The sequence below is a fragment of the Callospermophilus lateralis genome, chromosome 18 (genome assembly GCF_048772815.1).
Source record: "Callospermophilus lateralis isolate mCalLat2 chromosome 18, mCalLat2.hap1, whole genome shotgun sequence".
Taxonomy (NCBI): domain Eukaryota; kingdom Metazoa; phylum Chordata; class Mammalia; order Rodentia; family Sciuridae; genus Callospermophilus; species Callospermophilus lateralis.
The window spans coordinates 8,310,387-8,382,017 of NC_135322.1; the positions used below are offsets into that span (position 1 = coordinate 8,310,387).

At 45.0% G+C, this 71,631-nt stretch overlaps 3 protein-coding genes and 1 pseudogene across 3 annotated transcripts in view; all 4 read left to right on the plus strand.

The window, feature by feature from the left end:
• Positions 1-7,421, plus strand: part of LOC143383808 (sulfotransferase 2A1-like) — a 9,491-nt gene extending 2,070 nt beyond the window's left edge. Inside the window, exons 3-6 of the mRNA XM_076838748.1 lie at positions 102-228; positions 3,472-3,566; positions 5,243-5,420; positions 7,309-7,421. Of these exons, the coding sequence (XP_076694863.1) occupies positions 102-228; positions 3,472-3,566; positions 5,243-5,420; positions 7,309-7,421 (513 nt within the window). The remainder of the gene's footprint in view (positions 1-101; positions 229-3,471; positions 3,567-5,242; positions 5,421-7,308) is intronic.
• Positions 7,422-14,433: 7,012 nt separating this feature from the next.
• On the plus strand, positions 14,434-41,475 carry LOC143383878 (sulfotransferase 2A1-like; annotated as a pseudogene).
• Positions 41,476-50,791: 9,316 nt separating this feature from the next.
• LOC143384324 (sulfotransferase 2A1-like) lies at positions 50,792-59,304 on the plus strand. Its single transcript, XM_076839355.1, has 6 exons — positions 50,792-50,927; positions 51,987-52,195; positions 53,199-53,232; positions 57,039-57,133; positions 58,795-58,938; positions 59,227-59,304. The coding sequence occupies exons 1-6, from the start codon at positions 50,792-50,794 to the stop codon at positions 59,302-59,304; spliced, it is 696 nt and encodes a 231-aa protein (XP_076695470.1).
• A 609-nt stretch (positions 59,305-59,913) lies between these two features.
• LOC143383773 (sulfotransferase 2A1-like) lies at positions 59,914-69,388 on the plus strand. The gene is made up of 6 exons (XM_076838685.1): positions 59,914-60,049; positions 61,104-61,312; positions 62,083-62,209; positions 65,469-65,563; positions 67,220-67,397; positions 69,276-69,388. The coding sequence occupies exons 1-6, from the start codon at positions 59,914-59,916 to the stop codon at positions 69,386-69,388; spliced, it is 858 nt and encodes a 285-aa protein (XP_076694800.1).
• Positions 69,389-71,631: the final 2,243 nt, after the last annotated feature.

Genomic DNA, 71,631 nt, shown 5'->3' on the forward strand with positions numbered 1-71,631 from the left:
TCTAATAAAGATTAAGTAAGAACTTCCCAGAGAAAGATCAAGATCAAGGTGGGGAAATGACTGAGACTTACTTTTCATTTTCTCATTTTCCCTAATTTAAGGTGATATATATCATGAGAAATCCCAAGGATGTTCTTGTGTCAGGTTATTATCATCAGACTATGACAAAAGTATGTAAGCAACCAGAGTCACTGGAACAGTATTTTCAGTGGTTCATCCAAGGAAACGGTGAGTGATTTTCACATATAGGTCTCTGTCCTGGACTCGGCGGGTCTTTCTCTTGTTTTGTGGTATACCTATTTTATTCTTCTGCATATTTTCCACATATGAGAGAAAACAGATGACCCTTGACTCAGTGAGTCTGGCTTGTTTCAATCAGCATGCTGGTCTGCAGTTCCATCCATTTTCCTGCAAATGACACAATTTAGTCCTTCTTTATAACTGAGTGAATTCCATTGTGTATGAACCACATTCTCTGTATCCATTCATCAGTCAGTGGACACCAAGGCTGGTCCCAGAGTTCAGCTGCTGGGAGTTGAACTGCTATCCACCTGGGGTGCATGTGTTGCTGTAGTGTGCTGACTTTGTTTTGATGGATCCCAAGGACCTATATGATTAGGGCACATGCTGGCTCCATTCCTAGTCTTTTCAGGAAACTTCAGACTGATTTTCTTTACAATTAGTGTTGTACTAATCTCCAATCCCAATAGTGTGTAAGTGCTCCTTTTCACTTAATCCCTGCCAGTGTTTATTACTATTTGTGTTCTTGATGATTGACATTGTAACTGGAATGAGACACGATCTCCATGTAGTTTCTATTTGCTTTTCTCTGGTTGTTAAAAACGTTAAAAATTTTTCTCATAAAATTATTGGCCATTGTATTCCTTCTTTTGAGAAATGATTGTGATTTGCCCATCTCTTGATTTGGTTATTTGGTATTTACTGTTAAGTCTTTTCATCTTATCCCAATCAATAAATGGGCTAAGGAACTGAACAGGCACTTCTCAGAAGAAGATATACAATCAATCAACAAAGACATGAAAAAATGTTCAACATTTCCAGTAAGTAGAGAAATGCAAATTAAAACGACTCTAAGATTTCATCTCACTCCAGTCATAATGGCAATTTTCAAAAATACATGCAACAAGAAGTGTGGTATGATGTGTTAAGGGGAAAAGGCACACTCATACATTGCTGGTGGCACTGCAAATTGGTGCAACCACTCTGGAAAGCAGTATGGAGATTCCTTAGAAGACTTGGAATGGAACCACATTTGACCCAGCTATTCCACTCCTTGGTCTTTACCCAATGGACTTAAAATCAGCAGACAATAGTGACACAGCCACACCAGTATTTATACCAGCTCAATTCAAAATAGCTAAACTCAGAAGCAACCTAGATGCCCTTCAATAGCTACATGGATAAAGAAACTATGGCACTTATACACAATGGATTATTACTCAGCATTAAGAGAGAATAAAATTATAGCATTTGCAGGTAAATGGATGGAAGTTTAGAATATCATGCCATGCAAAGTAAGCTAATGCTAAAAAAACAAAGGCCAAATGTTCTCTGTGATAAGTGGACTCTGAACCAAAAGGGATGGTCAAGGGAAGAATGGAGGAACTGTGATTGGACAAAGCAGGGGAGGAGACATGGGGGCAGGAAAGACGGTGGAATGAGATGGACATCATTATCCTAAGTCCATGTGTGAGTGCAGATGTAGTGGGACTCCACATCATGCAAACCAGGGAAATGAAAAGTTGTGTTCTGTTTGTGTGCAATGAATCAAAATGCATTCTACTGTATATATAACTAATTAGAAGAAATAAATAATAATAATGAACTTATTTTGAGTTCTTTTTATGCTCTGGATGATAATCTTCTGTCAGAAAATTAGCTGGAAAAGGTTTTGCTCCCTTCTGTGAGCCCTCTCTCTCTGTCTCTCTCCTCACTGTGTGGAAGCTTTTAACTTGAGCCTCTCCATTTATCAACTCCTGGTTTTCTTTCCTGAACACTAGGAGTCTTACAGAAGTATCGCTTGCACCTACAGGTCAGAGGATAGGCACTATGATTTCCAGTAGAAGTTACAGTGTTCATGGTATAATTCCTGACTTTTGATCTACTTGGAGTTGATTTTTTCTGCAGGATTTAGCTTCATCATTCTAACTATATATTTTCAGTTTTCCAAGCACCATTTATTAAATAGGCTTTGTTTTCTCCAACATTTGCTTTTGGTGTCTTTCTTGAGGATCATTTGACTCCATCTGTGTGGGTCTGTCTCTGAGTCTTCTCTTCTAATCTACTGATCTAAGTGAATGTTTTGATATTAGCACACTTTTTTTGTCACTATACCTCTTCAGTATGATTTGAGACTGGATAGACTTTTAAAAATTATAACTTCAGCATCATTATTATTATTCTATGGCAGTGGATTTAGACCCAGGGCTCTGCAGCAGCTAGTCAAGTGCTCTATGACTGAGCCACATCCCCAGCCACTTTTCATACTTTATCTAGAGAGAGGGCCTCCCTAAGTTGCTGAGGCTGGCTTTGAACTCTTGATCCTCCTGCCTCAGCCTCCCGAGTATCTGGGATACAGGTTTGCACCATCACATTCCTCTACCTGGGTATTTGTTGAAAACTTTGTGAATGGAATTGCATTCTTGAATTCTTCCTCAACACATTCATTCTCATGTTGAAGAAAAGTGCTTGTTTTTTGCATGTTGATTTTTGATGTTGTATTTTCCTCAATTGATCATTTCTAGGAGTTTTGGGGGAAAGGTTCTTGGGTGTTCACAGCAGAGCCTCTTATCACCTCTTATAACGTGGCTTCTTTCTTTCCCACTGGTGAGGTTTTGATTCCCTTCTCTGCCAACACCTCGAGTCTCTAGAGCTCTGTTGAATGGCAGTGGTGAAAGTGGACATCCTTGCCTTGTTCCTGATGGTAGGAGAGATGCTTCCAGTTTTTCCCCAATTAGCATGATGATGGTTTGGGGTTTGTCACACACAGCCCTCATGATGCTCAGCCATGTTTCTCTGTCAAGGCAAATTCTATTGATGTGGGGGAATACATTTATGGATTTGCCCATGTTCTCCCAAACTTACATCCCTGGATTGAAAATCAACATCTCATGATGTACAGTCTTAAAGTGTGAACACAACTTGTCCTGTGTATAATCTTAATGCTGAGTAGAATTTGCTGCAATTTTAATAAGCTGTTCTGTATCTGTGTTCAGCAGAAATATTGGTCTGTTGTTTTCTTACATGATCTATGTTTCCCAGATGGGTGTCAGTATGCGACTAGTTGGATAGAATGAATTTAGGAAAGATTCCCCTCTCTATTTCATTACCTAGTTTGAGCAGCATTGATCAATAATATGTGAATCAAGCTGTCAGCGTGTTTAGAGTGACAGGGATGGCTCAGTCCTATTTTTGCAGTGTGTAACCTACACAGCTCTGCCTGATCCACAGTGCCCTATGGATCATGGTTCGAGCACATTCGTGGCTGGATGTCCATGAGAGAGAGGGAGAATGTCCTGCTGCTGAGTTATGAAGAGCTGCAGAAGGTGAGCCCCCTCTCATACTGACGCCTACAGCACCCCAACATCATTACTCTCCCCAACGTCCCTGGTCCTATGTGTCTCTCTTCTATGTTCCCTGTCAAAGCAAAGGCTGTGGAGGTCACTGAGAGTAGATGGGCCTCTGGCCTCCATTTCCCTGCTTCTGTGAGACCCTCCCCAAGCTCCAAGCTCTTTCTTCATATCTTCCAACTAATTGCATCTGGCAACCTCTAAAGGGCCCTTCCACAAACTGAGGCTGAGTGAAATGGCTTATCCACCCCCTAGGGCTGCCAAGGTCTCTGCCTGCAGGACCTGCTCTGTTCCCAGAAACCTAGCCATCAGAGGGGGTGGGGCAGAAAGCACTAATCCCAGAGTTAGGTCCACCTTTCTGGCTTCCCCCTTGACTGACAAAGTGACATGAATGTGAGGTGCCACTTTGGGTAACTATTGTGAGGGGTCAGGGGCTGGAGTAACAGGCAGGGCCTGTGGATGAGCTCAGCCCTGGTGGGTGGGTGCAGGGTACATCTGGGAACAGCAATGACTTCCAGTGACCTGAGGCACAGGGTGGGACTGAGGAGAAGAGTAACTAAGTATATATTTCAAAATAGCAAATGGAGAGTATTTAGAATGTTCCCAACTAAATAAATACCGTCATCAAGTTTGCAGATGTGCCACTTACACTGATTGGATCGTCACACTTTGAGCAGGTACTTAGCCTAACGCTATTTTTCTGCTGGTGCAGGAAAAAAACTGCCCATAAACTGCACAGAGATGCACAGGGCTCTGAGGGAGGCTCACAGGTCCATAAGGAACAGAAAGCTTTAAAATATTTAGAAGTTCTTTCAGAAGTGTTCAAAAATGTACAAAAGTAAAGGAGTGAGCAGACCTTAGAAAACCCTTGTCCTGTGGGTGTGCCTTGGGGACAGAGAAGGTGCCACAGGCTCAGGCACCTGTTCCCCTGGAGAAGGGACCCTGGTCACCTTCCTGAGCTGCTTCCTGTTCTGCTGTGTCCTCAGATGAGGTCGGTCCTCAGGGAGGAGCCTTGGTGCCCCCTTCAGCCACCTCAGCAGCAAGCTGCACACTCCTGTGATGCTCCTCTCCAACCAACAACCTGTGCTTACATCATTGCCACAGTTGGGTCTTCTGTCACTCAGTGACTGGGGCTCGTGGAAACATGACAATAATAAAGGACTGTGGTGCTGACAGGAGGTCTAGGTCTCCAAGGAAACCCTCTCTTCTCATAACGACCTGTTCCCTTGCTGTGATCTCCCCGGAAAACCATCGATAATCATGGGGTCAAGTTAAGGAGACATTGTAAAGCCCCATGTGTTATTAAGTGTCAGTCAAGGGACGCAGGATCACTTGGGGTGAGCATTAGCCTTTGGGGACTGTGTCTCCCTGCCTTATCTTGAAACCTCAGGCGTCTCCTTAGAAACCCCAGCCCCTGCCTTTGGGGTGTCCTGACTCCGCCTCCTGGAAGCCCCTGTGATCTTCAGTCACCACAGACCTCAGCCCTCTGCTGGCCCTGGCCCTGCCTCCCTGCTCTGGGTCCCCAGCAGGCTGCTCCCATCCTGACGTCATTCCCCTCCCCTTCCTCCCCACAGCCCTCCTAACACCCTTCCCATCCTCCAAGTCCTGCTCTCCTGCCCGCTCACAGCTTCCCTCTTCATGTTCACATGTAGGACCCAAGGAGCGCCATAGAGAGGATCTGTCAGTTCCTGGGGAAGAAGTTGAGTCCAGAAGAACTGGACTCCGTCCTCAAGAACAGCTCCTTCCAAGTCATGAGACAAAACAAGATGTCCAACTTTGAAATGTTGCCTGAAGCTTTCATTACTAGGCCTTTCTTACTTACAAGAAAAGGTAAATGTCCTGGATTCAGAGAGGGTGAGCCTACGTGGGCATCTTGTGTTTCCCCGGCACTAAGAATGCAGGTGTGGGACATTTCAACTTGAGCCCTTCATGGCCCAGAAAGCCTCTCGTGCCCTTCAGGAAAACTGTGTCATGGGCCTGGGATGGGCTGCAGGTTCCTGGGAAGGTGACTCCGTCTTGGGAAGGAGGGGGTTCTGGAGATGGTGGTGTCTGGGCTACTCCACTGGTGACTTGCCACAGAGCACTGCCCTAAAGAGAGGGAGACACAGAGAAAGACACGACTGGAGAGAGTGAGAGGAGGGCATTAGCCATGAGACATTGTAAGGCCTCCTTCCTGTGAGCAAAGATGAATCATGTCCCCACCCTTGGGTTCAGGCCTATTGATAATGTCTGCTCCAAGTAGTGGCAGGACCTGTTTTGCCATATTCCTCCAGTTCACATGGATCTGAAACGGTGCCCCATGAAATCAATACACTAAATGCTTCAAGGGATATTCAGGAGGTCAGGATTCCTGCCACCCAGTGAGCCTGGAACTCAGAGCTATAAAACAGAGATGGGTATGGGACTCAGGGTGGAGCCAAGGCCTAGCAGAAGAAATCAGTAAAGATTGTTCTACTAATGAAGATAACTATGAAAATGGGAGTCGTGTGTGGTATTAGGACAGCCATGACATAAGACATAGGCGGCTACTTTATATTCATTGGAGTGTATTGTTTACCTGCACATCTTACATTGGGTTAGCTATTGTTATATTGTTAATAATTTATTAGATCAGTCTGCTATGTGAAAATTAATGTATATGATGCATAATGCTGTAATCACATAAGTAAAGGTAAGAATCATGTCCATATATTTAGCACCCATGTCACCACCACCAGTCTGTCACTGGGTTTCCCCTCCTGGGAATTTTTAAAAAATCCTTTTCTGTAAAGCAGGGTATTATGCTAGTCTCTTCCTCATTCTTTATCAATCCTTTCAAAAAATATTTATTGAGCATATACGGTGTAATTCCTTTAAGCAGTAATTCTTAAGAAATTTGTGAAAATGATCTTACACCCTAATATGTTAGAAATGCATATCTTATGCATTTCTAACATATGCAGCTCAGAACATATCATGTTTGATCATTGCTATGAACGAGGATGGAGATGTAGGGTTCTGAGCTGAGAGCCCCACTGTGTCACTGCACTGGAGTAAACATATGAGTGAGGCCAATGGACAGAGGTGGAGGTGTCTGCTAGGACAGCACTCTGGGGTGAGGAGCAGGGAAGGTAAACACCCTGAGGAGGGGGCACATGGCAAGTCTGAAGCTGAATCAGAAGACTGTGTCATGGAGCCGAGAGAGCAAATGGGCAGTCCCAGGGACGGAGTCCCAACCAACAAGGACCCTACAGCTAGAGCCTCAAAGCACCAGGGAACTTGGCTGAAGGAGACTGGACGTCCTGGGAGACTCTGAGCCTCCAGGGACTGGAGCCACTGGGTTTGGCAAGGGGTCACCATGGGTTCCTTGTGCAGAAGAACTGATCACAGGGATTGGCCAGGGCAGAGAGACTACTGACCTGCTCTCATCACCCAGGTCAGAAATTTTGTTACCTTGGGCCAAAGGGCTCAAAAAACAAGTGGTCAGCCTTAGTTCCAGTCCAGGTGTTCTGATTTATAGCCAGGATGGCTGCTTGTGGATTCTGTGCAGGGTGGTTTGGAGAGAAGGGCAGTCAGGACCACCTTCCAGACAGGGAGAGGGGAATGCGCATGGTGGCCAGGCAGGAGAAGGCCTCACCATGTCCCAGGGGTCACTCTGCTGTCTTGACAGAGCAGGGAGGAGGTAGCCGTCTTAAGACCTCTCCCTGGATCTGATCTGCGTCTACTTCATGTTTTCCAGGCATCTGTGGGGACTGGAAGAATCACTTCACAGTGGCCCAAGCTGAAGCCTTTGATGAAGTTTACCAGGAGAAGATGGCGGGTTTCCCCAAAGACCTGTTCCCATGGGAGTGAGCTCCGCCAGATCCAGGATCTTCCATGGACACAGTGAAGGTCTTCCTGTCCTGGGACATGCTCAGGACTGAGGGGCTCTTCACATACAAACCACTTCTACAGGGAAAGGGGGCGGGGGGAGAGGGTAACATAAAGAACAATGGAATATAAGATAATCGAGAGCAAAAGGACTTCTAGTCGGTCAGAGGAGGAGAATGGAGGGGGAGGGGCTTGTGGGGAAGGGGATCAGGAAGGGAAATAAACTTCCACACATGGGTGGGTTTCTCTGCATGAACCCAACTCCTATGTGAACCTACAAAGCTCTGACAGAATTTAAAACCTGTTTCTTCATTCTGGAGCCTGTATTTTGCTTCTCTGATCACTTGCTTGTAAAAATGACTGGAATTTCCCTATTCACTTTGTCACATCCTGGCATTTAAAAACTCATGTATAATTTTAAACAGACAGAAGCCTACCAATGTAAGATGAATATCACCCAGAATCGTCTCTCATTCTTAAAACAAGAAATAAAATGTAGCAGCACTTGAGGTTCCTTTTCTTTATGTTCATCTCCAGATTGTGTTGTGATGAGGATCTGGAGGACTGCAATTTCCAGACTAGTTTTATTTTCTTTCCTCGTGGTGTTTATATCATAAATAACAATTGCTCTGTCTGAGACTTTTAAAATTTACATCAATGTGAAAGGAACAATATATTCTGAGCTCTCCTTTCTACTCAGACTTGGGACACAGTTTTCTGTTCTCCTGTAAGTGACTCTGGGTTTCCTCCTCACCAATTTCCCCATATTTAAAGCACTATTTGGCAAGCCTACACAAAGTTAGAGTTTTCTTAGGATACATTAGAACTGAACTGGACTGTTCACTCATTGGCCCCTGTAGGTGTTATGAAATTTTCTCCATAATCCTGTAATGAAGGTAAAGTCCAAATAAACTCTACCTCTGACTGCTGCTAGTTCACTGTACAGTTCAATAAATTTGGAGGTTGTGCAGCAGAGCTATGTAGTATTAGTCTCCTGCACCTTACTCCTCAGTCTATACTCAAGGACTTAAAATCTACATAAGATAGTGACAAGCTCACCATGACAGAGACCCAGGATTTTCGATCAATCCAAATGCAATCTAAACACAATAAGTGTATTTTATTTGTGTTTTTCCATGAGCGATTTGTAAATCCCACCCCCGATCTGTGAACAGTAAGGCATTGGTAAGGGTTATCCCACAGCCCACCAACAAGGCTGTTCACACTGTTGTCAGTGCAGCAGAGCTGGGCAACTGGACATCTCAGGCATCATTTCCAGCAAGGCCTAACCTTGGCTCTCAAGTCTTCAGATCCAGAAGTTCTAATGGGAAGAACTAACTGGTGAAAACACACAGTCATGAAGGTCAGCCACAGAAAAGACGTTGGAAATCACTCTCGCCTACTCTCTGGCAGGTGTGAACATCAGACATTACTTATGAGGATCACAGAGCAGGTCACGGGCACTAGGCTCGGGGCAGCAACAGTCATTCTTCTTCACAGCTCCACAGCTGCCCTGTTTGGGCCTGAAGGCTCTCTCCACATAGAGTCCCAAGGTTCTCACACCAAATCTCTGAGGAAGGCCTGGCCTGTGAACTCAGCCAATGGCGGTTGGTCATGTGCCCATTGTCAGGGAGCGTCTTGTCTGACTGGAGGTAGATGGTTAAAGCCTAGTCCCCCCCATCCTACAGTGTGCAGTGCCCATGAGGAGAAAGATAATGACCCCCCATTCACAGAAATGAATGTCAACGTAGGTCGGATCAAATGTAGAGTGTGGAGTCAGGCAGAGACACCCACTGTGGAGCATCACGTCACGGTGAGGGAGAGACGGAGTCGTCAGAGTCGCCATTTTAGATAGTGATAAGAAGGGCCGTCTGAGCCAGTGACAGGGCTTTCCTAAGACATGAGGAATGGGGAGAGGGAGAGAGAGGGTCTGCCATCTTTCAGGAACACTTGTGGCAGACAGAGCCAAATGTAAGTGACCTGAAATGGAGACACGTTCAGGCTGTTTGAGGACTGGCAGGACGGCCACCTGGGTTCCATGAGGTGGCTTCTCCTCAGCTCTGGAGGTAATTTGAGAGGAAAGTCCACTCAAAAATTCAAATACCTGGAGTTTCGGGAATTCCTGTGTGTTGTATGTTCAGATGTTCAACCCTCCAAGTCAATAAGTACTCAGCCAGAGGTCGGGGTTCAGGCCTGGGCCCAGCTACTATATGACTGAGGCAGGTGGATTGCATTTTAGAGGTCACTCTGGGCAGTTTGTAAGACTCCATCTCAAAACAGGGAATACTCAGTGCTTGCGATGTAACGCAGGGGTAGAGCTCTTGCCTACCTCACATGACACCCAGAGGCAGTCCCCATGAACATCACCACAAAAATCAACACACACCCGTCAAGGCTGAATACCTACGTTCCTTCTGTGCTGTGCATCTATGAAACACAGGCATCAAACAACCCCTGTCACAGATAAAAAGGGGGGCACTTAGCTAAGGTGCCCAGTAGCACAGAAGGATCTCCAGGATTGGCACCTTGGGATGGGCCATGTCTGGATGCCTTTCTCCTTCTTGGTCCTTCGCACTTTTTTCCTATGCTTTTCCCTTTTGCTTTGTTCTCTCATCAGGGTTGTCCTTTGGCAACAAATTTAATAAAAGTGGAGGAAATGGTGGAATTGCCTTCAGTTGCAACCAGCAGCTATGAGCAGCTTGGAGTGCTTCAGGGATCCACATTCTTTCAGGCCTGACAGGAATGCCCATAGGGTGGGGTGCTCCGCTCTCGCAAGACGTCAACGGAACCACATGCTCAGCACTTGTGGTTAACATTGCCAAACCACCCTGCTGCCTGATGACGACACTCACATATCCCCAGTGGATTGACAGCTGCACTGCACCATGTTCTAAATGCAAACTGGGAACAACATCTTCACTTTTGTAGGAGATAAAAACTGACCCACTGCTCGCTCCATCTCTGGGAGAGTCAATGGCAGTTTTCACTGAGCTGTGATTCATTGTTTCTTATGGAAGACGGGAACCAAGTGCCGCTCTGCCACTTGGTGGGGTGATGAACTTTAGTAAGATTCCCCTTTTACCTTACTATGTTATTGATGCGTGATGATCACAGGAAGAGCTGGGTTCGACTTGGCACACACATGCACACAGCATAATCAGGTCTGTTTCACTATCTTGCACCCCTCCCCCTTCCCCTTCCCTCCTTCATCCCTCCCCTGGTGCATTTTTAAGACTCCACTGTTTCGTCTATTTCTTTTTTCCTTTCCAGCTTCTGCAAATGAGATAAAATGTACAACCACTGAACTTCTGTCTTACTTGTCTCACATAATAAGATGTTCTCCATTTGAATTCATTTGCCTGCAAATGACATTATTTTGTAATTCTTTATCACTGAATAAAACTTCCTTGTGTATGTGTACAAATTTAGTATCCACTCATCATTTGACAGGTTGTTTCCCTTAACTTGGTTATTGTGAGTGTCACTGGCATAACCAGGGGTGTGCATGTACTGCTGTTTAGGATGCTGACTGGAATTATTTTGAGTAAATACCAAGCTGTGACAGAGCTGGGGCACGTGGTGACTCCATTCCTAACATTGAAGAATCTCCATTCCTAGCTCCATAGTGGTTGTGCTGATTTATAATCCCATCAACAGTGCAAAGGTGCTCCTTTCTCCCGGGCCCTCACCAAATTTATTATTAGTCTCCATTCTTGACATTCTAATTAGAGTGAGATGAAATTGATTTGCAGTTTTGATTTACTTTTCCCTGATTGCCTAGGATATTAATCATAGTTCAATATATTGATATATTTGTTGAATATCTATATTTCTTCTTTTGGAAAATGTCTATCTATTGTGTATTTGGGTTTTTGGAGATAAGTTTCTTTGAATTTTTTCTATGATCTGTCAGAAGGGTAGCTGGCAAAGGTTCTCTCTTGTTCTTTACCATCTGTCTTCACATACTTGCTTCTGTTGTTGTGCAGAACTCTTTTAATTTGATGCCTTTCCATTTGCTAATTCTTTGTTTTATTTCCAACATTTTAGGAGTCTTATGGAGGAAGCCTGTGACTCTATGTTGGAGACTTGACCCTCTGATTTTCATAGCAGTTATAAAGTTTTTGGTCTGACTCTAGATCTTTGGCCCACTCTGTGTGAGTTTTCTATAAAGATGAAGTACAGGCACCTACTTCATCATGTTCCTGTAGAATCCCCTGGGTGACATGTTTGGAGAGCCCCAGCAGAGGGACTAGACAGGAAGGACAGATTGTAGCCATACAGTCAGAGCTTCCTGTGCCACCAGGGATAACTGTAGACAGTGCAGAGTGGACTCTCGAGGGCACTGGGGATAACTGTGACCAGCGCAGCTCTGACTCAGGGGACACGCAGCATTCTCCATTTATAGAACAGGAAATTGGTTATCACCAGGAACAAGGGTACTGCAAAACAGAGATCACAGTAGGCCAGTGGGTGCTGGATTCTGCTGTCCCTCAGACATAGCACTGGTCCAGGACAGGGTATGGACTTAAGTTAAGAACTGAGAATGGGCTTTGGTGACACTGTTGGATCCACCAGAGAGCATGACTGTGTCACTCCTGGTGACAAATTTAGGACATAGTATGCTTCAGAGGAAATATATGTAAGTGTCACTACAATTCTGACCCAGGAAATTACTCCAATAAAGTAACCATTTTACCAAAAGAACTGAAAGGACACTTCTGAGAAGAGCAAATATAGGTGGACAACAGATATATAAAAAAATTTTCAATGTCCCTAGCAATCACAGAAATGGAAATCAAAACTACATTGAAATTTCATCTCACTCCACTCAGAATGTCAATCATCAAAAACACAAATAATAACTGCTGGAGAGGACGTGGGTAAAGGGCACACTCACACATTGTGGGTTGTACTGCAAATTAGTAAAACCACTCAGGAAAGAACTATGGAGATTCCCCCAAACACTAGGAATGGTACCCCCATGTGACCCAGAATCCAACTCCTTGGCATTTATGCATATTTAGAGTCAGAATACTATAGTGACTCAGCTGCATCAGTGTATATAGCAGTATGAATCACATGAACCAAGTTTTGGGAAATAACCCAGATGAGTGGATCAAGAAAATGTGGTATATATAAATGCAGAGTGGAATATTACTAAGTCATAATGAAGAATGAACTCATGGTATTTTTTGGTAAATGGATGGAACTGGAGAACATCATGCTGAGTGAAATAAGCCAGCTCAGAAAGTGAAGGTTTAATGTCTTCATTCATATGTGGAAGCTGGAGCAATGTTAGAGGGAAAACTGGGGTGTGGGGCTCTGATATCATAAAGAGAGAGAGAGGGACGATGAGTGTAGAATAAGAAGGTGGAGTGGGTGGGGAGAAGAATGGGAAAGGTGAGAAAATGTAGAGTGGAATGGACAAAATCATGCAGTGTGCATTATAAATACAGCACAGTGGGCTCCACCTTAAAGCATCTCTATAAAGTATAAGTACATAAATACTAGAGGATAGAGGAGGGAAGAGTGGGGGAGGAACATCACAGCCACTGGGGATGGAAATGGAGCAAATGACATTTCATGTGTGTATGATTGTGTCAAAATGAAGCCAACTATTACGTGTCACAACAGTGCACCACTAACCATTAGAAAGCTCACCATTTTACTCTGTCGCCTGGGTGGTGTCCACACTTCCTCAATCAATAAATGGGATTGGTGGGATGATGTGACTTGCGACACGTATTGAGTGTGCACAGTGCTTTAGACACATATCACCACTTCAAAACTACTGAGCACTCACAGGGTCATATGATTGCCATAACTCTCTAGAATTTCTGGGCAATACTAGTAATAAAACCAAACTCAGGAAACAGTTTCCCCTTTTATAAAAGGTAGCTCTTTGGTCTTGATGTGCCCAGTGTTCTGTCTGTCCAGAGCACATGTGCACCTGCAGCTTTGCCTGACTCAGTTCCTCTCTGCCTTCAGCCAGACGAATACCCGTGCCCCAACTGTTGGTCATTCTCCCCAGGAAGCACACAGCAGTGTGTGGCCACATAGATCTAGATTCAGTGTCCAACCTCCTAGTTCAACACACAAGTGCCCAGTCTATTGTTTCCCCCAGGAATCAGCAGGAAAAGTGGAAAGGGTTTTGTTCCTGATCATCAACATCTACATGAAACCCCGTTGCCTTCAATGCGGGGTTTACGTCATTGATCAGCTGGTTTTCCTTGTAGCTGACAGAAGCCCATGGGAACTGATAAAATGGAGGTGCATCTTTCACATTCCTGGGATCAGTAGGTCACTATTATGGGCCCCCTGGATGGGCGGGTTGCTTGAACATGAGAAGCTGTTGGTCCCCGAGTCTCCTGGGCACTGAGAGTGCTCGACCAAGGACGAAACAGAGCTTCCATGGATCTTTGATGTGGTAGATATGAAGATTCTGTCATCTGAGTCCTAAATCCCGACAGCAGGCAACCCACTCCCACAGGTTAATCAGGAGGAAAGGGAGGACTGGGCCCTGGAGTCCAGTGACAGTCCACCCCTCTGTCTACTGACTCTGAAGCAGGTTCTTGTCCTTTAGAGTCAAGAGTCTTCCATCCACAGTTCCACAAAGTCCTTCCAGGCTATTATTTTTACACTGTATCTATTGATTTCATGTAAAATTTCATTTTGAAAACTCTTCAATATGCAAATAAACAGGTCACACGGATTCATCAGTGGGGTTATTTTGCAGCACTTGCTATGGGGTCCTGTCCATAAACTCATGCTCAGACCCTGATCTTCTCATTCCCTGAATGAATCCAAAATTGCTCAATGCCAAGAAATTTGGATCACCAGTCACAATTTTTTTAATCACCCAGTTAATTCGACAACCAGAAAAGTTAATGATACTTTTGACTTTACTTCAAAGTCCAGTCTCCCGGTACCACCCCCAACATCCAATGATGGATACAGCTGGAACCCCTGCACCTTGCACAGAGAGCTCATCACCATGACAGATGGCTACTTGTGGTTTGAAGGGTTACCTTTCCCTGTGATTGGTTTTAGTTCTGAAGTTTTGAAAGAAGCAGGTGCTCAGTTTGTGATAAAGGATGAAGACACAGTATTGGTGACCTACCCCAAATCAGGTAAGGAAACAGGACAGGGACCATCAATGGGAAAGGCGATGGCTGAGTTCCTCGCTTACTCAGCAGATGGATGGCCTGCCCTCTCCATGCCAGGGACCCCTGCTTTGGGGAAGAAGGGGCAGTGCCCCAGGCCACTTGCATCCAGACTAGGACAGAGTGACTAAGTGCTCAGCAGGGGTCATCTGAGGTATGAGAGGGAAATATAGGAGTGAATCCTAAGCAGATTTGGGCATTTGTGTGGTGGCACAGGAGAAGGGGGTGGAAGAGGGTGGCCTGTGAAGCCCTCCTGGTGAAATACCAGCTGAACAGGAAGGAAAAGTCGGAATGGAGGTCCTGTGGTGGAGGGTACTGTAGAGCAGGAGGGTCGGCATGGACAGAGCCTGGGAATCAGAAAGAGCCTGGAAAATTCAAGGGACTGAAAGGACATGTGTCATGCACCTACAGGAGAGGGGCTGGGGGCAGGAGCACTGCAAACTGGGCGAGGATTGGGGCCAATGACCTGTGAAGGGACACGAGGTTGGAAAGTCAAGGGAAGTTGGGACATATTAGAAGGATCGCAGCTACGAGCTAAGGGCTGGAAGCTACCAAAAATCCACTGGTAATTTAATGCGTAAACAAAATGTGGGGAGTTGATACAATGGAGTAAGATTCAGCCTTAACCAGGACGACAGGCTGACTCCTTCTACAATATAGGCCAATACTGGGCCTCATGCTAAGTGCAGTCTGATGGGCACAAAAGGACAAATACTAGAGGAATCCAGGGGGTAAAGTGTTGTCTAGTTCACAGAAACAGAGAGCCCCATGGTGGGTTTCATGGCCTGAAAGATGGAATTAGTAGGGAAATGTTGTTAATGAGCAGAGAGTTTCAGTTTTTCAAGACAAAAAGCTTCTGGACATCGGCTGAGCAACAGCAGGAACAAGCTGAACGCTGCTCAGCACCACCCCATGGCATGCTTAAAATGGGCAGATGGTAAAGTGCATGTTATGTATTTTATCATAAGTTTTGTTCTCAAGCCAGGATGAAGTGAGTGATCGTCACTTTCCCTTCCTTCTCTAGGAACCCACTGTTTGGTTGAAATTCTCTGCATGATTCACTCCAATGGTGATACCAAGTGGATTCGATCTGTGCCCAACTGGGATCACTCACCCTGGATAGAGACCGAAGGGGGTTGCAAACTTTTAAATGAGAGAGAAGGTCCATGGCTCATGTCCTCTCACCTCCCTTTCCATCTCTTCCCCAAATATTTATTCACTTCCAAGGCCAAGGTCAGTGTCTAATGTTCAATCCATGCTTCTCTCCTTGCAAGTGCCTAGATAACCCCTTTATACCTTGCTGGGGTGTGTGCTCACTGGGTAGATTGGGGGAGACCTGAGATTCTCAGATATTATTTAGGTTCATGTGGCCACAACCAGACCACACTTGAGTGCAAGGATGTGGACCATTCTGCAGATTAGCCTCACCTGAGTTCAGGGATAATATGACTGGCTGAAGTCAGAATCTTAGAAAACCACATTCCATGTGTAACCTGAATTATAACTACATCTACACTAGACTGTCCCAATTTACAGCTCTTAACAATGTCTGCCAATACTTACTCAATCACAGCCTCCTTCCAGGTACTAGCAAGCACCCAAGTCATTGTTGCCCATATGCTGAGAGCAGAGCCTGCATATATTGATGAATGCTCACATCCAGGGGACTGCTAGGAGTCGTGGCTAGCTAGGTAATGATGCCAGCCCTCTGCATGTCTCTGTGCTCTCTGATCAGCAACCTCTCCAGCCTCCCCATGGCTGATGGGTGATCAGTACAGACCATGGATATCCAAGATCTAACAAATTAAGAATTGTAATGCTGTCTGCTGTAATATGTAAATTAAAATTGGAAGAATGAACGAGGCTCAAAAGAACCAATAAGGCTCATCATTGGAGAAATGCCCGTTTATTGAGGAACAGCTCTGCAAACTTATAGAGCCCGGATGGTTTGACAGTTATGACAGTTAATTGTTTGACAGTTGGGACAAGGTGCTTTCTGATTGGTGGGTAAGGATCATGTGAGTCAGCAGGGCTATTCTGATTGGTTGGTAAGCATCATGAGAGTTAGTAGGGCTCACCATTGAATGGCTCTTCTCCAAGGATGGGGTGGTTAGTCTTTGGAGCCAAGGGGACTCCCAACATTCCCCCCTCTTTGTTATAAAATGAGAATTGGCACCATATCATTCTGGCTGCTTCCTGCTGAGATAGGGTGGCGTGGGCAAATCAGAGAGGAGGGAAGTAAGGAGCCCCTACAGGAGGACAGAGAGGACCAGTATAACATCAGGAACCAGATGATGTCAGTCCATTTAGCATAGGTCTCACCTGCAGGTAGCCAGGATTTGGTAATTCCTGAGGAGAGGCTGTTTAAAAGCTTGATTAGAAATTTTATCCACCTGAGTCTAACTGAACTTCATGATAAAGGACAGGAACAGGCACAGGGAGTTTTTTTTTTTTTTTAGCCCATATCTAATGGGGGTCTCTTTGTCTGCAAGTTGCTTCGTTGGCACAAGGGGGATTAAGTGTTCTGCTTTGAGCGGGGCGTTGAGTGTTCAGCCTTGATCGGGGGCTTGGGTATTTGGGCTTGAAACAAACAGGTGATAAAGAACCAGACAGAGGGTTTGAGAAGCCAGGTCATCCTGCAGCTAACTTTGCTTGGCATGCCCTGGAGACAACTCATTCAGCCTGTCCTGCACATAACACCCCCCTTTCCACTCTTCATTCCTAGTCCACTCTAGCTCCCTCCCCTCTCTATTAAGGCTGCTCTTATTGACCACCAAACTCTCTCCTCCCTGGGTGTCTCTGAAACCAGCTTGCTTCTCTCTTTACCTTTCTTGAAATATCACTGTTCCCAGCTTTCCCTAGTCACACCAAGAAGGCATGGGCTTTGTAAAGAAGGCAGCTTCTCTCATGCTCTGAATGAAGGTGGCCAAGGGACGATGGTGGCCCATTGTTGCCAGATTTCCCTTTGAGAGCAGTCAGATCTCTCCAGGTTTTATGTGAAACACTTCAACTTTAAATACTGATACTTGAAATTCTTACGAAACTCGAAGGGCTAACAAAACACACTTGTTCCTCCTTAAGCCCAAAAGGCAACTGGTCTTATGATAAGTTGGTAGACAGTTTGAGTTTGGCCTCCAAGGGAGTGCACATAATCACCTGAGCAGGAACCTCCCATTTTGGTTTTAGAGGGGGCTTTTCCCCGGTGGGCAACAGTAAACAAGTTGACCAGGTGTTAAGGAGGTGAGGTTTTGAGAGAAACTGGGGTCAGGAAGGACCCAGTCTTGATAGCGCCAGAGTTCAGAGCGTAGATGGAAGAGGAGGGGCAGGGCATAGGTTTCGGGGATGGGTAGGGGTTCTGTGGGCAATCTGGGAGGAACAAGGGCACGGCCATACATGACTTTGGAAGGTGAGAGATTGGAAGGCTTCTTTGGCAAGGCCCTAATGTGCAATAAAGCCAAAGGGAGCACCTTTACCCAGTCCAGGCTTAATTCCATGGGGAACTTGGTGAAGGTCTCTTTAAGGGACTGATTCGTCCTTTCAAACTTTCCATAAGCCTGGGGGCGGTAAGGGCAATGGAAATGCCAAGGAAGTGATAGCGTGTGAGCCTGTCCCTGAGTTATCTGCGAGGTGAATTCTGGATCATTGTCTGATTGGATAGAAGTGGGCTTCTGAAATCGGAGGTTCATGTGAGTAAGCAACAGATCAACCACCTTAGAAGCCCTCTTGTTAGAAGTGTGAAGGGCTTCACCTCATCCCGAAAAAGTATCTACCAATACAAGAAGATATTTTATGTTTTTTTTACTTGGGGCATGTTGGTGAAATTAATCTGCCAGTCTTCACCTGGAGTATGACCAGGGGCCTGGTGAGAAGAGAAAGGTTTAGGTTTTAATGGGGTATTGGTATTGGTTCTCTGGCAGATCTGACAAGCGGAAATGATCTGTTGTAGGAGGGTCTTATCACATGGGGAAAGGGTGAAAAAGGAGTGAAGGAAAGTTAGTGAGACTCTGGATTAGAATGAAATAGAGAGTGAAGAAACTGGAAGAGTTGTTGGGGATCTTTGGGCTGATCCCCAATGTTGAGAGGCACAACCAAAGGGGCCCCAGCAAACTTCCAGCTGATTGGCTCACAACGGCCCCAGCAAACTTCCAGCTGCCAGCTGATTGGCTCCTCTGTGGTGATGCTCATTGGGCTGTTTCCCCGCCCTTTCAGACCACGGAGCTGCTCATTGAGGGACTCTTTGGCTCTGCTCACATGACCCAGCCAATTGGCCTCAAGAGCAGGAGGAGTGGGGGGTTGAGAGGCTTGCTGGAAGCCAGTGGTGGCAGTTGGCTCTGAGGGAATTCCTGAAGAGCTCGAGTGGTGCGGCCTGTGTGTTCTAAAAATAAAGTTCGTTTCTGCTTGACAAGAATTGTGCCCAGACCCAAAAGGGTCTACAAACAAACTATTAGAGCTAATAAATGAATTCAGCAAAGTGGCAGGATATAAAATCAACATGCATAAATCAAATGCATTCCTGTATATCAGCGACAAACCCTCTGAAATGGAAATAAGGACAACCACTCCATCCACAATATCCTCAAAAAAAAAAATAAAATACTTGGGAATCAACCTAACAAAAGAGGTGAAAGACTTATACAATGAATACTACAGAACCCTAAAGAGAGAAATAGAAGAAGATCTTAGAAGATGGAAAAATATACCCTGTTCATGGATAGGCAGAACTAACATCATCAAAATGGCGATATTACCAAAAGCTCTCTATAGGTTTAATGCAATGCCAATCAAAATCCCAACGGCATTTCTTGTAGAAATAGAGAAAGCAATCATGAAATTCATATGGAAAAATAAAAGACCCAGAATAGCAAAAACAATGCTAAGCAGGAAGTGTGAATCAGGTGGTATAGCGATACCAGACTTCAAACTATACTACAGAGCAATAGTAACAAAAACAGCATGGTACTGGTACCAAAACAGGCAGGTGGACCAATGGTACAGAATAGAGGACACAGAAACCAATCCATAAAACTACAACTATCTTATATTTGATAAAGGGGCTAAAAGCATGCAATTGAGGAAGGATAGCATCTTCAACAAATGGTGCTGGGAGAACTGGAAATCCATATGCAACAAAATGAAACTGAATCCCTTTCTCTCGCCATGCACAAAAGTTAACTCAAAATGGATCAAGGAGCTTGATATCAAATCAGAGACACGGCGTCTGATAGAAGAAAAAGTTGGCTACGATCTACAGACTGTGGGTTCGGGCTCCAAATTCCTCAATAGGACACCCATAGCACAAGAGTTAATAACTAGAATCAACAAATGGGACTTACTCAAACTAAAAAGTTTTTTCTCAGCAAAAGAAACAATAAGAGAGGTAAATAGGGAGCCTACATCCTGGGAACAAATCTTTACTCCTCACACTTCAGACAGAGCCCTAATATCCAGAGTATACAAAGAACTCAAAAAATTAGACAATAAGATAATAAATAACCCAATCAACAAATGGACCAAGGACCTGAACAGACATTTCTCAGAGGAGGACATACAATCAATCAACAAGTACATGAAAAAATGCTCACCATCTCTAGCAGTCAGAGAAATGCAAATCAAAACCACCCTAAGATACCATCTCACTCCAGTAAGATTGGCAGTCATTAGGAAGTCAAACAACAAGTGCTGGCGAGGATGTGGGGAAAAGGGTTCACTTGTACATTGCTGGTGGGACTAAAATTGGTGAGGCAAATTTGGAAAGCAGTATGGAGATTTCTTGGAAATCTGGGAATGGAACCACCATTTGACCCAGCTATTCCCCTTCTTGGTCTATTCCCTAAAGACCTAAAAAGAGCATACTATAGGGACACTGCTACATCCATGTTCATAGCAGCACAATTCACAATAGCAAGACTGTGGAACCAATCTAGATGTCCTTCAATAGACAAATGGATAAAAAAAAATGTGGCATTTATACACAATGGAGTATTACTCTGCATTAAAAAATGACAAAATCATAGAATTTGCAGGGAAATGGATGGCATTAGAGCAGATTATGCTAAGTGAAGCTAGCCAATCCCTTAAAAACAAATGCCAAATGTCTTCTTTGATATAAGGAGAGTAACTAAGAACAGAGTAGGGACGAGGAGCATGAGAAGAAGATTAACACTTAACAGGGATGAGAGGTGGGAGGGAAAGGGAGAGAGAAGGGAAATTTCATGAAAATGGAAGGAGACCCTCAGGGGTATACAAAATTACATACAAGAGGAAGTGAGGGGAAAGGGGGATAAATATAAGGGGGAGAAATGAATTACAGTAGAGGGGGTAGAGAGAGAAGATGGGAGGGGAGGGGAGGGGAGGGGGGATAGTAGAGGATAGGGAAGGCAGCAGAATACAACAGACACTAGTATGGCAATATGTAAATCAATGGATGTGTAACCGATGTGATTCTGCAATCTGTATATGGGGTAAAAATGGGAGTTCATATCCCACTTGAATCAAAGTGTGAAATATGATCAATCAAGAACTATGTAATGTTTTGAACAACCAACAATAAAAATTAAAAAAAGAAAAAAAAAGAATTGTGCCCAGCCAGACTGCAGCATTTGGTGGCCTGTACGGGGAACGAACCCGCGACCTTGGCGTTATCAGCACTCCATGACCTGGTCAAACAACAATTAGCAGGAGGACATATACAAAATTCTGTATCTCCCCATAATATTCCCATTTTTGTCATCAAAAATAAATCTGGTAAATGGAGATTATTGCAAGATTTAAGAGCCATTAATAATGAGATGATTATTATGGGACCTGCTCAATCGGGTATTCCCCAATTGTCTGCTTTGCCAAAAACCTGGTATTTTTTAGTTATAGATATTAAGGATTGTTTTTTTATCAATTCTAATTCATCCTGAGGATATTCCATGTTTTGCATTTACTATCCCTGTACTGAATCATGAAGGTCCTGATCAGAGATATGAATGGAAAGTACTCCCTCAAGGGATGGCTAACAGCCCAACTATGTGTCAAATTTATGTTAACAAAGTAATCCAGCCACTTAGAAATCAAAATCCTGAACTACAAATATTACACTATATGGATGATGTATTATTAGCACACAAAGAAAAAACATATTGCTAGAATGTTATGCCACACTTACAAACTTATTAAAAAATTATAATCTAGAGATAGCAATAGAAAAAATACAATTAAATTTTCCAATTAATTATTTAGGAGTTCTATTATCCTCAACCATGGTCCGTCCACCAAAAATTCAAATATGAGTAGATCAACTCAAATCACTTAATGACTTTCAAAAGTTATTAGGAGACATAAATTGGATAAGGCCTTATCTAGGCATACCAACAGGAGAGTTGGGACCTTTATTTGATATCCTAAAAGGTCCATCAGATCCAACTTCACTCCGAATGTTAACACCTGAAGGAAGAAAGACATTAAAAATCATTGAAACGTATATGGAAAACATGCATTTGGATAGAATTGATATAAGTTTGCCTTTATTATTTACTGTACTACCACCAAAAAATATTCCTACATGAGTATTTTGGCAAGAAGGTCCATTATTATGGATACATTTATCTTATTCTCCTAACACTATTCTTACTAGATATCTTGAGGCTGTAGGACAATTAATACTCAAAGGAATAAAAGCAGTAAAGGGAGTGTTTGGAATTTCTCCCAATAAAATTATTACTCCATATACTATGGATCAAATTGATGAGTTAGCTAATGAGTTAAATACTTGGGAAATAATCATGGGCAAATCTAATGTTTCATTTGATAACCACTTACCATCTAATCCTTTATTGTCTTTTTGGTCTTTGCATCCTGTAATTTTTCCAAAAATGACAAGAAAAACACCTATCATGAATGCTCCAAATATATTCACTGATGGGTCAAATAATGGTACACCAGCAGTAGTTACACCTGATCAAACTTTTACATTTTTAGTACCCAAACAATCAGCTCAAAAGGTAGAGCTTAATGCAGTATTACAAGCTTTTGTGATGTTTAAAGATTCTATATTTAATTTATTTTCTAATAGTCAGTATATAGTTAATGCTATAGTATCCCTTGAAGATGCTGGTAGGATTTCCCCTTCTGCCGCAGTCCAGCTGCAGCAAAATAACGGGGGTGGGGTGGGGGGGTGATGAACAACTTGTGTACATTGATACAGCTGGAGTGGGAGCCTTTTATTGTAGGACAGGAGGGGTATATATACATTCCACACAGCTTATCCTAATTAACATAAACTAGATACAGCAGTCCACCAATAAGGCATCTCCACACTTAATGGCTTGCTGGTGTTACTTTACAAACCACTCCCTCTGGCAAAATGCCAGGCGCCATCCTTGTTTACAGACCTTAACATTTCCCCCCTTTTTTTTTTAGAGAGTGAGAGAGGAGGAGAGAGAGAGAGAGAGACAGAGAGAGAGAGAGAGAGAGAGAGAGAGAGAGAGAGAGAGAGAATTTTTTAATATTTATTTTTTAGTTATCGGCGGACACAACATCTTTGTTTGTACATGGTGCTGAGAATCGAACCCGGGCCGCACGCATGCCAGGCGAGCGCGCTACCACTTGAGCCACATCCCCAGCCCCATCCTTTTGTTTAATTTTAATAACAACCATAGTGGTTTTTACACAAACACCCATAAATAATCTGCTACAAGTAGAAGGGGAGGATACAAAATGCCACAATACCAAGCCAATTGATGGCTCCATGCAAGAAGCCCTTGGAAAAATTATACCAGCAATGACACCATTAGCAAAGATACCAATTTACAATTTGTTGTAGATTACAGTTTGTTGTCTCAGTCCAGGTAAAGTAGTGTCTTAATAGATTAACTCACAGTCCAGGTAAGTTCTGCAGGCAGCTAGCTTGATCCAAAGTCTTGTCCGGTTCTCAGCAACACTGGAAATTCTTCCACCTTTATCTTCACCAGCACTGGGATGAAGGCAGGAACTCCGGATGGCTAAAGAAAATCCTGTAGTATTCCAGCAGGCACTAAGAAAACAACCTTCTGAACAATTTAGTACATTATCTCAAGGTTTTTTACATTTGAAATAAGCCTTAATAGTGCTCATTACTCATTAGCTTCCAGGTGTGGGAGAACCATTATAGTCACTGGCCTTGGAAATGATCAAACTTCAGGGACGTGGGCTGTTTTCCCGCCTGCAGTCCCAGGCAGCCCCAGATGGCCCTGGGGAGAGTCCCGGACTCAAACTGCTTTTGGGCACAGGGAGCAAGAGCCTGTGAGACTGTGCCTCCGGGTCAGGTTTGGATTTGGGCTCTCGAAGTGGCATCCCACTCCCCGGGTGGGGGGGCGGGGAAGAGCTGGCTGCCGCTGCTTGGAAAGTCCTTGCTGCGCCATGACCGGCTCACGCACGTGGCAGCCACCACACCGATTTCTATTCATGCACCTTCCGGTAACGAAGAAAAGTATTCAGTAATAGCCTTTTGCTGCAACTTTTTTCCTGATAATCCTTCCTCCTCTGAACTTTCTTTTTCTTCCTGACTAGAGTTCCTGGGCTTTTATCAACACATGCCCTAATTATTCTTAGTTCCACTGGGGTGCCTTCTTCCCTTAGTAATTTACTTAACACCCCTTCCATATTTTTGTCACAAAGACAATACAATACACCAAGACAAAACAAGACCAAACATACTGTATCAATCTTCTCCATTTTTTCAAAATGGCCATTTTTCTTCTCGCCTTATCTAGGGATGAGCAGATTTGCTCCCGTCCTATCTAGGGACGGGCAGCTTTTTTTTTCATCACTTACCCCCGAGTGTCCCGGGGCTCCCCGGACAGGCCACCATCTGCCACAGTCCGGCTGCAGCAAAATAACCGGGGGGTGACAAACAACTTGTGTACATTGATACAGCTGGAGTGGGAGCCTTTTATTGTAGGACAGGAGTGGTATATATACATTCCACACAGCTTATCCTAATTAACATAAACTAGATACAGCAGTCCACCAATAAGGCATCTCCACACTTAATGGCTCGCTGGTGTTACTTTACAAACCACTCCCTCTGGCAAAATGCCAGGCACCATCCTGACTTGTTTACAGACTCTAACACCCTTCCTCTACTCTTTTCTCTTTGTTTTCCACTATAAAAATCTAATCTAGGACAGAAAAGATCCATTCTTTATAGGACATATCAGGGCACGTACAGGATTGCCTGGAGCCCTTAGTTTGGGCAATGATTTAGCAGATAAAACTACACATGATGTACATATTTTCTCTACACTAGAAGAAGCTACAAATTTTCATAAAAAGTTCCATGTCAATGCTAATACTTGACAAAAGCATTTTAAAATAACTAAGGAACAAGCTAGACAAATAATAAAACAATGTCAAAATTGTGTGACCTTTTTACCACAAGTGAATCTTGGAGTCAATCCTAGAGGACTGATATCTAACCATATTTGGCAGATGGATGTCACACACTTGCCAGAATTTGGAAAATTAAAATATTTGCATGTTACAGTGGATAATTCTTCCAGATTTTTGATGGGCTCCCTTCATGCCGGAGAAAAAACTAAAGATGTTATAGCTCATTGCTTACAAAATTTTGCCACTGTGGGCATTCCAAAACAGTTAAAAACAGATAATGCCCCTGGTTATACTTCTACATCCTTTAAACAATTTTGCTCATCATTCAGCATTACTCATATAACAGGAATCCCATACAATCCACAGGGACAAGGCATGGTTGAAAGAGCTCATCAAACTATTAAAATGTACTTATTAAAACAAAAAGAGCGAATTGGGAAGGGGTATATATTCCCCAAAGGTAAACTTAAAATAACCCTTTTTTTACTTTAAACTTTTAAAATTTGGATTCATCAGGGCTTAGTGCTGTGGAAAGGCATATGTGTCCAAAAAAATGTACATAAGCCCAAGGTACTTTGGAAGGATACTCTAATAGGACAGTGGAAAGGTCCTGACCCAGTAATTGTCTGGAGTCGGGGGTCTGTTTGTGTGTTTCCACAGGGAGAACAGCAGCTGATTTGGAATCCAGAGAGATTAACTAAAGCGATTTCTACAGACCAAAAAGAAGATGATTTGGCTCAAATCCATAACAGATGATATCCAGAACTCCAGTTTGGCTATCCTTACATCTGTGACAGTGGTTCTCCCACACCTGGAGGCTAATGAAACCAGGATGCTTTTTTCAATATCTATTTTATTATTGCTCTTTCCCACATCATGAAGTTCTATTTTGTTGTTTGAGCTCATACAGACCTAGGTTAATGTTTTGCTGATCAGTTCTATTTTTTGACTATAGAGTTTTTAAACATTGCAATGGAGATTTCACCTGTAAAAAGTTATAAGGCCTTTACTATTATGTTATGTGTTGTATGTATTATATTATGTGTGCACACTTGTGTTTTGTGTGGTATGTTTGTATGTGCATATGTCCATATATCATATATGATGAGTGCTCATGAAAAAGTGGATCCAAATTTTTTTTTCTTATTCACGTGATTTGCATGGTTTAATTTAAATTGGGTAAACAGTTGTTGAGGATTGTTTTGATATGTGAACAATAAAGGAGGTTAACAGATCTGTTTGTTTACTTTCACCTTTCCTTTTCATTATATTTAATAATTCTGTTCAGGATAATGTAAATTGTTCAGAAAATTGTTTTCTTTTAGTGCCTTCTGGAATGTTACATAATTTTTTCTTTAGCCATTATTGCCAGAATTCCTATCTTCATCCCAGTGCAGGTGAAGACAAAGATAAAACCAATCTACAGCTTCTGCAATGGCTAACACTGAACTGCTTGCAGAACTTGCCTGGACTATGTTATCACTTTGTATGCATTGTGAACTATCTGTTGGTGCAGCAATTTGTGGTAGTGACGGGGTGCAGCAATTTGTGGTAGTGACGGGGTATTTTTGCTGATGGTGTCATCGGTGGTACAATTTTTCCAAAAGGAGCTGTCAATTGGCTTGGTGTATCCTCCTCCCTTCTGTTTGTGATGGTCCTTCAGCTAAAATTTGGGGGCCAACAGAGGTGAGGCAAAGAACCTCACCCCCCTGCTAGTACAAAGACCTATCCACAGGTGTGGCTGTATACTGGACTGGTAGTCAATGACGGGTAAGATCCAATTGCAATGGTACCAACCTAAGACAGGAGGCTGATGCCTTGAGGTCAGCTCATGCGATGACGGGTAAGAACCATCTGTAGTATTGGACAACCTAAGGCAGGTAAGGTCCCTCAGCCACATGCTTGTTGTTTAAACAGAGAGGGGGAGATGTTGAGAGCCACAGCCAAAGGGGCCCCAGCAAATTTCCAGCTCATTGGCTCAGGGTGGCCCCAGCAAACTTCCAGCTGATTGGCTCACCCTGGCCACAGCAAACTTCCAGCTGCCAGCTGATTGACTCCTCTGCAGTGATGCTCATTGGGCTGTTTCCCCACCTTTCAGACCACGGGGCTGCTCATAGAGGAATCTTTTGGCTCCACCCACGTGACCCAGCCAATCGGCATCAAGAGCAGGAGAAGTGGGGGGTTGAGAGGCTTGCCGGAAGCCGGTGGTGGCAGTTGGGCTCTGAGGGAATTCCTGAAGAGCTCCTGTGGTGCGGCGTGTGTGTTCTAAAAATAAACTTCGTTTCTGCTTGACAAGTGGCTCATAAATTGTGCCTGGCCAGACTGTGGCACTCTGGTTGTAATGAAGAGTAGCAGAGAATAGTAAAGCTCTGTAGGGCTGCTGCTGGAGCCACTTGATCGGCCTTGGAATTCCCTATAGTAGTAAGGGAGGAGTCAGTTTGGTGGGTCTTGCAATGGATTATTTCCAGTTGGGAAGTCAGACTGGAGGCTCGTAGTAGGCCAGATATAAGTGTAGAATTAATAACAATCATTAGTAGACCCCTTTCTTTCCAAATGGCTGCGTGGGAGATCAGGATATGGAAGACATATTTGGAATCTGCATTTAGGGAGAGGGTTTTTCCCTCTATTAGCACACATGTCCTTGTGGCAGCTATGAGTTCAGCTTGTTGGTTGGTGGTATTAGTGGGAGAGGTTTTGCCTCTATGATGGATGAGAGGGAAATGACAGCATACCCCGCCAATTTAACCCCTTCATGTATAAAGGAGCTACCATCTGAGACCCAGACGAGGTCCAAAGAGGGCAGGGGTCCCTCAGGAATGGTGGTAGGGCAGGGTAAAATCATCTCTAATACCTCCAGACATTTGTGAACGGGTCTGGTGAGGGAGAAGATGGGAGGAGGGAGGCAGGTTATTCAAGGAATGAGACAAGGAGGGATAGAACCCTGGAAGGAGGAAGTGACTGTAGCCCCTTGTAAGTGAGAAAATCCTTTAGATGGTGAGGAGGTGAGATGGTTAGTGGGGAGCCAAAGGTAAGCTTGTGTGCTTCTTTCTGGAGGTCATGGGCCGCTGCTAGGGCTCTGAGACATGGGGGCCAGCCCCTGATGGTGGGGTCGAGCTGTTTGGATATGTAGGCCACTGGTGAAAATGTGGGGCCATATTCCTGACCCAGAACGCCCAGACTTTGTCTCTGTTTTTCATGTACATAGAGGGTGAAGGGTCAGGAGAGGTCGGGGAGTTGCAGGGCATGTGCCAAAAGGAGGGGCTTTTTAAGAATTGTAAAGGGCTTTCCTACCACTGAGGGTAGGAATTCATCTTGGGGGCCCTTGTCCAGATTATATAGTGGCCTGGTGAGCAGGGAGAAATTAGGAATCCAGGCTCTGAAGTATCCAGCCAAACCCAAGAAGGAGAGTATGTCATCTTTGGTCTTTGGTGTGGTTATAGACATAAAAAGCTGCTTTCTGTCTACTGGAATGGCCTTTTTCCCTTGAGAGATAGAGAACCCCAGATATGTGACCTCTTTTCATGCTATTTGCACCTTTTGTGGAGAGGCCTTATATCCCTTTAAGGCCAAGAAATTAACTAGGAGAAGTGTGTCATCTGTTGAGTGCCCTTTGGAGGGGCTAGAAGAATTTGTAGAGTTTTGCAAGAGTTGCAGAGAGCAAGATTGGATCAGAGCAAGAAGAATGCCTGGATATAAGCCATCTCTACCCATTTTTTTATATGCTTTTAGTAATTATAGACATCCTTTAGAATCTAGGAATCCAAGGACCCAAAAATGGGCCATCTGCTTAAGTTGGCCAGGCCTGGGTGCTGTATTTGATCCAAGAATCATTGTAGGGGAAGAGTCGACCGGCAGAGAGGACACATTACCCATGTAAGGAGGAGGGAAGAGGACGCAGAGAAGAAGTAAACTGATTTATTGGCAAAAGGGGTGTTCCTGCTAGAGCCCAAAATCAGAAGTGCCTAAGTGGCAGGTTCGAGCTGCAGAGATTAGTCATTACTGAATCCTGACAGCCAAAGCTCTCGTCCTGGATAGAGCCAGAGCTATGGGAGACCTTGGCCAAGGCATTTCGGGACCCCTCCTGGAGAGGCCAGATACTCCCAGGGCTGGAAAGAGAAGAGAGGAAGAAGAGGGTAAGCATGTCTCTAGCGGCTGAGTCTTAAAGGTGAGAGGACTAGGACTTCAAGTCTACCCAAGGAAGGAGTCCCTGAGGGCCACCATAGCCTTAAAGGCTATGGTGGGGTGCTTTTGTCCCCACAGGTGGGCAAAGAGATTTGCTGGACAATAATCAGCATATTGCAAGAGGGTGTTTTCAGGGCACTGGGGTGAAAAGATCCCTGAGGAAGGACAGTCCAGATTAGTTGTGGAGACTGGTGGTGGGATCTGTCCAGGTAAAGGCAAAAAGATCTTGTGATTTGGGGGCAAGGGGAATGGAGAAGAAAGCATCCTTTAAATCTGTGACTGAGAAGTGGGTGGCAGTGTGGGGGATCTGAGACAGCAGTTTGTATGGGTTGGGATCCAAAGGATGTATGGGCCTAATGGAGGTGTTGATGAGTCGTAGGTCCTCAAGTAAGTGATAGGACCCATTGGGCTTTTTTACCACTAGCATGGGAGTATTGTAAGGGCAATGAGCAGGACCGAGGTACCCCTTGCTAAGAAGGTCCTGAATAATGGGTTGTAGGCCCAGAAGAGCTTTTGTGGACAGAGGGTATTGAGCCTGATTGGGGAAGGTGTTGGGATCTTTGAGATGAATGTTAACTGGTGGGCTGGAAACTGTGGAGGAGGTGTGGGTATCCATTAAAATCGGGTCAACCAGGGTTGGGGATGTGGCTCAAGCGGTAGCGCGCTCGCCTGGCATGTGTGCGGCCCAGGTTCGATCCTCAGCACCACATACGAACAAAGATGTAGTGTCTGCCAAAAAAAAAAAAAAAAAACTAAAAAATAAATATTAAAATTCTCTCTCTCTCTCTGTCTCTCTCTCTCTCTTTCTCTCTCTCTGCCTCTCTCCCTCTCTCTGCCTCTCTCCCTCTTTCTTAAAAAAAAAAAAAATCGGGTCAACCAGGTTCATAGGTAAGGGGTCTTTTTTAGTATGGTGTTTCATGTCTTCTGTCAAAAGGGCCAGGAAAGATGAACAGGCTGATTATGGTGCCTGACTGATGTCAGGAGCCCTGATGTTGATTGTTGTATTGAATTTAGAGAGAATATCTCAGCTGAGCAAAGGAACTGGACATTGTGGTATAACTAGGAATGTCTGAGAGAATGGGAAGTTGTCTATGGAACAGAGTAATAGGGTAATCTTTCTTGGATAGATGGCCTTTCCTCCTACCCTGACAATAGGAGAGGTGGTCAGCACTGTTTGCCCTTAGAATTCTGTCAGGACTGAGAAGGTAACCCCAGTGTTAAGGAGAAAGTCAACCTTGCATCCTTCCACCTGAATCCACACCCTGGGTTCCTGTCTATTGATCATTACAGCTGGGGACAAGGACCCAAGGCTCCATCAATCTTCGATTGCCATGCCCAGAAGGTCGGAGGGTTCTGTGGCCATAGGTCTCCTATGGGATCTAGGACAGTCAGAACCCCAATGACCTTGTTGTTGACATTTAGGGCATGGGGTATGCAGAGTGCGTGGTGTGAGGCATGCCCTGGCCCAATGTCCCTGCTTGCCACACTTGAAGCAGGTGCCCTGGGGGGGGTGGGATTTGACCTGTTGTGATGGACGGTGACCCCAGGAAGCACCCTGCAGAGCCTGGGCGAGCATCTGAAATTTATTGTGTTTGGACTTTTGATTTAAAGGCTACCGCCAAGATCTCCGTCTGGGGGGAAATATGTCATATGGACATGATGGCCATCTGGGGTTTCGGGATCTAGGTTAGTATACTGCTGAAGGGCTTTCGTAAGTCAATGCAGAAATTCCATTGGGATCTCCTCTCACTTTTGAATAATCTCTTGTAATTTTTGGAAATTGACAGCCTTACATGCTGCTTTTTTTGAGCCCAGCAAATATACATGCGGAGAATCGGTCCCTACTCTGTATGCCAGCTTGTGTATAATAATCCCAGTCGGGAGTCTGATCTGGGTGGCCCCGGAGGGTGATGGGGACTGGCTAGGTGAGTTTCATCCTCATGGGCTCTGGCAAGTTCCCAGACTCTGGTACGTTCCTTAGGAAGGAGAGCATTAACCAGTAACATCTATATATCATGGTGAGTGAGGCTATAAGCCTGGACGACCCATAGAAACTCTTTATGTAAGTGGTGGGACTAAAGTTGTCGGGCAAGTCAGGGGGAGCACCTGGGGGGCTGTACGGATCTGACAAGGATGTCAGTAGGGAGGGGATTCATCTGCCCGACAGGTTGGGGTAGAACGAAGAAGAAAAAAAGCTTCAACATAGGGGATATCCTTCCACTTTTTTGAGCGCTCACAGAAGTGAAATAGATGTCTGAGAATTGCAAGCGGGTTCCAGAGAGTCCACCGTGACCCTGAAGGTTGTGGTGGGGTGCGTTCTCTCCTCCAGATTGGGTGTCAGAGATTTGGCGGATGATCACAGTCAAAGCCCCTACGTAGCCCATCTGAAGTTGGATGCCTGATAGGGGAACTCACCTACTGAAGAGCCTGTGTTTTGTGAGTAGTAGCAGCGCTCGAAAGAGTGGACGAGGATGGCAAGCCTTGAGAGGGGGTCCTTGAGATGCGAGGCATTCTGCCTCCCAGGTTTGGGCCCCGATGAAAGAATGAACAAGGCTTGTCATCGGAGAAAATGCCCATTTATTGAGGAACAGCTCTTCATATTTATAGAACCGGGTAGTTTGACAGTTATGACATTTTAACTATTGAATGGTTAAACAGTTGGCATGGGGAGCTTTCTGATTGGTGGGTAAGGATCATGGGAGTCAGCAGGGCTAGTCTGATTGGTGGGTAAGGATCATGGGAGTCAGCAGGGCTAGTCTGATTGGTGCTAAGGATCATGTGAGTCAGCAGGGCTAGTCTGATTGGTGGGTAAGGATCATGGGAGTCAGCAGGGCTAGTCTGATTGGTGGGTAAGGATCATGGGAGTCAGCAGGGCTAGTCTGATTGGTGAGTAAGGATCATGGGAGTCAGCAGGGCTAGTCTGATTGGTGGGTAAGGATCATGGGAGTCAGCAGGGCTCACCATTGTACGGCTCTTCTCAGGGGATGAGGAAGTTAATCTTTGGAGCTCGGGCAACCCCAACAAAAATAATAATAGTAAAATGTGTATTTGGTGAATGAATGCTATAAGTAATTTATTAAAGGAACCCATCATGTTTAATAAAGATTAAGGAAGAACTGCCCAGGGAAAGATCAAGATCAAGGTGGGGAAATGACTGAGACTGTTTTTTCATTTTCTCTTTTTCCCTAATTTAAGGTGATATATATCATGGGAAATCCCAAAGATGTTCTTGTGTCAGGTTATTATCATTGGACTATGACAAAACTATGTAAGAAACCAGAGTCACTGGAACAGTATTTTTAATGGTTCATCCAAGGAAATGGTGAGTGTTCTTCACATATAGGTCTCTGTCCTCTATTCTGCTGGTCTTTCTCTTATTACATGATATACCTTATTATTCTTCTGCATATTTTCCACATATGAGAGAAAGCAGACAACCTTGACTCAGTGAGTCTGGCTTTTATCAGTTTGCATGCTGGTCTCCAGTGCCATCCATTTTCCTGCGAATGATATAATTTAATTCTTCTTTATGACTAAAGTAAAATATATTATATGTATGATTCCACATTTACTCTTTATGACTGAGTAAAATCTATTATATGTACGAACATATTCATCAGTCACCAAGGCTAGTCCTGTAGCTCAGCTGCTGGGAGTTGAACTGCTATCCACCTGGGGGGCATGTGTTGCTGTAGTGTGCTTTGTTTTGATGAATCCCAAGGAGCTCTATGATTAGGGCATATGTTGGCTCCATTCCTAGTCTTTTGAGGAAACTTCAGACTGATTTCTAAGTTGTTGTACTAATCTCCAATCCCAATAGTGTGTAAGTGCTCCTTTTCACTCAATCCCTGCCAGTGGTTATTACTATTTGTGTTCTTTTTTTTTTCTTAAAGAGAGAGAGATGAGAGAAAGAGAGAGAGAGAGAATTTTTAAAATATTTATTTATTTTAGTTCTCGGTGGACACAACATCTTTGTTTGTATGTGGTGCTGAGGATCGAACCCGGGCCGCACGCGTGCCAGGCGAGCGTGCTACCGCTTGAGCCACAGCCCCAGCCCCACTATTTGTGTTCTTGATGATTGACATTGTAACTGGAGTGAGACACGATCTCCGTGTAGTTTCTATTTGCTTTTTTCTGGTTGTTAATGACTTTGAGAATTTTTTTTCATAAAATTATTGGCCCTTGTATTTCTTCTTTTGAGAAATGATTGTGATTTGCCCATCTCTTGATTTGGTTGTTTGGTATTTTGTGATAAGATTTTTGGTCTTATCCCAATCAAGAAATGAGCTAAGGAACTGAACTGACACTTCTCAGAAGAAGATATACAATCAATCAACAAACACATGAAAAAGTTCAACATCTCCAGTTAGTAGAGAAATGAAATCAAAACTACTCAAGATTTCATTTCACTCCAATCATAATGTCAATTTTCAAAAATACAAGCAATAAGAAGTGTAGTGAGGATGTGGTAAGGGGAAAAGGCACATTCATACCTTGCTGGTAGCTCTGAAAATTGGTGCAACCACTCTGGAAAGCAGTATGGAGATTCCTTAGAAACTTTGGAATGGAACCATATTTGACCTAATTATCCCACTTCTAGGTCTTTACCCAAATGACTTAAAATCAGCAGACAATAGTGACACAGCCACATCAGTATTTATAGCAGCTCAATTCACAATAGCTAAACTTGGAAGCAACCTAGATGCCCTTCAACAGATGAATAAATAAAGAGGCTGTGGCACTTATACACAATGGACTATTACTCAGCATTAAGAGAGAATAAAATTATAGCATTTGTAGGTAAATGTATGGAGGTTTAGAATATCATGCTATGCAAAGTAAGACAATCCTAAAAAAAAAAAGGCCAAATGTTCTCTCTGATAAGGGGATGCAGAAACCAAAGTGGGGAATTGTGGTCAAGGGATGAAAGAAGGAACTTTGTTTGGGCAATGTAGGGGAGGAGATGTGGGGGCAGGAAGACGGTGGAATGAGATGGACATCATTACTCTAAGTCCTTGTGAGAGTGCAGAAGATGTGGTGCGACTCTACATCATGCACAACCAGGGAAATGAAAAGATTGGCTCCGTTTGTGTACAATAAATCAAAATGCATTCTACTATATGTAAAACTAATTAGAAGAAAGGATTAATAATAATAATAAACTTATTTTTGAGTTCTTTTTATGTTCTGGATGTTAATCTTCTGTCAGACAATTAGCTGAAAAAGGTTTTGCTCCCTTCTGTGAGCCCTCTTTCTCTGTCTCATTTCCTTTGCTGTGTGGAACCCTTTTTATTTTTTAATTATTTACACGACAGTACAATAACCTGACATATCATACATTTAAATCAGATGGGATATGATTTCTCATTTTTCTGAATATACAGGTTGAAGAATCACATTGGTCCTGCATTGTGGAAGCTTTTAATTTGAGCCTCTCCATTTATCAACTCTTGGTTTTCTTTCCTGAACACTAGGAGTCTTATAGAAATAACGCTTGCACCTACAGATCGGAGGATAGGCATTATGATTTCCACTAGTAGTTACAGTGTTTATGGTCTAATTCCTGTTTTTTGATCCACTTGGAGTTGATTTTTCTGCAGGATTTTGCTTCATCCTTCAAACTGTAGATATTCAGTTTTCCAAGCACCATTTATTAAATAGGCTTTGTTTTCTCCAAAATTTGCTTTTCGTGTCTTTCGTAGGGATCATTTGACTCTATCTGTGGGGGTTTGTCTCTGAGTCTTCTAATCTACTGATCTCAGTGAATGTTTTGATATTAGCACACTTTTTTGTTACTATACCTTTCAGTATGATATGAGACTGGATAGACTTTAAAACATGATAACTTCAGCATTATTAATATTATTCTATGGCACTGGGGATTAGACCCAGGGCTCTGCAGGTGCTAGTCAAGTGCTCTACAACTGAACCACACCCTCAGCCCATTTTCATATTTTATCTAGAGAGAGCCCCCCACCTAAGTTGCTGAGGATGGCTTTCAACTCTCAATCCTCCTGCCTCAGCCTCCCGAGTATCTGGCATACAGGTTTGCACCATCACATTCCTCTACCTGGGTATTTGTTGAAACCTTTGTGAATAGAATTGTATTTTTTAATTCTTCCTCAGCAGATTCATTCTCATGATGAAATAAGTGCTTTTTTTTTGCTTGTTTATTATGTGTGTTGCTATTTTCCTCAATTGACGAATTCTAGGAGTTTTTGGGGAAAGGTTCTTGGGTGTTCACAGCAGAGCCTCCTATCACCTGCAAACAGTGATAACGAGGCTTCTTTCTTTCCCACTGGTGAGGTTTTGATTCCATTCTCTGCCAATATCTCTGGCTCGAGTTTCTAGAGCTCTATTGAATGGCAGTGGTGAGAGTGGACATCCTTGCTTGTTCCTGATGTTAGGAGAGATGCTTCCAGATTTTCCCCGTTTAGCATGATGTTGGCTTGGGGTTTGTCACACACAGCCCTCATGATGCTCAGCCAAGTTCCTCTGTCAAGGCAAATTCTATTGATGTGGGGGAATACATTTATGGATTTGCCTGTGTTGACTCAACCTTACATCCCTGGATTGAAATAAACATCTTGTGATGCACAATCGTAAAGTATGTACATAACATGTCCTGAGTATAATCTTAATGCTGGATAGGATTTGCTGATATTTTAATAAGCTGTTCTGTATCTGTGTTCAACAAGAATATGGGTCTGTTGTTTTCTTACTTGATCTGTGTTTCCCAGTTGAGTATCAGTATGCGACTAGTTTTATAGAATGAATTCAGGAAAGGTTCCCCTCTCTATTTCATTACCTATTTTGAGCAGCATTTATCAATATTACGTGAGTCAAGCTGTCAACCTGTGTTGATAGATACGGATGTTGTAGCCTTGTTTTGGCAGTGTGTGTCCTACAAACCTGTGCTTGCCCCACAGTGCCCTATGGATCATGGTTCGAGCACATTTGTGGCTGGATGTCTATGAGACACAGGGAGAGCATCCTGCTGCTGAGTTATGAAGAGCTGCAGACGGTGAGCCCCCACTCATAGCCAGTGACTGCCCATGTGCCAATATCCTCACTCCCTCTGATGTCCTTGGTCCTCAGTGTCTCCCCTCCACGTTCCCTGTCATAGCATAGGCAGTGGAGGTTACTGAGAGGAGATGAGCCTCTGGCCTCCATTTCCCTGCTTCTGTGAGACACTCCCCAAGCTCCAAGCTCTTTCTTCATATCTTCCAACTTATAGCATCTGGCAACATCTAAAGGGCCCTTCCAGAAACCGAGGCAGAGTGCCACGGCTTATGCCACCACCTGGGGCTGCCAAAGTCTCTGCCTGCAGGACCTCCTCTGTTCCCCAAACTAGCCATCAAAAAGGGTGGAGCAGAAAGCACTAATCCCATAGTTAGGTCCACCTTTCTGGCTTCCCCCTTGACTGACAAAGTGACATGAATGTGAGGTGCCACTTTGGGTGACTATTCTGAGGGGTCAGGGGCTGGAGTAACAGGCTCAGCCCTGGTGGGTGAATGCAGGGTACAGCTGGGAACAGCAATGACTTCCAGTGATCTGAGGCAAAGGGTGGTAACTGTGTAGAAGAGTAACTAATTATATATTTCAAAATAGCAAATGGAGAAGATTTTGAATGTTCCCAACTAAATAAATACTGTCATCTGAGTTTGCAGATGTGCCACTTACACTGATTGGATCATCACACTTTGAGCAGGTACTTAGCTGGTGCAGAAAAAAACTGCCCATAAACTGCACAGAGATGCACAGGGCTCTTTGAGAAGCCCATGGAACTGACAGAAATGGAGGTGCATCTTTCACATTCCTGGGATCAGTAGGTCGCTATTTATGGACCCCCTGGATGGGCGTGTTGCTTGAACATGTGGAGCTCTTGGTCCCCAAGTCCCCTGGGTACTGAGAGTGCTCGACCAAGGATGAAACAGAGCTTCCATGGATCTTTGATGTGGTAGATATAAAAATTCTCTCATCTCAGTCCCTAAATCCTGACAGCATGCAACCCACTCCCACAGGTTAATCAGGAGGAAAGGGAGAACTGGGCCCTGGAGTCAGTGACAGTCCACCCCTCTGTCTGCTGACTCTGAAGCAGGTTCTTTTCCTTTAGAGTCAAGGAGTCTTCCATCCACAGTTCCACAAAGTCCTTCCAGCTATTATTTTTACACTGTTTCTATTGATTTCATGTAAAATTTCTATTTGGAAAACTCTTCAAAACACATACAAACAAAAACATGGCTTTCTTCAGGCCCCACGGATCCATCAGTGGGGTTATTTTGCAGCACTTGCTATGGGGTCCCACCCATGAACACATGCTCACATCCTGATCCTCTCATTCCCTGAATGAGTCCAAAATTTCTCATTTAAAAGAAACTTTGATCACCAGTCACAATTTCATTTAATCATCCAGTTAATTCAAGAACCAGAAAAGTTAATGATTCTTTTGATTTTACTTCAAAGTCCAATCTCCCAGTATCACCCCCAACATCCAATGGTGGCCAGAGCTGGAACCCCTGCACCTCCCACAGAGAGCTCATCACCATGACAGATGGCTACTTGTGGTTTGAAGGGATACCTTTCCCTGTGGTTGGTTTTAGTTCTGAAGTTTTGAAAGAAGCAGGTGCTCAGTTTGTGATAAAGGATGAAGACACAGTATTGGTGACCTACCCCAAATCAGGTAAGGAGACAGGACAGGGACCATCAATGGGAAAGGCGATGGCTGAGTTCCTCGCTTACTCAGCAGATGGATGGCCTGCCCTCTCCATGCCAGGGACCCCTGCTTTAGGGAAGAAGGGGCAGGGCCTGTGGATGATGCTCAGCCCTGGGGGGTGGGAGCAGGGTACAGCTGGGAACAGCAATGACTTCCAGTGACCTGAGGCACAGGGTGGGACTGAGGAGAAGAGTAACTAAGTATATATTTCAAAATAGCAAACGGAGAGGATTTTGAATGTTCCCAACTAAATAAATACTGTCATCTGAGTTTGCAGATGTGCCACTTACACTGATTGGATCGTCACACTTTGAGCAGGTACTTAGCCTAACACTATTTTTCTGCTGGTGTAGAAAAAACTACCCATGAAATGCACAGAGATGCACAGGGCTCTGAGGGAGGCTCACAGGTCCAGACGGAACAGAAAGCTTTAAAATATTTAGAAGCTTTTTCAGAAGTGGTCAAAAATGAACAAAAGTAAAGGAGTGAGCAGACCTTAGAAAACCCTTCTCCTGTGGGTGTGTCTTGGGAACAGAGAAGGTGCCACAGGCTCAGGCATCTGTTCCCCTGGAGAAGGGACCCTGGTCACCTTCCTGCAGCTGCTTCCTGTTCTGCTGTGTCCTCAGGTGAGGTCGGTCCTCAGGGAGGAGCCTTGGTGCCCCCTTCAGCCACCTCAGCAGCAAGCTGCACACTCCTGTGATGCTCCTCTCCAACCAACAACCTGTGCTTACATCATTGCCACAGTTGGGTCTTCTGTCACTCAGTGACTGGGGCTCGTGGAAACATGACAATAATAAAGGACTGTGGTGCTGACAGGAGGTCTAGGTCTCCAAGGAAACCCTCTCTTCTCATAATGACCTGTTCCCTTGCTGTGATCTCCCAGGAAAACCATCCATAATCATGGGGTCAAGTTAAGGAGACGTTGTAAAGCCCCGTGTGTTATTAAGTGTCAGTCAAGGGACGCAGGATCACTTGGGGTGAGCATTAGCCTTTGGGGACTTTGTCTCCCTGCCTTATCTTGAAATCTCAGGCGTCTCCTTAGAAACCCCAGCCCCTGCCTTTGGGGTGTCCTGACTCCGCCTCCTGGAAGCCCCTGTGATCTTCAGTCACCACAGACCTCAGGCCCTCTGCTGGCCCTGGCCCTGCCTCCCTGCTCTGGGTCCCCAGCAGGCTGCTCCCATCCTGATGTCATTCCCCTCCCCTTCCTCCCCACAGCCCTCCTAACACCCTTCCCATCCTCCAAGTCCTGCTCTCCTGCCCGCTCACAGCTTCCCTCTTCATGTTCACATGTAGGACCCAAGGAGCGCCGTAGAGAGGATCTGTCAGTTCCTGGGGAAGAAGTTGAGTCCAGAAGAACTGGACTCCGTCCTCAAGAACAGCTCCTTCCAAGTCATGAGACAAAACAAGATGTCCAACTTTGAAACGTTGCCTGAAGCTTTCATTAGGAAGCCTTTCTTACTTACAAGAAAAGGTAAATGCCCTGGATTCAGAGAGGGTGAGCCTACGTGGGCATCTTGTGTTTCCCCGGCACTAAGAATGCAGGTGTGGGACATTTCAACTTGAGCCCTTCATGGCCCAGAAAGCCTCTCGTGCCCTTCAGGAAAACTGTGTCATGGGCCTGGGATGGGCTGCAGGTTCCTGGGAAGGTGACTCAGTCTTGGGGAGGAGGGGGCTCTGGAGATGGTGGTGTCTGGGCCACTCCACTGATGACTTGCCACAGAGCACTGCCCTAAAGAGAGGGAGACACAGAGAAAGACACGACTGGAGAGAGTGAGAGGAGGGCATTAGCCATGAGACATTGTAAGGCCTCCTTCCTGTGAGCAAAGACGAATCATGTCCCCACCCTTGGGTTCAGGCCTTGAAAATGTCTGCTCCAAGTAGTGGCAGGACCTGTTTTGCCATATTCCTCCAGTTCACATGGATCTGAAATGGTGCCCCATGGAATCAATACACTAAATGCTTCAAGGGATATTCAGGAGGTCAGGATTCCTGCCACCCAGTGGGCCTGGAACCCAGAGCCACAAAACAGAGATGGGGAATGAACTCAGGGTGGAGCCCAGGCCTAGCAGAAGAAATCGGTAAAGATTGTTCTAGTTGGGCTGGGGATGTGGCTCAAGCGGTAGCGCTCGCCTGGCACGTGTGCAGTCCGGGTTCGGTCCTCAACCCCACATACAAATAAAGATGTTGTGTCTGCCGAAAACTAAAAAGTAAATATTAAAAAAAAAAATTCTCTCTCTCTCTCTAAAAAAGATTGTTCAACTAATTAGGATGACTATGAAAGTGGGAGTCATGTGTGCTATTAGGATAGCCTAGTTTATATTTATCTGAGTTTAATTCTTACATGCCTATCTTACATTGGTTTAACTATTGTTATATTTTGATTAATTAATTAGATCAGTCTGCTATGTGAAAATTAATTTATATGACAAATAATGCTGTAATCACTTAAATAAAGGGTAAGAATCACATTCCTATCTTTAGCACCCATTCTACCACCACCACCCTGTCACTGGGTAACCCCTCCAGGGGGTTTTTTAAATTCTTGTCTGTAAAGCAGGGTATTATGCTAGTCTATTCCTCATTCTTTATCAGTCCTTTCAAAAAATATTTATTGAGCATATACCGTGTAATTCCTTTAAGCAGTAATTCTAAGGTAATTTGTGAAAATGATTTCATACCCTAATATGTTGGAAATGCATACCTTATGCACATTAAAAAAGGAAGTACACAGAACATATCATGTTTGATCATTGCTATGAATGAGGATGGAGATGTACGGTTCTGAGCTGAGAGCCCCACCGAGTCACTGCACTGGAGTAAACATATGAGTGAGGCCAATGGACAGAGGTGGAGGTGTCTGCTAGGACAGCACTCTGGGGTGAGGAGCAGGGAAGGTAAACACCCTGAGGAGGGGGCAGCCTGGCAGGTCTGAAGCTGAATCAGAAGACTGTGTCATGGAGCCGAGAGAGCAAATGGGAAGTCCCAGGATGGAGTCCCAACCAACAAGGACCCTACAGCTAGAGCCTCAAAGCACCAGGGAACTTGGCTGAAGGAGACTGGACGTCCTGGGAAACTCTGAGCCCCAAGGGACTGGAGCCACTGGGTTTGGCAAGGGGTCACCATGGGTTCCTTGTGCAGAAGAACTGATCACAGGGATTGGCCAGAGCAGAGAGACTTGGTGTGACCTGCTCTCATCACCCAGGTCTGAAATTTTGTTAGCTTGGGCCAAAGGGCTCAAAAAACAAGTGGTCAGCCTTAGTTCCAGTCCAGGTGTTCTGATTTATAGCCAGGATCGCTGCTTGTGGATTCTGTGCAGGGTGGTTTGGGAGAGAAGGGCAGTCAGGACCACCTTCCAGACAGGGAGAGGGGAATGCGCATGGTGGCCAGGCAGGAGAAGGCCTCACCATGTCCCAGGGGTCACTCTGCTGTCTTGACAGAGCAGGGAGGAGGTAGCCGTCTTAAGACCTCTCCCTGGATCTGATCTGCGTCTACTTCGTGTTTTCCAGGCATCTGTGGGGACTGGAAGAATCACCTCACAGTGGCCCAAGCTGAAGCCTTTGATGAAGTTTACCAGGAGAAGATGGCGGGTTTCCCCAAAGACCTGTTCCCATGGGAGTGAGCTCCGCCAGATCCAGGATCTTCCATGGACACAGTGAAGGTCTTCCTGTCCTGGGACATGCTCAGGACTGAGGGGCTCTTCACATACAAACCACTTCTACAGGGAAAGGGGGCGGGGGGAGAGGGTAACATAAAGAACAATGGAATACAAGATAATCGAGAGCAAAAGGAATTCTAGTCGGTCAGAGGAGGAGAATGGAGGGGGAGGGGGCATGTGGGGAAGGGGGATCAGGAAGGGAAATAAACTTCCACACATGGGTGGGTTTCTCTGCATGAACCCAACTCCTATGTGAACCTACAAAGCTCTGACAGAATTTAAAACCTCTTTCTTCATTCTGGAGCCTGTATTTTGCTTCTCTGATCACTTGCTTGTAAAAATGACTGGAATTTCCCTATTCAATTTGTCACATCCTAGCATTTAAAAAAATCTTGTATAATTTTACAGAGAGAGAAGCCTACCAATGTAAGATGAATATCTCCCAGAATTGTCTCTCATTTTCGAAACAAGAAATAAAATGTAGCAGCACTTAGGGATCCTTTTCTTTACATGCATCTCCAGATTGTGTTGTGATGAGGATCTGGAGGAGTGTAATTTCCAGACTAGTTATTCTCCTTCCTGGTGGTGTTTACGTCATAAATTGCTCTGTCTGGGACTTTTAAAACTTACATCAATGGTGAAAGGAATGATATATTCTGAGCTCTCATTTCTACTCAGCATTTAACACAGGGTTTTATCTGAGCTGAGGTGTAATGAGTGCTTAGGAATTGACAGAGACTTGGGACACAGTTTCCTGTTCTCCTATAAATGACTCTGGGTATCCCCCTCACCAATTTCTGCATATTTAAAGCACCATTTGGCAAGAGTGACACAAACAAAGGTACGAGTTTTCTAGGATACATTTAGAACTGAACTGGACTGTTCACTCTTTGGCCCCTGGTAGGTGTTATGAAATTGTTCTCCATAATCTTGTAATTAAGGTAAAGTCTAAATACACTCTATGTCTGACTGCTTTTAGTTCACTGTACAATTAACTAAATTTGGAGGTTGTGCAGCAGAGCTATGTAGTATTAGTCTCCGGCACCTTACTCCTCAGTCTATACTCAAATGACTTGAAATCTACATAAGATGGTGGCACAGCCACATCAATTTTCAAGCTCACCATTAAAAAGTCCCAGGATTTTCTATTAAACCAAATGCAATGTAAGCCCAATAAGTGTATTTTATTTGTGTTTTTCCATGAGCAATTTGAAAATCCCACCCCCCACCATTGAACACTAAGGCATTTGTAAGATTATTTCACAGCCCACCAACAAGGCTTTTCACACTGTTATCAACACGGTAGAGCTAGGCAACTGGACATCTAGAACATCATTTCCAGCAAGGCCTAACCTTGGCTCTCAACTCTTCAGAACCAGAAGTTCTAATGGGAAGAACTAACTGGTGAAAACACACAGTTATGAAGGTTAGCCACAGAAAAGACGTTGGAAATCATTCTCGCCTACCCTCTGGCAGGTGTGAACATCAGACATTCCTTATGAGGATCACAGAGCAGGTCACGGGCACTAGGCTCAGGGGCAGCAACAGTCATTCTTCTTCACAGCTCCGCAGCTGATCTGTTTGGGCCTGAAGGTTCTCTCCACATAGAGTCCCAAGGTCCTCACACCAAATCTCTGAGGAAGGCCTGGCCTATGAACTCAGCCAATGGCGGTTGGTCCTGTGCCCATTTTCAGGCAGTGTCTTGTCTGACTAGAGGTAGATGGTTAAAGCCAAGTCCCCCACATCCTAGAGTGTGCAGTGACGGTGAGGAGAAAGATAATGACCCCCCACATACACAGAAATGAATGTCAACGTAGGTCGGATCAAATGTAGAGTGTGGAGTCAGGCAGAGACACACACTGTGGAGCATCCCGTCACGGTGAGGGAGAGACGGAGTTGTCAGAGTCGCCATTTTAGATAATGATAAGAAGGACCCTTCTGAGCTGGTGACAGGGCTTTCCTAAGACATGAGGAATGGAGAGAGGGAGAGAGAGGATCTGCCATCTTTCAGGAACAGTTGTGGCAGACAGAGGCAAAATGTAAGTGACCTGAAATGGAGACACGTTTGGGATGTTTGAGAAATGGCACCTCAGCTCTGAGGTATTTTGAGAGGAAGGTCCACTCAAAAATTCAAATACCTGGAGTTTCAGGAATTCCTGTGTGTTATATGTTCAGATGTTCAACCCTCAAAGTCCATAAGTAAATTCAGGCCTGGGTCCAAGCTACTATATGACAGAGGCAAGTGGATTGCATTTTAGAGGTCACTCTGGGCAGTTTGTAAGACTCCATTTCAAAATATGGAATACTCAGTGCTTTGGATATAACGCAGGGGTAGAGCTCTTGCCTACCTCACATGATGCCCCAAGTCAGTCCCCATGAATATCACCACAAAAATCAACACACACTCATCAAGGTTGAGTACCTATGTTCCTTCTGTGCTGTGCATATATGAAACACAAGTATCAAACAACCCCTGTCACAGATTTAAAAGGAGGCATTTAGCTAAGGTGCCCACTAGCACAGAAGGATCTCCAGGATTGGCACCTTGGTCTACCTGATGACGATGCTCCCATGTCTCCACTGGATTGACAGCTTCACTGCACCATGTTCTAAATGCAAACTAGGAACAACATCTTCACTTTTGTAGGAGATAAAACCTGACCCATTGCTCACTCCATCTCTGGGAGAATCAATGGCAATTTTCACTGAGCTGTGATTCATTTTTTCCTATGGAAGATGGGAACCAAGTGCAGCTCTGCCACTTGGTGGGGTGATGACCTTCAGTAAGATTCTGTTTCCTTTTTACATTACTAGTTATTGGTGCATGATGATGACAGGAATAGCTGGGTTCATGGTGGCACACACATGCACACAGCATAATCAGGTCTGTTTCACTGCTGGACACCGCCTCCCCCTTCCCTTTCCCTGCTTCATCCCTCCCCTGGTTCATTATTAAGACTCCACTGTCTCATCTATTTCCTTTTTCCTTTCCAGCTTCTGCATATGAGATTAAATGTACAACCATTGACCTTCTGAGTCTTACTTATCTCACATAAAAAGATGTTCTCCATTTGAATTGATTTGCCTGGAAAGGACATTACTTTGTAATTCTTTATGGCTGAATAAAGCTTCCTGCTCTAAATGTACCACATTTTGTATCCACTCATCATTTGATAGATTGTTTCCCTTAACTTGGTTATTGTGAGTGTCACTGGCATAACCAGGGGGTGCATGTACTGCTGTTTACTATGCTGACTGGAATTCTTTTGAGTAAATACCAAGCTGTGACAGAGCTGGGGCATGTGGTGGCTCCATTCCTAATGTTGAAGAATCTCCATTCCTAGCTCCATACTGGTTGTGCTGATTTATAATTCCATCAGCAGTGCATAGATGCTCCTTTCTCCCGTGCCCTCACCAAATTTATTATTAGTCTTCATTCTTGACATTCTAATTAGAGGGAGATGAAATCTATTTGTAGTTTTGATTTACATTTCCCTGATTGCTAAGGATATTGAATATTGTTTCATACATTTGTTGACCATCTGTATTTCTTCTTTTGGAAGATGTCTGTTTAGTTCATTTGCCCACTTATTGCCTGGTGTATTTGGGTTTTTGGAGGTAAGTTTCTTTGAGTTCTTTCTACATTCTGTCAGACGGATAGCTGGTGAAGATTCTCTTCCATTCTTTAGCATCTTTCTTCACATACTTGCTTCTGTTGCTATGCAGAACTCTTTTAATTTGATGTCTTTCCATTTGCTAATTCTTTGTTTTATTCCCTACATTTTAGGAGTCTTATGGAGGAAGTCTGACTCTATGTTGGAGACTTGACCCTCTGATTTTCGAAGCAGTTATAATGTATCTGGTCTTGCTCTAGGTCTTTGGCCCATTCTGTGTGAGTTTTCTATGACGATGAGGTACACGCATCTACTTCCTCATGTTCCTGTGGAAACTCCTGGGTGACATGTTTGGAGAGCCCCAGCAGAGGGACTAGACAGGAAGGACAGATTGTAGCCATACAGTCAGAGCCTCCCGTGCTACCAGGGATAACTGCAGACCATACACAGCCTGCACTCGAGGGCACTAGGATAACTTTGGCCAGCGCAGCACTGACTCAGGGGTCACCCAGTGTTCTCCATTTATAGAACAGGAACTTGGTTATCACCAAGAACAAGAGTACTGAAGCACAGAGATCACAGTAGGCCAGTGGGTGCTGGACTCTGCTGTCCCTCAGACATAGCACTAGTCCAGGACAGGGCATGGACTGAAGTTAAGAACTGAACATGGGCTTGGGTGACACTGTGGGATCCAGCAGAGAGCATGACTGTGTCACTCCTGGTGACAAATTTAGGACATAGTATGCTTCATAGGAAATATATGTGTCACTACAATCCTGACACAGGGACTCACTCCAGTAACCATTTTACCAAAATAACTGAAAGGACACTTTTGAGAAGAGCAAATAAAAATGGATTCCAGGAGACAGAGGGGCAGAAGCGGAAGAGAGTCCAAAGTCCTGCTTTGGCCTTGGGTTCCCCCGGGGGAGGGGCATGTCCTGTGCAAGTGAGTGAGAAAATCCTGGGGCCCTGTCTACCAACAGAGTGGGGTGAAGAGATGCCTGCGAGCACGGGAGGGAGGAAGCTGGATCCCCAAAGAAAAGAAGGAGCAGGCAGAACCGGAGTGTGCCGGGGCCCTAGAGAGCGGTCCCGTCCGGCGCTGCTTTGCTCTAGGTCATGGTTCAGCCGAGAGCAGAGGCTCCTCTGGGCTTTCCACCGCAGCAGAACCGGGTAGATCAGGGGTGGGGAAGAAAGGATGCTGCCCGCACTGCTCCGTGGTAGCATCCTCAGGGGCTGAAATTGCATCAGGAGCAGCAGAAAGCACAACGCCGGCAAGGAGGCGACTGGAGCTGTTGGTAAAGTCGCCTAACAGCTCCTTCTCTGTAGTGTGCCAGTTAACAAAACAACCACAGAACAGGGCTCCGTATTAAGATCTCCTTTGAGCTTTTTTTCCTCGCTATGTGGATCTGGTTTATGCGAAAACATGCCTTGCACGTGTACCTGGAGGAACTGGAGACAGTGGATTCGACCTTTAGCTGTGGTCATCTACCTGGTGTCCATAGTCATTGCGGTTCCCTTATGCGTGTGGGAATTACAGAAACTGGAGGTTGGAATACACACCAAGGCTTGGTTTATTGCTGGAATCTTTTTGCTGTTGACCATACCTATATCGCTGTGGGTAATACTGCAACACCTAGTGCATTATACACAACCTGAAGTACAAAAACCAATAATAAGGATTCTTTGGATGGTACCCATAGACAGTTTAGATAGTTGGATAGCTTTAAAATATCCCACCATTGCAATATATGTGGATACCTGCAGAGAATGCTATGAAGCTTATGTCATTTACAGCTTTATGGGATTCCTTACCAATTATTTAACTAACTGATATCCAAATCTGGTATTAATCCTTGAAGCCAAAGGTCAGCAGAAACATTTTCCACCTTTATGTTGCTGTCCACCATGGCCTACGGGAGAAGTATTGCTATTTAGGTGCAAACTGGGTGTATTGTAGTACACAGTTGTCAGACCATTCACCACCATCGTTGCTTTAATCTGTGAGCTGCTTGGTATATATGATGAAGGAAACTTCAGCTTTTCAAATGCATGGACTTATTTGGTTATAATAAATAACATGTCACAATTGTTTGCCATGTATTGTCTCCTGCTGTTTTATAAAGTACTAAAGGAAGAACTGAGTTCTGTCCAACCTGTTGGCAAATTTCTTTGTGTAAAGTTGGTGGTTTTTGTTTCTTTTTGGCAAGCAGTAGTTATTGCTTTGTTGGTAAAAGTTGGCGTTATTTCTGAAAAGCATACATGGGAATGGCAAAATGTAGAAGCCAAGGCCTCAGGACTCCAGGACTTTATTATCTGTATTGAGATGTTCCTTGCTGCTATTGCTCATCACTACACATTCTCATATAGACCATATGTCCAAGAAGCAGAAGAGGGCTCATGCTTTGATTCCTCTCTGGCCATGTGGGATGTTTCAGATATTAGAGAGGACATTTCTGAACAAGTGAGACATGTTGGACGGACAGTCAGGGGACATCCTAGGAAAAAATTTTTTCCTGAGGATCAAGATCAAAATGAACACACAAGCTTGTTATCATCATCATCATCACAAGATGCAATTTCTGTTGCCTCTTCTATGCCACCTTCACCTATGGGTCACTACCAAGGGTTTGGACACACTGTGACTCCAGACTACACCTACTACAGCTAGACAAATGAGGAAATACTTAAAGATGCTACAGAAGAGAAAAGAGAGGCTTTAGATAAATCCGTGCACTCCTGAACAATGTGCAAAAGCAAACTGCTACAACCATGTTATTCTATTATCTGGTATCCCTGGGCTCAGGATTTTGTGCTTGGGACAAGCCATAAACGATGGAAAATTTCAACATAAACACAGGGGAAAACCAGGTACAACTACTGGATTTATACATGTTCAGTTTTGTATATTGCAAAATATTCAGTCTAAATTTCCTAGACTTAGACTTGATTTCTGAACATTAGAACATCACGTACTCAAATGGTAGAAAATGACTACAGCTAAAATGCTCCTGATGTTCACTGCATTATCAAGAGGATGGACCTAAATAAGGAAAATTTAAAAATCAGTGCTTCCTACTACTGCTGCATGAATATAATGCTCTGGACAGAAAGCATAAATTCAGAAATATGAATTAGTGAAACTTAATCATAATCATGTGCCATATAAGCTTATCTAACAATTATTTCTCTACTTCCCAACTGAATGTCTTTCAATAAAGAAGAGTTTATCATTTATTTTCTGCAAAAAACATGGATTCCAGGTGCGTGTGTATACACACACACACACACACACACACAGATTCAACTTCCGTAGCAATCACAGAAATGCAAATCAAAATTACATTGAGATTTCATCTCACTCTGCTCAGAAAGACAATCTTCATGAAAACAAATAATAAATGTTGGGGAGGACATGGGGAAAGGACACACTCACACATTGTGGGTGGAACTGCAACTTAGTACAACCACTCAGGAAAGAACTATGGAGATTCCCCAACAAACCATGAATGGAAAGCCATGTGACCCAGGAATCCCACTCCTTGGCATTTATCCATCACTAAAGTCAGAACACTGTAGTGATGCAGCCAAATCATCGTATACACCAGCAGAACTCACAAGAACCCAGTTTTGGAACTAGCCCAGGTACCCATCAATAGGAAAACGGATTAAAGAAATGTGGTGTATACATACAGAGGAGTATTAATAAGTCATAACAAAAGATGAAATTATGGCATTTGTCAACCAATGGATGGAAATGGAGGACGTCATACTGAGTGAAATAAGTCAACTCAGAATGTGAAGGGTGAGATGACTTGGCTCATATGGGGAACGAAGTTCATAATAAAGGTGAGAATTATGTGTGTGTGTGTGTGTGTGTGTGCATGTGCGTGTGTATGTGTGTGTGTATGTGTGTGGGTGTGCATGTGCATGTGTGCGTGTGTATGTGTGTATGTGTGTGTGTGCATGTGTGTGTGTGTGTATGTGCATGTGTGTGTGTATGTGCGCGCGTGTGTGTGTGTGTGTGTGGCAGGTGCTCTGGTATCATAGAAGGACTATCAGTGTAGAATAAGAAAAGGATGAGGGGGTAGGAGGGACTGGAGGTGAGAAAATGGAGAGTGGAATGGACAAAATCATGCAGTATGCATTATAAATACAGCACAGTGGGTTCCACCTTAATGCATCTCTATAAAGCATAAATACATAAATACTAGTGGATAGAGGAGGAAAAACTGGGCGGAGGAACATCACAGCCACTGGGGATGGAAGTGGAGCAAATGACATCCCATGTGTGTATGATTGTGTCAAAATAAAGTCAACTATTACGTATAACCACAGTGCACCACTAAACCATCAGAAAGCTCACCATTTTACTCTGTCACCTGGGAAGTGTCCACATTTCCTCATTTAACTCATGGGATTGGTGGGACAATGCAACTGGCGACAAGTATTATGTGTGCACAGTGCTTTAGACACATGTCACCACTCCATAACTACCGAGCACTCACAGGGTCACGTGATGGCCATAACTCTCTAGAATTTCTGGGCAATACTATATTGAAACAAAACTCAGGAAACAGTTTCCCCTTTTATAAAAGGCAGCTCCTTGGTCTCGATGTGCCCAGTGTTCTGTCTGTCCAGAGCACATGTGCCCCTGCAGCTTTGCCTGACTCAGTTCCTCTCTGCCTTCAGCCAGACAAATACCCGTGCCCGACTGTTGGTCATTCTCCCCGGGATGCACACAGCAGTGTGTGGCCACATAGATCTAGATTCAGTGTCCAACCTCCTAGTTCAACACACAAGTGCCCAGTCTATTGATTCCCCCAGGAATCAGCAGGAAAAGTGGAAAGGGTTTTGTTCCTGATCATCAACATCTACATGAAACCCCGTTGCCTTCAATGCGGGGTTTACGTCATTGATCAGCTGGTTTTCCTTGTAGCTGACAGAAGCCCATGGGAACTGACAAAAATGGAGGTGCATCTTTCACATTCCTGGGATCAGTAGGTCACTATTATGGGCCCCCTGGATGGGCGTGTTGCTTGACTATGAGAAGCTGTTGGTCCCCGAGTCTCCTGGGCACTGAGAGTGCTCGACCAAGGACGAAACAGCTTTGATGGATCTTTGATGTGGTAGATATGAAGATTCTCTCATCTCAGTCCCTAAATCCTGACAGCAGGCAACCCACTCCCACAGGTTAATCAGGAGGAAATGGAGGACTGGGCCCTGGAGTCAGTGACAGTCCACCCCTCTGTCTGCTGACTCTGAAGCAGGTTCTTGCCCTTTAGAGTCAAGAGTCTTCCATCCACAGTTCCACAAAGTCCTTCCAGGCTATTATTTTTACACTGTATCTATTGATTTCATGTAAAATTTCTATTTTGAAAACTCTTCAATATGCAAAAAAATAGGCCCCATGGATCCATCAGTGGGGTTATTTTGCAGCACTTGTATGGGATCCTGATCCTCATTCCTTGAATGAGTCCAAAATTACAAAATGCCAAGAAACTTTGATCACCAGTCACAATTTTGTTTAACACCCAGTTAATTTGACAACAAGAAAAGTTAATGATTCTTTTGACTTTACTTCAAAGTCCAGTCTCCCAGTACCTCCCCCAACATCCAATGGTGGCCAGAGCTGGAACCCCTGCACCTCGCACAGAGAGCTCATCACCATGACAGATGGCTACTTGTGGTTTGAAGGGATATGTTTCCCTGTGATTGGTTTTAGTTCTGAAGTTTTGAAAGAAGCAGGTGCTCAGTTTGTGATAAAGGATGAAGACACAGTATTGGTGACCTACCCCAAATCAGGTAAGGAGACAGGACAGGGACCATCAATGGGAAAGGCGATGGCTGCGTTCCTCGCTTACTCAGCAGATGGATGGCCTGCCCTCTCCATGCCAGGGACCCCTGCTTTAGGGAAGAAGGGGCGGTGCCCCAGGCCACTTGCATCCAGACTAGGACAGAGTGACTAAGTGCTCAGCAGGGGTCATCTGAGGTATTAGAGGGAGATATAGGAGTGAATCGTAAGCAGATTTGGGCATTTGTGTGGTGGCACAGGAGAAGGGGGTGGAAGAGGGTGACCTGTGAAGACCTCCTGGTGAAATACCAGCTGAACAGGAAGGAAAAGTCGGAATGGAGGTCCTGTGGTGGAGGGTACTGTAGAGCAGGAGGGTCGGCATGGACAGAGCCTGGGAATCAGAAAGAGCATGGAAAATTCAAGGGACTGAAAGGACATGTGTCATGCACCTACAGGAGAGGGGCTGGGGGCAGGAGCACTGCAAACAGGGCAAGTATTGGGACCAATGACCTTTTAAGAGACACAAGGTTGGAAATTCAAGGGAAGTTGGGACATATTAAAAGGATCTCAGCCAAGAGCCAAGTGTTGGAAGCATCCAAAAATCCACTGGTAGTTTAACACATAAACAAAATGTGGGGATTTGATACAATGGAGTATGATTCAGCCTTAACCAGGACGACAGGCTGACTCCTTCTACAATATAGGTCAATACTGTGGGCCTCATGCTAAGTGCAGTCTGATGGGCACAAAACGATAAATAGTATATGAATCCATGGGGCAAAGTGTATTCAAGTTCACAGAAACAGAGAGCCCCTTGGTGGGTTCCAGGGCCTGAAAGATGGAATTAGTAGGGAAATGTGGTCAACGAGCAGAGAGTTTCAGTTTTTCAAGACAAAAAGCTTCTGGACATCGGCTGAGCAACAGCAGGAACATGCTGAACGCTGCTCAGCACCACCCTATGGCATGCTTAAAATGGGCAGATGGTAAAGTGCATATTATGTATTTTATCATAAGTTTTGTACACAAGCCAGGTTGAAGTGAGTGACCGTTACTTTCCCTTCCTTCTCTAGGAACCAACTGGTTGGTTGAAATTCTCTGCCTGATTCACTCCCATGGTGATACCAAGTGGATTCGATCTGTGCCCTTCTGGGAACGCTCACCCTGGATAGAGACAGATGTGGGTTACACACTTTTAAATGAGAGAGGAGGCCCGCGGCTCATGTCCTCTCACCTCCCCTTCCATCTCTTCCCCAAGTCTTTATTCACTTCCAAGCCCAAGGTCAGTGCCTAATGTTCAGTCCATGCTTGTCTCCTTGTAAGTGCCTAGATAACCGCTTTATACCTTGCTGGGGTGTGTGCTCACTGGGTAGACTGGGGGAGACCTGAGATTCTCAGATATTATTTAGGTTCATGTGGCCACAACCAGACCACACTTGAGTGCAAGGATGTGGACCATTCTGCAAGTTAGTCTCACCTGAATTCAGGGGTAATATGACTAGCTAAAGTCAGAATCTTAGAAAACCACATTCCATGTATAACCAGAATTATAACTACATCTACACCAGAGTGTCCCAATTTACAGCTCTTAAAGATGTCCACCAATACTCACTCAATCACAGCCTCCTGCTGGGTACGAGGAAGCACCCAAGTCAGTGTTGCCTGTATGTGGGGAGCAGAGCCTGCATACATTGATGAATGCTCACATCCAGGGGACTGCTAGGAGTCGTGGCTAGCTAGGTAATGATGCCAGCCCTCTGCATGTCTCTGTGCTCTGTGATCAGCAACCACTCCAGCTTCCCCATGGCTGATGGGTGATCAGTACAGATCATGGATATGCAAGATCTATCAAATTAAGAATTGTAATGCATTCTTCTGTTATATGTAAATTAAAATTGGAAGAAAGAACAAGGCTCGTCTTTGTAGAAATGCCCTTTAGTGAGGAACAGCTCTGCATATTTATAGAGCTGAGGGTAGTTTGACAGTTATGACAGTTTAATGGTTTGACAGTTGGCACGGGGTGCTTTCTGATTGGTGGGTAAGGATCATGTGAGTCAGCAGGGCTACTCTGATTGGTGGGTAAGGATCATGAGAGTCAGCAGGGCTACTCTGATTGGTGGGTAAGGATCATGAGAGTCAGCAGGGCTCACCATTGGATGGCTCTTCTCAGGGGATGGGGAAGTTAGTCTTTGGAGCGGGGGGGGGGGGGGGGACTCCCAACATTCCCCCCTCTTTGTTATTAAATGAGAGTGGGTATTGACTCATTTTGGCTGCTTTCTCCTGAGATCCGGTGTCATGGGCAAATCAGAGAGGAGGAAAGTAAGGACCCCCCACAGCAGGGCTGAGAGGACCAGTAAACTTCAGGAACCAGATGATGTCAGTCCATTTAGCATAGGTCTCACCTGCAGGTAGCCAGGATTTGGTAATTCCTGAGGAGAGGCTGTTTAAAAGCTTGATTAGAAATTTTACCCACCTGAGTCTGAATGAACTTTATGATAAACAAAGGAACAGGCACAGAGAGTTTTTATGGCCAAATCTAATGGGGTCTCTGGGGGTCTGCAAGCTGCCTAGTTGGCACAAGGGAGGTTAAATGTTCAGCCTTGAGTGGGGCTTGGGCAATTGGGCTTGAAGCAAACAGGTGATAAAGAACCAGACAGAGGGTTTGAGAAGCCAGGTCATCCTGCAGCTAACTTTGCTTGGCATGCCCTGGAGACAACTTATTCAGCCTGTCCTGCACCTAACACCCCCCTTTCCACTCTTCATTCCTAGTCCAATCTAGCTCCCTCCCCTCTCTATTAAGGCTGCTCTTATTGACCATCAAACTCTCTCCTCCCTGGGTGTCTCTGAAACCAGCTTGCTTCTCTCTTTACCTTTCTCTGGCCCTTGGGTCCCAAAATATCACTGTTCCCAGCTTTCCCTAGTCACACCAAGGAAGCATGGGCTTTGTAAAGAAGGCAGCTTCTCCCACACTCTGAACGAAGGCGGCCAAGGGACGATTGCCGCAGTCTCTGGCTGGGCACAAATCACGAGTCTCCACACAGCTTGTAGATTCAAACAGCAATACTTTATTCCCGAACTCACACCGGCGGTCTACAAACACGCTCTGGGGGAATCCACGTTCTCTGCCCAAATCCACTCTCTCCCAAATCCACTCCGCATGGGCTTCTGTCTCCCAAAAATATATTGTCTGACCCTAAGCACTCAAGAGGAACTCAGTAGCAGGATACGCCCTATTCTAAAGGGGGAACACCCTAATCTCCTATTATGCTAAACTGCCCTATTCTAAAGGGGGAACACCCTAATCTCCTATTATGCTAAACCGCCCTATTCTAAAGGGGGAACACCCTAAACATGGATCCTGCCCTGGTCCTTGAGCAAGGTCACCTTTCAGAAGTCCTTCCACTAGACAGCATGGGAGTAAGCTGGCAAGGAATTTGTCATACCTACTTGGCTGATGGCTCCCAGCAGACGATGGTGGCCCATTGTTACCAGATTTCCCTTTGAGAGCAGTCAGATCTCTCCAGGTTTTATGTGAAACACCTCAACTTTAAATACTGATACTTGAAATTCTTACGAAACTGGAAGGGTTAACAAAACACACTTGTTCCTACTTAAGCCCAGAAGGCAATTGGTCTCATGGTAAGTTGGTTATTAGACAGCTTGAGTTTGGCCACCAAGGGAGTGCACATAATCACCTGAGCATTTTGGTTTTGGAGGGGGCTTTTCCCCCGGTGAGCAATAATAAACAAGTTGACCAGGTGTTAAAGAGGTGGGGTTCTGAGAGAGACTGGGGTCAGGAAGGAGCCAGTCTTGATAGCGCCAGAGTTCAGAGCGTAGATGGAAGAGGAGGGGCAGGGCATAGGTTTCGGAGATGGGTAGGGGTTCTGTAGGCAATCCAGGAGGGATGAGGGCACGGCCATACATAATTTTGAAAGGTGAGAGTTTAGAAGGCTTCTTTGGCAAGGCCCTAATGCACAATAAAGCCAAGGGGAGCACTTTTACCAAGTCCAGACTTAATTCCATAGTGAACTTGGTGAGGGTCTCCTTAAGGGACCAAATTGTCCTTTCAACCTTTCCAGAAGCCTGGGGGCGGAAAGGGCAATGGAAATACCAAGGGAGTGATAGCCAGTGAGCCAGTCCCTGAGTTATCTGTGAGGTGAATTCAGGAACATTGTCTGATTGGATAGAAGTAGGCATCCTGATAGTTGAGACTCGCTTGTTAGAAGTAGGAAAGGCTTCAACCCATCCCAAAAAGAATCTACCAATACAAGAAGATATTTTATGTTTTTTACTTGGGGCATGTTGGTGAAATCAATCTGCCAGTCTTCAGCTGGGGTATGACTGGGGGCCTGGTGAGAAGGCAAAGGTTTAGGTTTTAATGGAGTATTGGTATTGGTTCTCTGGCAGATCTGACAAGCGGAAGTGATCTGTTGTAGGAGGGTCTTATCACGTGGGGAAAGGGTGAAAAAGGAGTGAAGGAAAGTTAGTGAGACTCTGTGGACTGGAATGGAATAGAGAGTGAAGAAGCTGGAAGAGTTGTTGGGGATCTTAGGGCCGGTCCCCGGTGGTAACAAAGAGTAGTGGAGGAGGTAAAGCTCTGTAGGGCTGCTGACGGAGCCATTTGATCGGCCTTGGAATTCCCCTAGTAGTAAGGGAGGAGTCAGATGGTGGGCCTTGCAATGGACTATTCCCAGTTGGGAAGGCAGCCTGGAGGCTCCTAGTAGGCCAAAAATAAGTGGGGAATTAATGAGTGCCGTCCCTATCGTGGTCAATGGCCCCTTTCTTTCTAAATGGCTGCGTGGGAGATCAGGATATGGAAGACGTATTTCGAATCTGTATATAGGGAGAGGGTTTTCCCCCTCTACTAGCTCACATGCCCATGTGGCAGCTATGAGTTCAGCTTGTTGGTTGGTGGTATTGGGTGGGAGAGGTTTTGCCTCTATAATGGATAAGAGGGAAATGACAGCATACCCCACCACTTTAACCCCATTGTGTATAAAGGAGCTACCATCTGAGACCCAGACAAGGTCCGAAGAGGGCAGGAGTCCCTCAGAAATGGTGGTATTCTGTGGCAGTGGATTTAGACCCAGGGCTCTGCAGCAGCTATTCAAGTGCTCTACGACTGAGCCACCTCCCCAGCCCCTTTTCATACTTTATCTAGAGAGAGGGCCTCCCTAAGTTGCTGAGGCTGGTTTGAACTCTCGATCCCCCTACCTCAGCCTCCTGAGTATCTGGGATACAGGTTTGCACCATCACATTCCTCTACCTGGGGATTTGTTGAAACCTTTGTGAAAGGAATTGTATTCTTGAATTCTTCCTCAGCAGATTCATTCTCGTGATGAAAAAAAAAGTGCTTTTTTTTGTGCATGTTGATTTTGTGTCTTGCTATTTTCCTCAATTGATCAGTTCTATGAGTGTGTGGGGAAAGGTTCTTTGGGTGTTCACAGCAGAGCCTCCTATCACCTGCAAACAGTGATAACGTGGCTTCTTTCTTTCCCACTGGTGAGGTTTTGATACCCTTCTCTGCCAGCACCTCTGGCTCGAGTCTCTAGAGCTCTGTTGAATGGCAGTGGTGAAAGTGGACATCCTTGCCTTGTTCCTGATGGTAGGAGAGATGCTTCCAGTTTTTCCCCAATTAGCATGATGTTGGCTTGGGGTTTGTCACACACAGCCCCTCATGATACTCAGCCAAGTTTCTCTGTCAAGGCAAATTCTATTGATGTGGTTAACATTTATGGATTTGCCTGCGTTGACCCAACCTTACATCCCTGGACTGAAATCAGCATCTCATGACGTACAGTCTTAAAGTGTGAACACATGTCCTGAGTATGATCTTAATGCTGAGTAGGATTTACTGAAATTTTAATAAGCTGTTCTGTATCTGTGTTCAGCAGGAATATTGGTCTGTTGTTTTCTTACTTGATCTGTGTTTCCTAGTGGGTATCAGTATGCAATTAGTTTCATAGAATGAATTCAGGAAAGATCTCCTTCGCTATTTCATCACCTAGTTTGAGCAGCATTGATCAATAATACATGAGTTAAGCTGTCAGTGTGTGTAGAGTGACAGGGATGGCCCAGTCCTGTTTTGGCAGTGTGTAACCTGCACACCTGTGCCTGCCCCACAGTGTCCTATGGATCTTGGTTCGAGCACATTCGTGGCTGGATGTCCATGAGACACAGGGAGAACGTCCTGCTGCTGAGTTATGAAGAGCTGCAGAAGGTGAGTGCTCTCGAATAACCAGCAAATGCCCGCACCCCAACATACTCACTCCCTCTGACGTCTCTGGTCCTCAGTGTCTCCCCTACCTGTTCCCTGTCAAAGCAAAGGCTGTGGAGGTCACTGAGAGGAGATGGGCCTCTGGCCTCCATTTCCCTGCTTCTGTGAGACCCTCCCCAAGCTCCAAGCTCTTTCTTCATATCTTCCAACTAATTGCATCTGGCAACCTCTAAAGGGCCCTTCCACAAACCGAGGCAGAGTGACATGGCTTATGCCACCAGCTGGGGCTGCCAATGATTCTGTGTGCAGGGCCTCCTCTGTTCTCAGAAACCTATCCATCAGGAAAAGGGGTGCAGAAAGCACTAATCCCAGGGTTACATCCACCTTTCTGGCTTCCACCTTGACTGACAGTGACATGAATGTGAGGTGCCACTTTGGGTGACTATTGTGAGGGGTCAGGGGCTGGAGTAACAGGCAGGGCCTGTGGATGATGCTCAGCCCTGGGGGGTGGGTGCAGGGTACAGCTGGGAACAGCAATGACTTCCAGTGACCTGAGGCACAGGGTGGCAAATGAGAAGAAGAGTAACTAAGTATATATTTCAAAATAGCAAATGGAAAGGATTTTGAATGTTCCCAACTAAAGAAATACTGTCATCTGAGTTTGCAGATGTGCCACTTACACTGACTGGATTGTCACACTTTTAAGCAGGTACTTAGCTGGTGTAGAAAAATGCCCATGAAATGCACAGAGATGCACAGGGCTCGGAGGGGGGCTCACAGGTCCAGAATGGAAAGCTTTAAAATATTTAGAAGATTTTTCAGAAGTGGTCAAAAATGAACAAAAAGTAAAGGAGTGAGCAGACCTTAGAAAACCCTTGTCCTGTGGGTGTGCCTTGGGGACAGAGAAGGTGCCACAGGCTCAGGCATCTGTTCCCCTGGAGAAGGGACCCTGGTCACCTTCCTGCAGCTGCTTCCTGTTCTGCTGTGTCCTCAGGTGAGGTCGGTCCTCAGGGAGGAGCATTGGTGCCCCCTTCAGCCACCTCAGCAGCAAGCTGCACACTCCTGTGATGCTCCTCTCCAACCAACAACCTGTTCTTACATCATTGCCACAGTTGGGTCTTCTTGTCACACAGTGACTGGGGCTCATGGAAACATGACAATAATAAAGGACTATGGTGCTGACAGGAGGTCTAGGTCTCCAAGGAAACCCTCTCTTCTCATAATGACCTGTTCCCTTGCTGTGATCTCCCAGGAAAACCATCCATAATCATGGGGTCAAGTTAAGGAGACGTTGTAAAGCCCCGTGTGTTATTAAGTGTCAGTCAAGGGACGCAGGATCACTTGGGGTGAGGATCAGCATTCGGGGACTTTGTCTCCCTGCCTTATCTTGAAACCTCAGGCGTCTTCCTTAGAAACCCCAGCCCCTGCCTTTGGGGTGTCCTGACTCAGCCTCCTGGGAAGCCCCTGTGATCTTCAGTCACCACAGACCTCACGCCCTCTGCTGGCCCTGTCCCTGCCTCCCTGCTCTGGGTCCCCAGCAGGCTGCTCCCATCCTGATGTCATTCCCCTCCCCTTCCTCCCCACAGCCCTCCTAACACCCTTCCCATCCTCCAAGTTCTGCTCTCCTGCCCGCTCACAGCTTCCCTCTTCATGTTCACATGTAGGACCCAAGGAGCGCCATAGAGAGGATCTGTCAGTTCCTGGGGAAGAAGTTGAGTCCAGAAGAACTGGACTCCGTCCTCAAGAACAGCTCCTTCCTGACTCAGTTCCTCTCTGCCTTCAGCCAGACGAATACCCGTGCCCCGACTGTTGGTCATTCTCCCCAGGAAGCACACAGCAGTCTGTGGCCACATAGATCTAGATTCAGTGTCCAATCTCCTAGTTCAACACACAAGTGCTCAGTCTATTGATTCCCCCAGGAATCAGCAGGAAAAGTGGAAAGGGTTTTGTTCCTGATCATCAACATCTACATGAAACCCCGTTGCCTTCAATGCGGGGTTTACGTCATTGATCAGCTGGTTTTCCTTGTAGCTGACAGAAGCCCATGGGAACAGACAGAAATGGAGGTGCATCTTTCACATTCCTGGGATCAGTAGGTCACTATTATGGGCCCCCTGGATGGGCGGGTTCTTGACTATGAGAAGCTGTTGGTCCCCGAGTCTCCTGGGCACTGAGAGTGCTCGACCAAGGACGAAACAGAGCTTCCATGGATCTTTGATGTGGTAGATATGAAGATTCTCTCATCTCAGTCCCTAAATCCTGATGGCAAGAAACCCACTCCCACATGTTAATCAGGAGGAAAGGGAGGACTAGACCCTGGAGTCCATTGATAGTCCACCCCTCTGTCTGCTGACTCTGAATCAGGTTCTTGTCCTTTAGAGTCTTCAGGCCACAATCCAGAATGTCCTTCCAGCTATTATTTTTACACTGTATGTGTTGATTTCTTGTAAAATTTCTATTTTGAAAACTCTTCAATATGTAAATAAACAGATCCCATGGATTCATCAGTGGGGTTATTTTGCAGCACTTGCTATGGGGTCGCGTACATGAACTCATGCCGATATCCTGATCCTCCCATTCCCTGAATGAGTCCAAAATTGCTCAATGCAAAGAAACTTTGATCATCAGTCACAATTTTGTTTAATCACCCAGTTAATTCAACAACCAGAAAAGTTAATGATTCTTTTGACTTTACTTCAAAGTCCAGTCTCCCAGTATCTTCCCCAACATCCAATGGTGGATACAGCTGGAACCCCTGCACCTCGCACAGAGAGCTCATCACCATGACAGATGGCTACTTGTGGTTTGAAGGGATACGTTTCCCTGTGATTGGTTTTAGTTCTGAAGTTTTGAAAGAAGCATGTGCTCAGTTTGTGATAAAGGATGAAGACACAGTATTGGTGACCTACCCCAAATCAGGTAAGGAAACAGGACAGGGACCATCAATGGGAAAGGCGATGGCTGAGTTCCTCGCTTACTCAGCAGATGGATGGCCTGCCCTCTCCATGCCAGGGACCCCTGCTTTGGGGAAGAAGGGGCAGTGCCCCAGGCCACCTGCATCCAGACTAGGACAGAGTGACTAAGTGCTCAGCAGGGGTCATCTGAGGTATTAGAGGGAGATACAGGAGTGAATCCTAAACAGATTTGGGCATTTGTGTGGTGGCATGGAGAAGGGCGTGGAAGAGGGTGGCCTGTGAAGACCTCCTGGTGAAATACCAGCTGAACAGGAAGGAAAAGTCGGAATGGAGGTCCTGTGGTGGAGGGTACTGTAGAGCAGGAGGGTCGGCATGGACAGAGCCTGGGAATCAGAAAGAGCCTGGAAAATTCAAGGGACTGAAAGGACATGTGTCATGCACCTACAGGAGAGGGGCTGGGGGCAGGAGCACTGCAAACTGGGCGAGGATTGAGGCCAATGACCTGTGAAGGGACACGAGGTTGGAAAGTCAAGGGAAGTTGGGACATATTAGAAGGATCGCAGCCAAGAGCCAAGGGCTGGAAGCTACCAAAAATCCACTGGTAGTTTAACGCGTAAACAAAATGTGGGGAGTTGATACAATGGAGTAAGATTCAGCCTTAACCAGGACGACAGGCTGACTCCTTCTACAATATAGGTCAATACTGGGCCTCATGCTAAGTGCAGTCTGATGGGCACAAAAGGACAAATACTATAGAAATCCCTGGGGCAAAGTATAGTCAAGTTCACAGAAACAGAGAGCCCCATGGTGGGTTCCAGGGCCTGAAAGATGGAATTAGTAGGGAATGTGGTTAACAAGCAGAGAGTTTCAGTTTTTCAAGACAAAAAGCTTCTGGACATCGGCTGAGCAACAGCAGGAACATGTGAACGCTGCTCAGCACCACCCCATGGCAAGCTTAACATGGGCAGATGGTAAAGTGCATGTTATGTATTTTATAATAAGTTTTGTTCACAAGCCAGGATGAAGTGAGTGACCGTCACTTTTCCTTCCTTTTCTAGGAACCAACTGGATGATTGAAATTCTCTGCCTGATTCACTCCCATGGTGATACCAAGTGGATTCGATCTGTGCCCACCTGGGAACGCTCACCCTGGATAGAGACAGATGGGGGTTACACTCTTTTAAATGAGAGAGAGGGCCCGCGGCTCATGTCCTCTCACCTCCCCTTTCATCTCTTCCCCAAGTCTTTATTCACTTCCAAGGCCAAGGTCAGTGCCTAATGTTCAGCCCATGCTTTCCCCTTCCCAGTGCCTAGGCAACCCTGCAGATCTTGCTGGGGTGTGTGCTCACTGGGTAGATTGGTGAGACTGCAATTCCCAGATATAATTTAGGTTCATGTGGCCAAAACCAGACCACACTTCAGGGCAAGGATGTAGACCATTTTTCAGATTAGCTTCAGCTGAATTCAGGGGTAATATGACTGTCTAAAGTCAGAATCTTAGAAAACCACATTCCATGTGTAACCAGAATTATAACTGCATCTACACTAGAGTGTCCCAGCTCTTACAGATGTCCGCCAATTCTCACTCAATCACAGCCTCCTGCCAGGTACAAGGGAGCACCCAAGTCAGTGTTGCCCGTATGTAGGGAGCAGAGCCGGCATACACTGATGAATGCTCACATCCAGGGGACTGCTAAGAGTCGTGGCTAGCTAGGTAATGATGCCAGCCCTCTGCATGTCTCTGTGCTCTGTGATAAGCAACCTCTCCAGCCTCCCCATGGCTGATGGGTGATCAGCACAGTTCATGGATATCCAAGATCTAACAAATTAAGAATTGTAATGCATTCTTCTGTTATATGTAAATTAAAATGATAATCATAATATATATATTTGGTGAATGAATGCTATAACTAATTTATTAAAGGAACCCATCATGTCTAATAAAGATTAAGTAAGAACTTCCCAGAGAAAGATCAAGATCAAGGTGGGGAAATGACTGAGACTAATTTTTCATTTTCTCATTTTCCCTAATTTAAGGTGATATATATCATGAGAAATCCCAAGGATGTTCTTGTGTCAGGTTATTATCATCGGACTATGACAAAAGTATGTAAGCAACCAGAGTCACTGGAACAGTATTTTCAGTGGTTCATCCAAGGAAACGGTGAGTGTTCTTCACATATAGGTCTCTGTCCTGGACTCTGCGGGTCTTTCTCTTGTTTTTTGGTATACCTATTTTATTCTTCTGCATATTTTCCACATATGAGAGAAAACAGATGACCCTTGACTCAGTGAGTCTGGCTTATTTCAGTCAGCATGCTGGTCTCCAGTTCCATCCATTTTCCTGCAAATGACACAATTTAGTCCTTCTTTATAACTGAGTGAATTCCATTGTGTATGAACCACATTCTCTGTATCCATTCATCAGTCAGTGGACACCAAGGCTGGTCCCAGAGCTCAGCTGCTGGGAGTTGAACAAAAGTCCACCTGGGGTGCATGTGTTGCTGTAGTGTGCTGACTTTGTTTTGATGGATCCCAAGGAGCTCTATGATTAGGGCACATGCCGGCTCCATTCCTAGTCTTTTCAGGAAACTTCAGACTGATTTTCTTTACAATTAGTGTTGTACTAATCTCCAATCCCAATAGTGTGTAAGTGCTCCTTTTCACTCAGTCCCTGCCAGTGGTTATTACTATTTGTGTTCTTGATGATTGACATTGTAACTGGAATGAGACACGATCTCCATGTAGTTTCTATTTGCTTTTCTCTGGTTGTTAAAAACGTTGAAAATGTTTCTCATAAAATTATTGGCCATTGTATTCCTTCTTTTGAGAAATGATTGTGATTTGCCCATCTCTTGATTTGGTTATTTGGTATTTACTGTTAAGTCTTTTCATCTTATCCCAATCAATAAATGGGCTAAGGAACTGAACTGGCACTTCTCAGAAGAAGATATACAATCAGTCAACAAAGACATGAAAAAATGTTCAACATCTCCATTAAGTAGAGAAATGCAAATTAAAATGACTCTAAGATTTCATCTCACTCCAGTCATAATGGCAATTTTCAAAAATACATGCAACAAGAAGTGTGGTATGATGTGGTAAGGTGAAAAGGCACACTCATACATTGCTGGTGCCACTGCAAATTGGTGCAACCACTCTGGAAAGCAGTATGGAGATTCCTTAGAAGACTTGGAATAGAACCACATTTGACCCAGCTATTCCACTTCTTGGTCTTTACCCAAAGGACTTAAAATCAGCAGACAATAGTGACACAGCCACGCCAGTATTTATACCAGCTCAATTCAAAATAGCTAAACTCGGAAGCAACCTAGATGCCCTTCAATAGCTACATGGATAAAGAAACTATGGCACTTATACACAATGGATTATTACTCAGCATTAAGGGAGAATAAAATTATAGCATTTGCAGGTAAATGGATGGAAGTTTAGAATATCATGCCATGCAAACTAAGCTAATGCTAAAAAAACAAAGGCCAAATGTTCTTTGTGATAAGTGGACCCTGAACAAAAAGGGGTGGTCAAGGGAAGAATGGAGGAACTGTGATTGGACAAAGCAGGGGAGGAGACATGGGGGCAGGAAAGACGGTGGAATGAGATGGACATCATTATCCTAAGTCCATGTGTGAGTGCAGATGTGGTGCGACTCCACATCATGCAAACCAAGGAAATGAAAAGTTGTGTTCCGTTTGTGTACAATGAATCAAAATGCATTCTACTGTATATATAACTAATTAGAAGAAATAAATAATGATAATGAACTTAAAATTTTGAGTTCTTTTTATGCTCTGGATATTAATCTTCTGTCAGAAAATTACCTGGAAAAGGTTTTGCTCCCTTCTGTGAGCCCTCTCTCTCTGTCTCTCTCCTCACTGTGCGGAAGCTTTTAACTTGAGCCTCTCCATTTATCAACTCCTGGTTTTCCTTCCTGAACACTAGGAGTCTTACAGAAGTATCGCTTTCACCTACAGGTCAGAGGATGGGCACTATGATTTCCAGTAGAAGTTACAGTGTTCATGGTATAATTCCTGTTTTTTGATCTACTTGGAGTTGATTTTTTCTGCAGGATTTAGCTTCATCATTCTAACTATATATTTTCAGTTTCCAAGCACCATTTATTAAATAGGCTTTGTTTTCTCCCACATTTGCTTTTGGTGTCTTTCTTGAGGATCATTTGACTCCATTTGTGTGGGTCTGTCTCTGAGTCTTCTATTCTAATCTACTGATCTAAGTGAATGTTTTGATATTAGCACACTTTTTTGTCACTATACCTCTTCAGTATGATTTGAGACTGGATAGACTTTAAAACATGATAACTTCAGCATTATTATTATTATTATTCTATGGCACTGGTGATTAGACCCAGGGCTCTGCGGGTGCTAGTCAAGTGCTCTATGACTGAGCCACATCCCCAGGCACTTTTCATACTTTATCTAGAGAAAGGGCCTCCCTAAGTTGCTAAGGCTGACTTTGAACTCTTGATTCTCCTGCCTCAGCATCCTGAGTATCTGGGATACAGGAATGCACCATCACATTCCTCTACCTGGGTATTTGTTGAAACCTTTGTGAATGGAATTGCATTCTTGAATTCTTCCTCAGCAGATTCATTCTTGTGAAGAAGAAAAGTGCTTGTTTTTTGCATATTGATTTTTGATGTTGTATTTTCCTCAATTGATCATTTCTAGGAGTTTTTTGGGAAAGGTTCTTGGGTGTTCACAGCAGAGCCTCTTATCACCTGCAAACAGTGATAACGTGGCTTCTTTCTTTCCCACTGGTGAGGTTTTGATACCCTTCTCTGCCAACACCTCTGGCTCGAGTCTCTAGAGCCCTATTGAATGGCAGTGGTGAAAGTGGACATCCTTGCCTTGTTCCTGATGGTAGGAGAGATGCTTCCAGTTTTCCCCCTGGATAGCATGATGGTGGCTTGAGGTTTGTCACACACAGCCCTCATGATGCTCAGCCATGTTCCTTTGTCAAGGCAAATTCTATTGATGTGGTGATTATTTATGGATTTGCCCGTGTTCTCCCAAACTTACATCCCTGGATTGAAAATCAGCATCTCATGACGTACAGTCTTAAAGTGTGAACACAACATGTCCTGTATATGATCTTAATGCTGAATAGGATTTGCTGCAATTTTAATAAGCTGTTCTGTATCTGTGTTCAGCAGAAATATTTGTCTGTTGTTTTCTTACATGATCTATGTTTCCCAGATGGGTATCAGTATGCGACTAGTTGGATAGAATGAATTTAGGAAAGATTCCCCTCTCTATTTCATTACCTAGTTCGAGCAGCATTGATCAATAAGATGTGAATCAAGCTGTCAGTGTGTGTAGAGTAACAGAGATGGTGCAGCCCTGTTTTGGCAGTGTGTAACCTGCACACCTGTGCCTGACCCACAGTGCTCTATGGATCATGGTTCGAGCACATTCGTGGCTGGATGTCCATGAGAGAGAGGGAGAACGTCCTGCTGCTGAGTTATGAGGATCTGCAGAAGGTGAGCCCCCTCTCATATTTGGCGCCTACAGCACCCCAACATCATTACTCTCCCCAACGTCCCTGGTCCTCGGTATCTACCTTCTATGTTCCCTGTCAAAGCAAAGGCTGTGGAGGTCACTGAGAGGAGATGGGCCTCTGGCCTCCATTTCCCTGCTTCTGTGAGACCCTCCCCAAGCTCCAAGCTCTTTCTTCATATCTTCCAACTTATGGCATCTGGCAACATCTAAAGGGCCCTTCCACGAAATGAGGCATAGTGCCATGGCTTATGCCACCACCTGGGCTGCCAAGGTCTCTGCCTGCAGGACCTGCTCTGTTCCCAGAAACCTAGCCATCAGAGGGGGTGGGGCAGAAAGCACTAATCCCAGAGTTAGGTCCACCTTTCTGGCTTCCCCCTTGACTGACAAAGTGACATGAATGTGAGGTGCCACTTTGGGTGACTATTGTGAGGGGTCAGGGGCTGAGTAACAGGCAGGGCCTGCGGATGAGCTAGCCCTGGTGGGTGGGTGCAGGGTACAGCTGGGAACAGCAATGACTTCCAGTGACCTGAGGCACAGGGTGGGACTGAGGAGAAGAGTAACTAAGTATATATTTCAAAATAGCAAATGGAGAGGATTTAGAATGTTCCCAACTAAATAAATACCGTCATCTGAGTTTGCAGATGTGCCACTTACACTGACTGGATTGTCACACTTTTAGCAGGTACTTGGCTGGTGTAGAAAAATGCCCATATAGTGCACAAAGATGCACAGTGCTCTGAGGGAGCCTCACAGGTCCAGACGGAACGGAAAGCTTTAAAATATTTAGAAGCTTTTTCAGAAGTGGTCAAAAATGAACAAAAAGTAAAGGAGTGAGCAGACCTTAGAAAACCCTTGTCCTGTGGGTGTGCCTTGGGAACAGAGAAGGTGCCACAGGCTCAGGCACTTGTTCCCCTGGAGAAGGGACCCTGGTCACCTTCCTGAGCTGCTTCCTGTTCTGCTGTGTCCTCAGGTGAGGTTGGTCCTCAGGGAGGCGCCTTGGTGCCCCCTTCAGCCACCTCAGCAGCAAGCTGCACACTCCTGTGATTCTCCTCTCCAACCAACAACCTGTGCTTACATCATTGCCACAGTTGGGTCTTCTGTCACTCAGTGACTGGGGCTCGTGGAAACATGACAATAATAAAGGACTGTGGTGCTGACAGGAGGTCTAGGTCTCCAAGGAAACCCTCTCTTCTCATAACGACCTGTTCCCTTGCTGTGATCTCCCAGGAAAACTATCCATAATCATGGGGTCAAGTTAAGGAGACGTTGTAAAGCCCCGTGTGTTATTAAGTGTCAGTCAAGGGACGCAGGATCACTTGGGGTGAGGATTAGCCTTTGGGCACTTTGTCTCCCTGCCTTATCTTGAAATCTCAGGCGTCTCCTTAGAAACCCCAGCCCCTGCCTTTGGGGTGTCCTGACTCCGCCTCCTGGGAAGCCCCTGTGATCTTCAGTCACCACAGACCTCAGCCCTCTGCTGGCCCTGTCTCTGCCTCCCTGCTCTGGGTCCCCAGCAGGCTGCTCCCATCCTGATGTCATTCCCCTCCTCTTCCTCCCCACAGCCCTCCTAACACCCTTCCCATCCTCCAAGTCCTGCTCTCCTGCCCGCTCACAGCTTCCCTCTTCATGTTCACATGTAGGACCCAAGGAGCGCCATAGAGAGGATCTGTCAGTTCCTGGGGAAGAAGTTGAGTCCAGAAGAACTGGACTCCGTCCTCAAGAACAGCTCCTTCCAAGTCATGAGACAAAACAAGATGTCTAATTTTGAAACTTTGCCTGAAACTGTAATGACTAAGCCTTTCTTAATTACAAGAAAAGGTAAGTGTCCTGGATTCAGAGTGGGTGAGCCTACGTGGGCATCTTGTGTTTCCCCGGCACTAAGAATGCAGGTGTGGGGACATTTCAACTTGAGCCCTTCATGGCCCAGAAAGCCACTCGTGCCCTTCAGGAAAACTGTGTCATGGGCCTGGGATGGGCTGCAGGTTCCTGGGAAGGTGACTCAGTCTTGGGGAGGAGGGGGCTCTGGAGATGGTGGTGTCTGGGCCACTCCACTGGTGACTTGCCACAGAGCACTGCCCTAAAGAGAGGGAGACACAGAGAAAGACACGACTGGAGAGAGTGAGAAGAGGGCATTAGCCATGAGACATTGTACGGCCTCCTTCCTGTGAGCAAAGACGAATCATGTCCCCACCCTTGGGTTCAGGCCTTGAAAATGTCTGCTCCAAGTAGTGGCAGGACCTGTTTTGCCATATTCCTCCAGTTCACATGGATCTGAAACGGTGCCCCATGGAATCAATACACTAAATGCTTCAAGGGATACTCAGGAGGTCAGGATTCCTGCCACCCAGTGAGCCTGGAACCCAGAGCCACAAAACAGGAATGTTGATGGGACTCAGGGTGGAGCCCAGGCCTAGCAGAAGAAATCAGTAAAGATTGTCCTACTAATGAGGAGAACTATGAGTCATGTGTGGTATTAGGACAGCCATTACATATGACATAGGCTGCTACTTCATATTCACCTGAGTGTATGGTTTACATGCACATCTTACATTGGGTTAGCTATTGTTATATTTTTAGTAACTAATTAGATCATTCTGCTATGTGAAAATTAATTTATATGACAGATAATGCTGTAATCACATAAGTAAAGTGTAAGAATTATGTTCATATCTTTAGCATCCATTCCTCTGTCATTGGGTAATCCCTCCAGGGAGTTTTTAAAATCCTTGTCTGTAAAGCAGGATATTATGCTAGTCTATTCCTCATTTTTTATCAGTCCTTTCAAAAAATGTTTAATGAGGATATACTGTGTAATTCCTTTAAGCAGTAAATTCTTAGGCAATTTGTGAAAATGATCTCATACCCTAATATGTTGGAAATGCATACCTTATGCACATTCAAAAAGGAAGTACACAGAACATATCAATCATGATAGATCATTGCTTTGAACGAGGATGGAGATGTAGGGTTCTGAGCTGAGAGCCCCACTGAGTCACTGCACTGGAGTAAACATATGAGTGAGGCCAATGGACAGAGGTGGAGGTGTCTGCTAGGACAGCACTCTGGGGTAAGGAGCAGGGAAGGTAAACACCCTGAGGAGGGGGCAGCCTGGCAGGTCTGAAGCTGAATCAGAAGACTGTGTCATGGAGCCGAGAGAGCAAATGGGCAGTCCCAGGGACGGAGTCCCAACCAACAAGGACCCTACACCTAGAGCCTCAAAGCACCAGGGAACTTGGCTGAAGGAGACTGGACGTCCTGGGAGACTCTGAGCCCCAAGGGACTGGAGCCACTGGGTTTGGCAAGGGGTCACCATGGGTTCCTTGTGCAGAAGAACTGATCACAGGGATTGGCCAGAGCAGAGAGACTACTGTGACCTGCTCTCATCACCCAGGTCTGAAATTTTGTTAGCTTGGGCCAAAGGGCTCAAAAAACAAGTGGTCAGCCTAGTTCCAGTCCAGGTGTTCTGATTTATAGCCAGGATGGCTGCTTGTGGATTCTGTGCAGGGTGGTTTGGGAGAGAAGGGCAGTCAGGACCACCTTCCAGACAGGGAGAGGGGAAATGCGCATGGTGGCCAGGCAGGAGAAGGCCTCGCCAATGACCCAGGGGTCACTCTGCTGTCTTGACAGAGCAGGGAGGAGGTCTCCATCTTAAGACCTCTCCCTGGATCTGATCTGCGTCTACTTCATGTTTTCCAGGCATCGTTGGGGACTGGAAGAATCACCTCACAGTGGCCCAAGCTGAAGCCTTTGATAAAGTTTACCAGGAGAAGATGGCGGGTTTCCCCAAAGACCTGTTCCCATGGGAGTGACCTCTGCCAGATCCAGGATCTTCCATGGACACAGTGAAGGTCTTCCTGTCCTGGGACATGCTCAGGACTGAGGGGCTCTTCACATACAAACCACTTCTACAGGGAAAGGGGGCGGGGGGAGAGGGTAACATAAAGAACAATGGAATATAAGATAATCGAGAGCAAAAGGACTTCTAGTCGGTCAGAGGAGGAGAATGGAGGGGGAGGGGCTTGTGGGGAAGGGGGATCAGGAAGGGAAAGAAACTTCCACACATGGGTGGGTTTCTCTGCATGAACCCAACTCCTATGTGAACCTACAAAGCTCTGACAGAATTTAAAACCTCTTTCTTCATTCTGGAGCCTGTATTTTGCTTCTCTGATCACTTGCTTGTAAAAATGAGTGGAATTTCCCTATTCACTTTGTCACATCCTGGCATTTAAAAATAGTGTATAATTTTAAACAGACAGAATTCTACCAATGTAAGATGAATGTCACCCAGAATTTTCTCTGATTTTTAAAACAAGAAATAAAATGTAGCAGCACCTAGGGTTCCTTTTCTTTACGTGCATCTCCAGATTGTGTTGTGATGAGCATCTGGAGGAGTGTGATTTCCAGACTAGTTTATTCTCCTTCCTGGTGGTGTTTACATCATAAATAACAATTGCTCTGTCTGGGATTTTTAAAATGTACATCAGTGGTGAAAGGAACAATATACTCTGAGCTCTCATTTCTACTCAGCATTTACCACTTGGTTTTATCTGAGCTGAGGTGTAATAAGTGGTTAGGAATTGACTGAGACTTGGGACACAGTTTCCTGTTCTGTAAGTGACCTTGGGTTTTCCCCTCACCAATTTCCCCATATTGAAAGCACTATTTGGCAAGCATGATACAAACAAAGGTACGAGTTTTCTAGGATACATTTAGAAGTGAACTGGACTGTTCACTCATTGGCCCCTGTAGGTGTTATGAAATTTTTATCTATAATGTTATAATTAAGGTAAAGTCTAAATAAACTCTACCTCTGACTGCTTTTACTTCACTGTGCAATTCACTAAATTTGGAGGTCATGCAGTGGAGCTATGTAGTATTAGTCTCCCAAACCTTACTCCTCAGTCTATACTCAAAGGACTTAAAATCAGCATAAAATAGTGACAAGCCATATCAATGTTCAAGGTCACCATGACAGAGACCCAGGATTTTCGATCAAACCAAATGTGATCTAAACACAATAAGTGTATTTTATTTATGTATTTCCATGAGCGATTTGTAAATCCCACCCCCGATCTGTGAACAGTAAGGCATTGGTAAGGGTTATCCCACAGCCCACCAACAAGGCTGTTCACACTCTTCTCAGTGCAGCAGAGCTGGGCAACTGGACATCTCAGGCATCATTTCCAGCAAGGCCTAAACTTGGCTCTCAACTCTTCAGATCCAGAAGTTCTAATGGGAAGAACTAACTGGTGAAAACACACAGTCATGAAGGTCAGCCACAGAAAAGACGTTGGAAATCACTCTCGCCTACCCTCTGGCAGGCGTGAACATCAGACATTACTTATGAGGATCACAGAGCAGGTCACGGGCACTAGGCTCAGGGGCAGCAACAGTCATTCTTCTTCACAGCTCCGCAGCTGCCCTGTTTGGGCCTGAAGGCTCTCTCCACATAGAGTCCCCAAATTGGCCGTTGGTCATGTGCCCATTTCCAGGGAGCGTCTTGTCTGACTGGAGGTAGATGGTTAAAGCCAAGTCCCCCACATCCTAGAGTGTGCAGTGAAGGTGAGGAGAAAGATAATGACCCCCCACATTCACAGAAATGAATGTCAACGTAGGTCGGATCAAATGTAGAGTGTGGAGTCAGGCAGAGACACCCACTGTGGAGCATCACGTCACGGTGAGGGAGAGATGGAGTCGTCAGAGTCGCCATTTTAGATAGTGATAAGAAGGGCCGTCTGAGCCAGTGACAGGGCTTTCCTAAGACATGAGGAATGGGGAGAGGGAGAGAGAGGGTCTGCCATCTTTCAGGAACACTTGTGGCAGACAGAGCCAAATGTAAGTGACCTGAAATGGAGACACGTTCAGGCTGTTTGAGGACTGGCAGGACGGCCACCTGGGTTCCATGAGGTGGCTTCTCCTCAGCTCTGGAGGTAATTTGAGAGGAAAGTCCACTCAAAAATTCAAATCCACGGAGTTTCAGGAATTCCTGTGTGTTATATGTTCAGATGTTCACCCCTCCAAGTCAATAAGTACTTAGCCAGAGGTCGGGGTT

Coding starts and splice junctions, on each gene's coding strand:
- LOC143384324 (XM_076839355.1), top strand. CDS start 50,792: ATGACAGATGGCTACTTGTGGTTTGAAGGGATATGTTTCCCTGTGATT. Junction 50,928..51,986: donor GGTGACCTACCCCAAATCAG/GTAAGGAGACAG, acceptor TTCCTTCTCTAG/GAACCAACTGGTTGGTTGAA. Junction 53,233..57,038: donor GCAAATCAGAGAGGAGGAAA/GTAAGGACCCCC, acceptor CCTGCCCCACAG/TGTCCTATGGATCTTGGTTC.
- LOC143383773 (XM_076838685.1), top strand. CDS start 59,914: ATGACAGATGGCTACTTGTGGTTTGAAGGGATACGTTTCCCTGTGATT. Junction 61,313..62,082: donor TATTCACTTCCAAGGCCAAG/GTCAGTGCCTAA, acceptor CCCTAATTTAAG/GTGATATATATCATGAGAAA. Junction 65,564..67,219: donor GTTATGAGGATCTGCAGAAG/GTGAGCCCCCTC, acceptor GTTCACATGTAG/GACCCAAGGAGCGCCATAGA.